Source organism: Neopsephotus bourkii, unplaced genomic scaffold (genome assembly GCF_033783945.1).
Source record: "Neopsephotus bourkii isolate Nb327-2 ecotype Australia unplaced genomic scaffold, CSIRO-AGI_Nbou_v1 NB_1768, whole genome shotgun sequence".
Taxonomy (NCBI): Eukaryota; Metazoa; Chordata; class Aves; order Psittaciformes; family Psittacidae; genus Neopsephotus; species Neopsephotus bourkii.
The window spans coordinates 778,516-849,222 of NW_026902242.1; the positions used below are offsets into that span (position 1 = coordinate 778,516).

The 70,707-nt window shown below is 48.1% G+C and overlaps 2 protein-coding genes and 1 long non-coding RNA gene across 7 annotated transcripts; 1 reads left to right on the forward strand and 2 right to left on the reverse strand.

Moving 5' to 3' along the window:
- Positions 1 to 2,443: 2,443 nt before the first annotated feature.
- LOC133226063 (UDP-glucuronosyltransferase 1A1-like) lies at positions 2,444 to 31,058 on the forward strand. 5 transcript variants are annotated; one of them, XM_061379197.1, is made up of 5 exons: positions 2,444 to 3,370; positions 28,172 to 28,303; positions 28,495 to 28,582; positions 29,010 to 29,229; positions 30,577 to 31,058. In XM_061379197.1, exons 1-5 carry the CDS (start codon positions 2,525 to 2,527, stop codon positions 30,872 to 30,874), a joined length of 1,584 nt encoding a protein of 527 aa, XP_061235181.1. In that variant the 5' UTR covers positions 2,444 to 2,524; the 3' UTR covers positions 30,875 to 31,058. The 5 variants fall into 5 exon arrangements, with proteins under 5 accessions (XP_061235181.1, XP_061235178.1, XP_061235180.1 ...); XM_061379194.1 differs by lacking the exon at positions 2,444 to 3,370 and adding an exon at positions 8,062 to 8,975; XM_061379196.1 differs by lacking the exon at positions 2,444 to 3,370 and adding an exon at positions 17,241 to 18,155.
- Positions 8,976 to 12,223, reverse strand: LOC133226071 (uncharacterized). The gene is made up of 3 exons (XR_009729397.1): positions 11,901 to 12,223; positions 11,677 to 11,803; positions 8,976 to 9,754 (listed from the first exon to the last, which is right to left on the reverse strand). It is a non-coding gene; the product is annotated as an uncharacterized LOC133226071 (long non-coding RNA).
- A 5,437-nt stretch (positions 31,059 to 36,495) lies between the features above and the next one.
- On the reverse strand, positions 36,496 to 47,878 carry SH3BP4 (SH3 domain binding protein 4). The gene is made up of 4 exons (XM_061379192.1): positions 47,638 to 47,878; positions 43,895 to 46,257; positions 37,177 to 37,365; positions 36,496 to 36,828 (listed from the first exon to the last, which is right to left on the reverse strand). The coding sequence occupies exons 1-4, from the start codon at positions 47,753 to 47,755 to the stop codon at positions 36,604 to 36,606; spliced, it is 2,895 nt and encodes a 964-aa protein (XP_061235176.1). The 5' UTR covers positions 47,756 to 47,878; the 3' UTR covers positions 36,496 to 36,603.
- Between the last annotated feature and the right edge of the window lie 22,829 nt (positions 47,879 to 70,707).

Sequence of the window (70,707 nt, forward strand, 5' to 3'; positions counted from 1 at the left end):
CATTCTGCCGCACCTTAGGCACAGGCCCTGCCTGTCCCTGCCCTGTGTGCCCTGGGCCCCTCAGGCTGTGCCTGCAGGTCCCTGAGGAAAGTGAGGGGGTAAAATGTTCCAGAAAGGTCAGGGCTCCTCTGCACCACCTTCCCCCTCAAGCACTGCCTATTGCCACGTGATGTGTGGGACCCTGGGCTGTGGAGAGGGCACCTCCCATGGCAGTGAGGGCTGTGGCAGCAGAGCCGCCATGCAGCTGAGGGCTGCAGAGGACGGAGCATTTGCACTCTTGTTCTACAAGGAGTAAGTGACACTTGGTGGTGTGTGATTTTAGATAAAGACCGGGGCCTTTACAACACCACAGATGTGAACTAGTCTTCTCCTTCTCCCTGAGATGAAGGTGAAACTTTTCCTTGGCTGCACATGAGCTCCCCGGTACTTTCTGTTCACTTTTCAGGGTTTCTTGGGCACCCTGTGCCAGCGCCTCAGCACCCTCACAGGGAAGAGCTTCTGCCTAAGAGCTCATCTCAGTCTCCCCTGTTCTGGCAGGTTAAAGCCATTCCCCTTGTCCTGTCCCTACAGGCCCTTGTCCAAAGCCCCTCTCCAGGTTTCCTGCAGCCCCTTTAGGCACTGCAGCTGCTCTAAGGTCTCCGCTGAAGGAGCCTTCTCCAGGCTGACCCAGTCCAGCTCTCTCAGCCTGGCTCCAGATCAGAGCTGCTCCAGCCCTCACAGCATCTCCATGGCCTCCTCTGGCCTCGCTCCAACAGTTCCACGACCCTCTTGTGCTGTTGCCCCAGAGCTGGATCAGAGCTGCAGGCGGGGGGTCTCCCCTTCATACAGCAGAGGGGCAGGATCCCCTCTCTGACCTCCTGCTCATACCCTGGGATTGCAGCCCAGCACGGGGGGGGGGGGGTTGTGGGCCAAAGCACACACTCAAACCAGGTCATGGGGAGCTTCTCCTCACCCAACACAACGAGGGGACTGGAACTGGATGATCTTTAATGTTCCTTCCAACCCAGACCCTTCTATGAGACTATGAATACATAATCATGGCAGCAGTGCCACACGGTCACAGGAAGTAGTTGTGCTGACACAGCACCCCTCAATCCCACTGAAGCCTTCCACCACAGCCCCACTCCACTGGGGCTACTCATTTGTCCCTTGGCATCACCCACCTCCGAGGCTTCCTATCCAACTTCAGAGTTCCTTCTGTCCTCTTGCACTGGTTACCTGCAACTGTTATCTCGCACTCCCTTGAAACCAGCAAAGTCTAACTCCTCAAGAAGCCCTTGCCAGATAACCAAGCCAACTCAGGGAGCCGCTGGCAATCCTTCAAACACTCAGAAACACCTCTAAGGTACTGATTAACTTCACCCAACCTGGGCTTGCCTTTGCACTCGCTATTGTAAATGCAATGCAAGGTTTGGATGGCAAAGGTATCCTGCCGGAGAAGGGAGGGGAGGGCAGGACGTGTCCCTGCCAGCTCTCTGCTTACCCCTTTGCACCAAATGGGAGGTGGCCATTACAAAATATATAGATTAACTTTTCTGTGGGAAAGGTTGGTTGCTAACTGCTCATTTTCCCAATGTTCATTTGAAAATGCATTTTCTATAAACCTGAAAAGAACATGATTTAGCTATTTGTCATTTTTTTCCTTACAGTTTATAATAGCATCAAAGATTCTGAGGGCATTTGTTTCTTTTTTACCTCAGAGCTTCTCCCCCTACTCTGAAGCTCATACATTTGATTTTCTGGAAAGCTATCCTGACAGAAATCTGCTCTCTGATACTTTTCCAGTAGTTTCTCTACTGAGAAGCTGATGGCTCTCATAAACCCACACTTGCGCTGAAGCTGCTCCTCGGCTAAGTCAGATCCGAGAGCTGGGCTCACTCCCAAGTCTCTACTGAACAGTCCTAGCCATACTTGGAGTAGTAGTCCTTAAGACACAGTTAGTTCATGTCTTATGTCTCGCCTCTACTTGATGTATTGGTAATTGGTGAGGAGATTTCAGCTGCCTGCGAGTCATCTCATAGGCTGTGTAACAGCTGAATTCATGCTCTGAGTCCTCATTCATTGTCCCTTCTTTGTGTCATTGTAGATTCTCGAGCTTCCTGCTAGCTCAGACTTGCTTGATGTAGGAAATTCCTTGAGGCTGTTTACATTTGTTACTGTGGTGGTGGAGCTGTTTGGACCCAACCTGCCTCCCTTAGTCTTGGCCAAGGTGTAAGACAGGTTGCATCAATGATAAAGAGAGCTGTAGGAAATCTTACTAGCGTGCTGAGGAGATAGCTCTCCCTTGAACATAAAAGCTTCAATGACTCAGCATATTAAAGGGTCACTGCACTTGGCTTTCACAAGTAATGAGAAAGGAAAACAACCCAAAGAGCCCATAATCCAAAGCAATAAATCATTAACTAGTAGACAATGACAAAGCAGCCCGACTCAGCATATAAACCCATTGGCTTCCTTCAAAAGCGTCTTCAAGCTACAGCCTGAAGGAGAAGACTTTCCCAGTCCTTATTCTGACCACAGGAACATGACTTTGAGGCTTTGCTCTGCCTGGATTTTCATCCTCCTCCTCCCTGGCCTCTCAGATGCAGGGAAACTCCTAGTATTGCCCATGGATGGAAGTCACTGGCTTAGCATGCAGCCACTGGTTGAAAAGCTCAGCGAGAGAGGACATGAAGTGGTGGTGCTTATACCAGAAGTAAGCTGGCAGATGAGAGAGGCACAGGCCTACACAGTGAAAGCATTCCCAGTGTCTTACACACTAGAAGACTTGGATAATGGCTTTTCTGAGTATGTTGCCACCCACCTGAAGGACCTGCCTTTCCCACTGAACACCCTAGCACTATACAACAGCTCAGTACAAGTTTTCCAACTACTGTTTACTCAATGCAAGAACCTATTCAGCAACAAGGAGCTCCTTCAGTACGTGAATCAAAGCAGATTTGATGCTCTCCTAACAGACCCCATCTTTATGTGCGGGCCACTGCTCGCTCATTATTTTTCTCTTCCATACGTGTTCTTCATGAGAGGATTTCCTTGCAACTTACACTATGATGCTCCGCGGTGCCCAAGTCCTCTGTCCTACGTACCCAGGCTATTTACCTTCAACTCTGACCAAATGACTTTCTTCCAGAGAGTGGAAAATGCACTGATTTACCTCCTGGAGCCTGCGTACTGTAACGGTTTCTATGAAACAGCACTAAAGTTTGCTTCTGAAGTTCTTCAGAGAGATGTATCCCTCATAGACTTCGTGGACTCTGCTTCCATTTGGCTTCTGAGATTTGACTTTGTGTTTGAGTACGTCAGACCCGTGATGCCCAATATGGTCTTTATTGGAGGTATAAACTGCGCTCAGAGGAAACCACTGCCTAAGGTATGGGTTGTATAACTCCCAATCATACATTTGCAATGAAATGTGATGATGTCATTTCAGGAACTTCAGGGGGTTTGATGTATTTTATTTTCTTTCACAGTATTAATTTATTTATAATGAGTTCAAACAACCAGGATTTTGCCATTAATTTCCACAGGCTGAAATCAAATTACCTTGATAGAGGCAGATAACTTCTGTGAATTAGTAGGGATTTTCTGACAAGTCCAACAAAACACGGGCTTCATCTACCATTCATCTTCCGTATATTATTCATTAACCAGGTTTTGATTTCATTTTCATAGAGTCTGACATCTATTTCTTTCACCTGACCGTAAACCGAAAGACCATGCTCTGAGAATTGGCTTTTGGTTTTCATTCCAGGCTCAGCAAAGTCAGTTAATTTGCTTTGGTTGTGGTTTTATGACATATGGTTTCCAAACTAACTGTGTTATGTCTGTTTGTAGATCACACTGTAACATAAATGCCATGTTGAAATGGGAAAAATTAATCTCAAATAGTGAAAAGGTGAAAGACACTTGCACGCAAAACTCAAAGAAGTTTTCATACCTATTCCTTGACTTTTGCTTTTATCAGAATTGTTCTGCAGGATTTAAACATAATAGAGAAATTTAAATCTCTTTTGACAAAATCTCTTTTAATACTTACTTTATAGTCTCTCAACCAATTTGTAGCACTAGACATTTCTTCCTAGGCACAAAGCAGAACATACTCCCTTCTGAACAGGCGTCACACACTATCATTGCACAGTTGCGGTACAGCATATTTGAGCTCCAGGGCTTTTTCTACTATCAGATTTCTTTTATACTCTTCAACAGACCTGTGCAGAGCCCACTGCAATCAATAAAGAGCAAGTCAAGTGAAGAATAATATTATAAATTGGAATATTAGAGCAATATTAGAAGGCATTCTCTCACCTTAGGCTCAAAAGTGGCACTTTGTGATCTAAGAGGCAAATTCTTGCTGGTTGCATGACAGAAATCTCTATGTCTTGAAGGTCTCTGAGCTGCAAACAGTTTGTAAGCTTGCTACATGGGCAGAGCATTCCTGTCGTTATTGTACAGCTGGCATTTCATACTAACACATGCCATTTGGTGGAAATCACACTTTCCAAACCTGGACAAACCTTGTGTATTCCCCTTATCTTCACCCTGCCCTTTCCTAGCTATATTTTCTACAGACAGTAGAGAAATTCCTCCTATTTCACTTGGAGCAGTGCCCAGCAACAAGGCAGTAACACAGTGTAAACAAATGTGAAGTCAGTCATATGGGAGAACAAAACCAACTTCTTCCTACACAGTGGCAAGCCTTGGGTTGGTCCTTACTGTTCAGAAATCTAATCCTATGAAAACAGGAGATAGTTCTTCAAAACCTAGTAGCCCATTGCTCAACTGACAACCCCCCTCCCCCCCCAAAAAGACAGCATGGCTGGGAAAGGGGGAGAGAACTGAAGGTTCAAAATGAGGTGTCCTTTTTCAGATAAGGAGCTTATTCCCTGTTAGATACAGCAGAAGGAGGGCTCCTTTATGCTACATCTGACATGGAATACCTATGTGGAGCTGAAGGCAGCAGGGTGCTGAGGAGCTTATGCTTTTGCAGAACTGAGTGTATGTGTTTTATCCAGCATAGAGCTGGGAATTCAATCCCAAGGTGTCTGACCCTCCTGAGTCGTAAGTATGGTCCATAGCCTGCAGTCTCACAGGGAGTGGGAGAACATGCCACCACATGAGCCAGCGGGAGCTCACTGACTGAGGTAACCACACCAGCGGGATCAGGCTGGATTTCCTCGTGTCCTGCACTTTGCACAGCAGCAATTACATATTCATTAACAGACACAGAAATCCAGTTGCCAAGTGTGGCTGGAGGCTTCATACAGGGCACGGAGGATATCAGACAGAATATCTGGCCTGAGCAGAGGTCCTGTGCCAGTGTCATCCTCTAATGACTCCAGAAGTACCTGAAGGCTGGCACAGAAAGCAGTCCCTCCTTATGTGGACATTGCAAATGAACTTGGACTATGAGCCCTGAGACACCTTGATGAATATCTCATCCTTATCCAAAGTGAATTCAAAGTTGCTTTTTTACAGCTCATAAAACAAAGTTCATGTGATTTGATCAAAACAAAGTTTGGAAATGTCACCTATAGCAACATTTCAAATTTGCTCCTGGCTTCTTTGGCTGATTTCTTTAACATAAAACAACCATTACTTATTTAAACAACTGGTAAACTGTAAACCTTAAAATAACCCTGGATTTAAATACATAGTTACTCAAGTAAAGGAGAGGCGTCATTGAATAAAACCCTCTGGTTTGGATTAAAAAAAGAGGTCATGTTCTGCAGCCAGAACATCGCTCTGCTCATGAACCAAATACGAGGGTCAGTTGGGGGCGGGGGGGGCAATATTCAAGATTTTGATGAATGTAGAGGCAGTTCAGAGCAGCCTGATATCAATCACATCATCTTCCATTTGTGACGCTTCTGTAAAGGATGTTGAGCACGTTTAAAGTTGACAATGCTGCTCATCTGTCTTATATTGCAATGGCCAAATACACACCATCAGACAAGTAAAACCAGCCCAACTTTTGAAAATGAGTTTAACCCTCATACATTGTACATCTTCAGTGCACAGGATGGATCAACCTGAAACAGCTGCTCTAACCAAACACTTCATCTCACTGTCCTCTTCACTTGCCTCTTGTCCACATCCCTGTGCCAAACACATTTTCAAGGGGAGAAACTAAAGAAAGCTGTAAAACACGGTTCTTTTGCCAAAAAGTCTCTGTATCAAATGAAACTACTGCCTTGCTTTCCCTTCCTGTAGGAAGTTTGTCTTCTGTTTAAATGAAAATGCCTTCTCTAAGGGGAGTCTAAACGCACAATACGGGACAGAAGTCTATGCACAGAAATGAGAGTATTATATCTACAGATGTCAAACACGGTGCCTTGCAAAGGTTGGGAAATATTCCAATTACAGTTACCTGGGCAGCCTTAAATATCACTTTCTGTTAGGATGCAGTCTTTCATTTCAGGCTCTCATACTGTCATTTTCATATGACTTCTATTTATGGCTTAGGAAGCAGCTGCCCTGGAATTAGGATCTGTCTTCTGTGATTTGCTTAGCTGCCTACTGCAAAGACTTACTTTCCAGCTTGCAGTTCATTGCTCTTATGGGTTGTTTTTCCTCTGAAGTCCTGCTAGTCAAACAACATATACATACTACCTTATCCTGTGCCAGCAAATGTCAGTGTATCTCCATAGCTATGTAAAATAGGCAGGTTCACCAGCCTGCATTTGAGTGACATTGGGTAGCATCACAAAAAAGGACTGCGTTCAATTTACACAAGGAGTCCTCAAAGCCCAATTCATCATCTAGAAACCTGGGCAATCAAATCACATCATCCATGTGCTCTTGCATTTGAGCTACTTTGGGTGACATGGTTTAATGTGAGGTGCCCCTGTCCATGGCAAGCCAATTGGAACTAGATGGTCTTAAAGTCCTTTCCAACCCTAAGTATTCTATGATTCTACGATTCTACTTGTTCCTCCTTGCACGAGCCAGAGCATAAGGGGGTGAGCAATCTAATCTAACTACAAAAGAACAAATCCAGTACATGACATTAACCCTTACAGGCTGCCTCAACAAACAGTTTGCTCATAGAACATCCCTCTTACTTTAGTGCCACCCACTGTGCTGCTCAGGTTAAAAGAAATCCACACTTGCCCACCAAGTCCAACTCAGAGATAAGCCATTTGAGAGACTCTTCCAGCTGGAGCAATCACAGGGGGAAGAGTAAGCACACCTGCACCCAAACTCTTCATCATGCTTATGGCTTATAGTCTCAACTCCTCAGAGGTGCTTGCATGACAGTGGAGAGCTGATGCATAGCTGCAACACTCCTTGCCATCTCAAACAGACACCTGGAATAACCCACACAAGCTTTATCACAAGGGATACTTTTAACAACAAAATGAATCTGCAGTCTTGGGTCACTCAAGCTTCAACCTTGTTTATGTCCTTCAGCGTCCAGAGAGGAAGCCTTTCCTCCAAGGTGGCACAAAGCTCTCACTCTCCGAGACCTCGTGTCATAAACTGCTCTGCTGCTCATCTGCACACACAACATTCTTCAAAACTAGAAGTGGTTCAGGTGCCTTCTGCTCCTGCATAATGAACAGTAAACACCTGTAAGCCTACTTTGGTAGCTGTGATACATTAGTAAGACATGCAGGTTTGACTGCTTCCAGGGGGTGGGAATATATCAGCCTTCTACATAGTGGTTAGGTATTCTCAGTTAGGCTAGGCCATAAAAGAAATGGTGTTGCAATTTCCATTTATTCTACTGTGTATATTCTAAAGGTTGCTTTTTGAAATCAAAACCAGGCTTATTTGCTCACTGAGTCCTTACCAAGTCAATGGTATTAACCACAACTCTTCCTACAAGACGACATTCCTCATCCTAGTTTCATGAAGGAGGCAACGTGCTGCCATACTTCCAAGCTTAAAAATTAACAGAATACAAAGGAGGGTGTCTTTTACTGAGAACAGTGTGCTCACCTTCCCTGATATATGAGCAGTTGCATCACTGAAGGCTTACCACAGCAATGTTAGGAAGTTAAATATTTATCCCTACCATCAATAAATTCCCTTGCAAGGATCTTCATATAAAAGACAGTGTTGGATACCTCTAGAGCAGAGCTCTACAGTTTCCTTCCACCAAAATGGCTCTCCCATTCCAGTGTTTCTATCAGCATAGTGGGATATTTCTTCTTCTGATATCATCTTTAACCTTTGCTGAAGGTGGAAAGATACTGGTGATACCTCAGGATGGAAGTCACTGGCTCAGCATGCGCCCAGTAGTGGCAAAACTCCACCAAAATGGACATGAAGTTGTTGTGGTTGTTCCATCAACAAGTTTGCATCTGAAACCAAAGGAGCCTCAGAATTACACAGTGAAATTATATCCAATGCCTTACACAGAGGACCATTTAGCTATGGCGTTCAAATCTTTCGTTGATGCCCATTTTATTGAACAATCTTTTTTGAATATGATTATTACAATGTACCAAAGCATCTTAGAAATATCCAGGTATTTTTTCAGCAACTGTAAGAGCCTCTTGCTCAACAAAGACATGATGCAGTATCTGAGAGAGAGCAAATTTGAGGTAGTTTTGACGGATCCAACTCAGATGTGTGGACCCTTAATTGCTGAGCACCTTTCAATTCCTTCTGTCTACTTTCTGCGTGGATTTCCTTGTGGTATGGATTCTGATGCCACCCAGTGTCCAAGCCCTCTTTCCTACGTCCCCAGATTATTCCTCAATAATTCAGATAACATGACATTTACTCAACGGGTAAAGAACGTGCTGGTCCGTATGCTGGAGTTCTTTTACTGCAAGCCTTTCTTTGCTCAGTTTGAAGAACTTGCAGCTGAGGTTTTCCAGATCAAAGTGTCAACTGCAGACCTTCTAAGCCGTGGATCTGTTTGGCTGATGAGATACGACTTTGTGTTTGAGTTCCCAAGACCAGTGATGCCCAACATGGTTTTTATTGGAGGGATAAACTGTGATCAGAAGAAAAATCTCTCTCAGGTATTAAACTTTATCTTGTTTCTATTTAAAAGGCAAGAACAGAAGTGTTTAAGCATCCTTACATCAAAACCTAACCGGCAACCTCTTGGTATTTAAAGGTAGAAAGCTAATGAGAAATCCTACATAATGCAGAAAGGTTATTTCCTAGTATCCAGCATTCAAATGATATCATATCCTGGCAAACCTAAGCCTTAGCAGATGTGAGAATTTAAGTGACATGTAACTTTAATGCAAATAATAAGCTCTCTTGTTGAACTGAAGCTCACACCAATTGTGGTGAGATGGGAATTTTCCTCCCCAACAGAAGCCAGATTTGTTAGCTTCCATTTCATCTCAGTTTCTTATCCCATATCCATGCCTGAAAGAGCTGTACTTGCATCCAAAGCCAGTCTCAGAAGACGCAGCTATATTGCTCTGAAAGAGTAGCCTGAGGAACACCTGTAAGCACAGTCTGCTCGCTGTCTGCCACATGGTGTCCTCCTTTCCCAGCTCTCTCATGAGCTGTCCATTCATACTTCCATATAGTCATTCTCCTTTCACCCACGTCGAGGATTATAGGATTTAAGATTTTAGCTTTTCATCTTGTAGCTAGTTCTTTTTCTGTCACCCAGATTGATTCATTTACACCTACGTCAAGGGGTCAGTATCTAATCCCCAAATTGTATCCTTCCATACTTTTATTGGTTAAGTTGTAAGCATTCCTGGGTATGGATGTCTTCTGTAAATTCCCATTGGGTTTTTGAGTACGAAGCAGGTCTCCGAATCAAATACAGCATATCCTATAGCAGCTGAAAAGCAGGAAAGGGATATTCAAGTATTGGAAATTGTGAGTATCCCTAAAAGAGAGTAGTGTGGAAGAAAGCCCTAACACCTTCCCCTTTTGTCCGGATAGGTATGTTTAGTGCTGTCTGAAGTGTCAGAGCCAATCCTCTTACCAGGACAGTCTCTGGTGCTACTTAGTTCACCCTAGGTGTTCAAATGAAGGACAAGGAGTAGCAGTTGCTCACAAGGTGTCTTTCAAAAGGATATGGAGTTAGGAGTGGGCAAGTATGCAAGGCCAGGTTGGATAGGGCTTGGAGCAACCTGCTCTAGTGGAAGGTGTCCCTGCCTGTGCTAGGGGGTTGGAACTGGATAAGCTTTAAGGTCCCTTCCACCACAAACCATACTGTGATTCTGTGACTCTATGGCTGCTGATCAGATATTAAAGACCCACGCAGATGTCTGTAAGTGCCCTACATGAAACATGCATGACTGTCTATCTTAATCTGTTAATCTAGCTTGAAAGCATCTTCTTTTAGTGTTCATTTGAGAGCTTTTTCAGAGGTTATGAGCAAGAGGTCTGTTTCTGTGCATCACCTTCTCCTGAGCTGTTTGAAAACTTCCATTAGGTTAAATCTATGTTGTAAATGATTGATGTAGTGACAGTGCAGGGGATGGATCTGGCTGCTCTTTTTGGGGGGCAGGTTCTCAGTAAGGTCAAAACTTTCCAACCAGACTTGAAAATAAACTTGCAGAAACTGCATGTGAAAGAAAGCTGCACTAGTGATGTAGAGCCCTGAATGTCCTGGAGACTCAAATTGTATCCCAAAGGCACCTGGATAAAACTTATAACTGGATATAAAACTCATAAATTTTTACGGTGAGAGTTATCACCAATATAAAACCCCAGCAATTTAAAACTGGAGAAGGACCTGGACCCACAGAGCTCATGAACTGTCTCAATCATGAACTGAACCAACACTGGCCATGAACTCGTGAGTTCATGAACTAGAAACATGTTGTGAGTCCGTGTTATCTGAGGTACAATGGTGAACTGTTGTTTTGCAACTTAGTTTTATATCCAATAGGATAAGAAGTTAGGTGGGAGGGATACATACAGATGGGGGAAGATGTTCTGTTGGCTACTTGCATCCAAACAATACATGTTTGCATCAATGAAAAAGAGAAGTCATTTTCTTCAGTTGTACCAACTGGTTTGGGTTATTGAAAAGAAAAACGGAAAACATAGAACTAAGGTACCTTAACATTGCTTTCTCATATTTATCTCTTTCCTGCAAGTTATGTTTCACTGTAAAATCTTCATTAGAAAATAAAATACTTAAAAAATACCAAATTACTACACTTGGTGACAACTCTGTTAAGCTTCAGCCTTCAGTGTCAGCCATCTCTTCCTTTCAGAACAGAAGAGACGGAAAAACTTGACTACTAGAGGGAAAAGAGTCATTTTAGTGTGCTTTTTGTACACCCACTACTACCATATGGGGTCAGCAGGGTTTCTGGGCATCCACTCTGTATGCATTTCTTTCATGGATCCCCATGCACCTGAGAGCATGTTGTCAGTACATGTCAGCAAAAGTTGCTGGGTTGCTAAAGGTAAGAAGTGTCATAAGGCACTTTGAGAAGGCTGAGGAATAGAGCTGTTGTTTCAGCTTGCCTGAGCCAAGCGTACAATAAGGGACACATCTTTCTTGTGCTTGTGCATTTTGAAGTGCAAACATCACCTCATCTTTTACAATCATTACTCACCAATCATTGGTTTCATTGCATGTGAACTTGCGAGCACCTGAAATGCAGAGGCAAGTTGAAAGGGCAGAGTTATGATAAGAGTGCCAGGTGGGGTGTTTGCAAGGGTGGAGCACAGCTACAAAAGCTTGCAAAGCCCCGCTGGGCTCTCTAATGTGCGAGTTCCTATCCATTCAACCTGCAACATGCTGGTGGCAGTGCTGCTCGTCTTCTTGTGCTGCCTGAGTCCTGCCGCTGCTGGGAAGGTGCTGGTAATCCCTATGGAGGGCAGCCACTGGCTCAGTATGAAGGAAGTGCTGGCTGAGCTGAACAAGAAAGGGCATGAAATAGTTGTTATTGCACCAGAGAGCAAAATGCTGATTGATTCCTCAGGGATATATGAAATGAAAAGTTATCCTGTACCTTTCAAAACGGAAGAGATGCAAGAACTTCTGCACTCTCTTAGTGCAAACGTTTTTAGTGACAACTCTTTCCTCACCAGGTTTATGAATACTTGGAATAACTTCAAACAGAGCTCTGACATGTTTCAAGCTTCCTGCAGTTCCTTACTGTACAACAAAGAGATGATGAAATATATTGAAGAAAGTAAATTTGATGTCGTCTTTACAGATCCTCTGACACCCTGTGGACAGATAATTGCCTTGAAATTTTCTATCCCTAGTGTTTTCTTCTTGCGGGGCATCCCATGTGCTATAGACATTCACGCTGCTCAGGCGCCGGACCCACCATCCTATGTCCCACGCATATTCTCAGTCAATACAGACCACATGACGTTCTCTGAGAGAGTGAAGAACTTCCTGATAACCCTTTCAGAGACTTTCACCTGCAGTATGGTATTCTCAGGATTCGAAACCCTGGCCTCAGACTTCCTACAAAAGCCAATGACAGTTACGCAGCTTTTAAGTCATGGGTCCATTTGGCTGAAAAGAATTGACTTTGTCTTCGACTATCCTATGCCTATAATGCCCAATATGATTTTCATTGGAGGCATAAACTGTGGCCAGAAGAAACCATTATCTCGGGTCAGTAACTGGCTGGTAACAAGGGAAAAAATGTGGCAGTCACTCACCTGCACGGTCTGAGTGAGGGTTAATGATGTGTTTGATAAGAATGTTTCTTACCTAAAGACATAATTTAGAGCAACGCTTTCTTTATAGCAAATCTACATGAAAAACAGACCAGAAGAGCAGAATGGGATTCCACCTCCTTTCCTTAGGTCTGCTCAACATGGAGATTTTGTTCAGCAAGGGAATCACGTGCTATGTTGTGTTTAATTCCAGCTGAAGTCAGGTACATTAGCTGAAGTCAAAGGCTAATATGTTGCAGTGAAGGTTGTTATAACAGATTCCGTCACAAAACCTAGACAGCTGAATTCTCAACTGCATTTTTAGGAGATGCCCAGTTTGGATAGGGAAATGTTGCTGGGTGGTTGCTTAGGTATTTAAAGGTACACATGTGATGTATGTTAGCTTGGTGGTGCTCATCGTGTGTGTTAGGCTCTTGCTGCATGTGATGCCTATTCTTGCTTGTGCTCTAAGTAAAACAGCCTCGTGTGAAGCCAGAGATTAAGTGGGAAAGGAGATGCAGGAGGAGACAGCTCTCCTCAGCAAAGGAGGACTCTGAAGTTAGTGTCACCCAGCAGTTTCAGCAATAAATCACATTGTTTCCTAGAAAGGATAAAGTTTTCTCCTTTGTGATTGTTACTTAAAAATAGACAGTCTCTCCTCTTTTCTTCCCTGGGACTCCTTTCACTTGCCAGCCTTCCCTGAGTCTTGGGGAATGGATTCCTCCTGCCTAATACAACCCTTACTCTTCCCCCAAATTCACAGGCCTTTGTGAAGAGGAGTGAACAAAGAACAGATTTGCATTTCACAAGCCTGGCACATCTTGCCATCAACCCCACGTGGTCACTTTCATCAGGGCAGTGATTTTTTCTATCTGTTCTCTCCATCAGAGCTGCTTAATGGCTCCTCAGGGACAAACCCAGGCAGAAGCTCTGGGAAGGTAGAATCGTGCCTTCAGACAAGGGCATGTAGCAGCTCCAGCTTCAAATCAGCCTCTCCTCTAAAGACAAAACTTACTCTCACTCTCATCTTGCTCAGGAGCAGTACTTGTCCAGGAATAGTAATTATTGCAAGTATTGGTTCTTCAGTCCTGGTTTCTTCTTGTCTTCTGACTGTGCCTCTGAATCACACAGTAGGATCACAGGGCAGAAGGAAATCCTGTGGCTCAACAAGTTTATAAAAGTACTTGTTAACTACTCAGACATGGGATCTTACTTTTAGCTTCTCATCTGAAGTAGTATCAGCACCTCTTGCCATTTAAAATCAGTTCCTGGCCTGGAACAAGACGGCTGTTCCTGGCTACTTCTGTGCAGTCTTTCCTGTATTTAATGAGGTACAAGGGGAACAGAGTGGCTTTTCCTTCCTATTGCTCCTGGAAGAAAACAATAAGTGATCCAGAGATGAGTCAGGATGAGAACAAAGCAATGTAATGGATGACAACATGGATTTGGTGGCTTTCCTTTGCTGATGCAAGCCTCTGCTGCAGTGTTACTTTACTGCTATAAAGTGCTGCCTGGTGTTTTACCTGGCCCCACTGCTGAGCTGTATGTAAATCAGAGAGTGTCTCCTTTAGGATTTGCAGAGATAACATGCTGTATAGTGCCAATGTCTTATAATGTGAAACATAAACTCACAAGCATTTCAGAACAGTTGTCTCTGAATACATCCAAATCCTGCCTGGATGTGTACCTTGGCAAGGGCTTCAACTAGATGATCTCCAGAGGTGACTTCCAATCCTAATGATCCTGTGAAAAGAAGGAAAGCAGAAAGCATCTTAATAGCTGCTTTCAGCAAGCCGAGTTACTTCCAAGTGCCAGCACTATTCAAAGAATTGGGATTTCTTCTTTCTCCAAGTCTGATTTTATTATCAGTCTCACATCAACCAGCACAGGGAATCAATCTGAAAGGACCCATTTCCCCAGACAAAGCCCAGTTCTGCCCAACCCAGGTTCAGTTATCAGGTTCCCTAAATGATTCATCAGTGCCTTGAATGGTTACTGGTGACTGGTTTTTGCTGGAAAAGCTGGATCATTAAGGGGGAATGTAGGAATTTGGCAAGGGGCTGGCTGTTGGTCTACTTAAAATCTGTTAGGTCAGTGCTGTTGAGTACACTTTGGATTTCTAGGAACATGGCTCACATAAGTGAATACAGCTCCTTAGTGTCTGCGGGGGTTTTGGTTTTCCTGTCTCTGTTTTGCTTGGCCAGTGCTGGGAAGCTGCTGCGTGTGCCCATGGATGGGAGTCACTGGCTCAGCATGCACTTACTGCTTTCAATGCTCAGCCAGAAACAGCACCACATTGTCACTGTCGCACCAGAAGTAACCTTGAATGTGAAGGCGTCCGAGTATTACACTCTGAAATGTCCGAGTATTACACTCTGAAAACATACCCAGTGCCTTCAACTAGGGCAGAACTGGGAGCAAGGATGCGTGCATTTGCAAAGGATCTTTTTGAGAGAAGACCTTTTCTTCAGAGAATTACTGCACTTTATGAAAAGGCTCAAGTCATCTCTGAGCTCTACGTCTCCTCCTGTAGCAGTTTACTGAACAACAAGGATCTGATGCAATATCTGGAAGGGAGCAAATTTGATGCTGTTCTCACGGATCCTGTTGTACCTTGTGGACAAATACTGGCTCTGCATCTCTCTATACCATCCATTTTCTTTCTAAGGGGACTCCCCTGCAGCTTTGATTTGCAGGCTACTCAGTGTCCAGATCCCTATTCCTATGTCCCAAGAACATTTACAGACAACTCAGACCACATGACATTTATCCAGCCTGTGGAAAACTTACTTCTCAAGGCATCAGAATCCTTTCTTTGCAATTCTGCCTATCTACCATTTGAACTTCTGGCCTCAGCTGTTCTTCACAAACCAGTAACAATGAAGGAGCTGTTAAGCCATGGATCCATTTGGCTTAAAAGAATGGATTTTGTTTTTGAGTATCCCATGCCAGCGATGCCCAACATAGTTTTTATTGGAGGTATTAACTGTTGAAAGAAAAAGCCATTATCTCAGGTCAGTGATTTCTTTGATATTCTTTGAAGGGAGAATGCTGTTTCCAAAGGTTGTGTGTGTGTATGAGTTTGTGGGATTTATATGAGCCGTAAGTGACACCGTAAAGACAAAGAAAATAAGTGAAAAACTGGGTTGATTTGAATTCTCTCCCACTCCTGCAGCTACTTATCTGCAGCATTAGCAGGATCCAAGTTTTTTTTGCTTACACACTTGTTTCCTTTGGGCTACATGGAAGTAGTACATCACTGCACTCTTGCAAATGATGCACACACAACCAGTGGGGGTGATCCCTGTCTTACTGTCTGCTGCTGATGTCTGCCAGGTTGTTGAACCCTGACAGAGCAGTATTGTGAACTCAAACCCTTTGGTTTAGTGTCACAACTGATGTTTAAAAACAATTAATCCTTTTGGTTAGTGAACCAGCCTTTCATAATTTAGAATCATAGAATCCCAGAGTGGTTTGGGTTGGAAAAGACCTTAAAGCTCATCCAGTTCCAAATCCCTGCCATGGGCAGGGACATCTTCCACTATAGCAGGATGCTGCAAGCCCCTGTGTCCAACCTGGCCTTGAACACTGCCAGGGATGGGGCATCCACAGCTTCTCTGGGCACCCTGTGCCAGCACCTCAGCACCCTCACAGGGGAGAGTTTCTGCCTTATACTTAACCTGGACTTCTCCTGTTTCAGCTTAAACACATCACCGCTTGTCTATCGCTACAGTCCCTGATGAAGAGTCCCTCTCTGAAACAGTGTCATAATGCACCAGTCAGCAGGGGATGCGCTGGTTGCTCTGTCAGGCTAAGGCTTATCCTTTCATCACATGGATTTTCTGCGTAACTGTTGGAGGTTTTCATAGCTGCTGGCCAGCTTTGAGCATCTGCAATAGCTTATGCTGCCTTCTGAAAAGTTTCCTTACAAAAGGTGTACTTAGAGCTGCAGTAGTGTAAAATGGCCTTAAAATAATTCTGGTGTATACTATCAACCTTCATACTAAGTTATCCTACAGTGAAAATGACTTTTGTGAAGGAATTGTCATAATTAGGGATGATTTTCATGTATTGTCATTTCATGCATTGCATGCATTAATGTTGTTTGCTTTCCTGGCCCTGGGGCTTACTCTTCTCAGGCTGATCCAGAACGGTTTTTCAGAGTTGCTAATCCAGATTTAAATATAGCTGGCAAAAACCATTCCCTTGTCCTTCCTCCTTCCAAGCCCAAAGAGGCCTCTCAGGGAAAAGAACTCTGAGAGCTAGTTTTCCATTCTCATTACAGTGTCAAGATATAAAACTGATAAAGAAACCAAACCTTTTCCCATATGAAGTATCCATATCTTTCTGATCTTTCACATATAGTAAATGATTTGGACAGGCAGGAGAGGAGGAATTTTCTTATAATGAAAACTCTTGTGTGGCAAATTAACTATCTGTTACTTACCCATGATTATACATTTACCACACAACAAATGAGTCTAAAGATCACCCAGATTAACTGAGAGTTGTCTGGTATATACACCTAACACCACCAGCACGTGGACTGCGCTGGAACAAAGTGCGTATTATGCAGCCTTGTATCCAGCCAATGATTATACATTTACTACACAGCAAATACCTTAAGGATCAAAAGTTAGGCTGAAGCACAGATTGCTTAAAAGCTTGGAGCTGATGCTGTTGCTTCAGTGCTGCAAGTGGTTTGCTTTTTGGGCTGCACTCATCACATACCTGGAGAAATGGGCCCAGCTCTTACACAAGTTGTGATGATGCTAGTTCTGCTCCTATCCGTGTTCAGTTTGGTTGCTGGTGGGAAGCTGCTGGTGGTGCCAGTGGATGGGAGTCATTGGCTTGGCATGCGGGAAGTGTTGGACGGTCTCAGGCAGAAGGGACATGAAATACTCGTTGTTGCACCTGAAGTCAGTTTACACATAAAGCCCTCTAAGGGTATTGTTATGAAAACGTACCCAGTCCCTTTCACACAGGAAGAGATGGATGGAAGATTCCAAGCCTTTTTGCAGGATATATTTGAAGAAGGATCGTTCCTGGAAAGATTTATTAGGATGTATCAACGGACAAAAGAAACCTCTGCCATGTTGCTGGCCAGCTGTAAACAGTTACTGTACAACAAAGAGCTTATCAGCTATCTTGAGGAGAGTGAGTTTGATGCTGTCCTTACAAACCCTATACTACCCTGTGGGCAGATAGTGGCAGAGCGTCTCTCACTTCCTTCAGTGTTTCTCTTGCACCAAATGCCATGTGGTTTAGAATATGGAGCCACCCAATGTCCCAGTCCCCCTTCTTATGTCCCCCGGATGTTCACAGGACTTACAGACAACATGAACTTCCTCCAACGGGTGAAGAATCTAATCTTTGACTTCCCAAATTATTTTCTCTGTGATTTTGTCTTCCAACCATATGCAAAACTGGCTTCTGAGGTCCTTGAGCGAGATGTCACTGTGAAGGATCTCTTGCGCCAGGCTTCCATTTGGCTCATGAAGCTAGACTTTGTTTTACACTATCCACAGCCACTGATGCCCAACATGATTATGGTTAGTGGAGTAACCTGTGCTCACAAGAAGCTAACTCAGGTGGGTTATACTCTGTTTTTTCTTGTCATCCTTGCAGGCTTTGACAGACTTTGAAACACACAGGTTTTGTTCAAATGGTTTCTTTCTGTGAGTGACAGTAGGGTCTTTGCAAAGAGGAGCCAGTATTGATTTCAGTGAAGGCATCTGAATATCACAGCATAAAGATGGATAAAATGTATATGGAATTAGATCTGGAAGACTTCCCACTGGTCCTGTGCCTCTGCTGTAAGCCAGCTTTGACATTAGACCAAGTTGCTTTGTAGCCTCTTCACTCCAGGCTGTTGATGTGCAAGGCAGACTTTCATTTGAGAAGACCTTTGCTCATTCTGTGCTCCAGCTTGTTACACTGCTTTCCTCTACAATCCTGTCATTTTTTCATTTAAAGAGGATTTTCTGTGATTTGAATTGTCACAGACTCATAAAACATTCATTTGGAAAGTCCTTTGCAGGCCCCACTGTACACATCCTAGCCAAAGCATGTCCGGTTAGTTCAGGTTGTTCCATTCTATGTCTTGTCAGGTTCTGAGTATCTCCTATGACCTTTATAGCGAAAACAATTCATTACATCCTATTTATTATTCTTATCCTATTGTATTCAATTAAAATTTTCCATGCTGCAGCTTGTGCCTGTTGCCTCTTGTCCTGTCACTGTCAATCTCCTGGAAGAGTGCAGCTTTGTCATCTTCATGCCCTCCTGCTAAGGGAGTTGAAGACAGCAATAAGATCTGTTATCTTTCTCTTCCAGTCTGAAGCAAGCCCATCTTTCTCAGCCCCGTTTTGTACACCACAGACCCCAGACTCCAACCATCTTTCTGGCTTTTGCTGGGCTTGCTTCACTACATTAATGTCTGTCTTTATATTGGAAAACCCAAAACATGTCTTCACATGTGTCTCAAGTACTGAACAGAAGAGAAGGCTCATCTCTTTCAGTCTTCTGGCTGTACTCTTAGTTGTATAGCCCAGGATGCTATTGCTGCTGAGGCTGTGAGAGCACACACTCAATATCACTCACATTCAACTCTATTCACAAAGAAGCTGGGTCATTTCCTGCAGAGCTGCTGTCTATCCAGCTGGAGTGCAGCCTGTCCTGTGCCATGGGGTTATCCCATCCTAGCAGCAGAAGTTTGCTTTAGCCTTTGCTGACCTCATGCCGCTGCTGTTGGCCCATTTCTCCAGCTTTAGAAATAACTATTCCTCTTAAGTAAGTTTTCCAGATACTGACTATGTAGAACAGTGAAACAGGGCTGATTTTTCAGACAAAGCTGACTCCCCTGCAGTAAAAATGAAGCTTTCTTAAGAGGATTTGAACTGGGCACTCAGTCTAGAAAAGCAGAGATGGAATAAACCTGATAGCTAAACGTCTAAGAAGAGCTATGACAGGATCCCTGACAGAGGTCTATAAAATCCTGCAAAGTCTAATGAAGCTGAAAGTGGACCTAATATGTGGTTTCTTCCAATACTTCACCTATGACTAACACTGAAATGCGGTGGCAGCTAGCTTAAAGCTAACAAAGGGGAGTACTTCTTCACACCATCCACCTCCAAAAAATCTGCTTCTCAGCATCAACAGATTAATTTCATTGTAGACAAACCCTATGGATTTAAAAAGGATTTGGGTGGTTAATAGGAGGTGGGTAATACATTCTGACTGCCAGGATTTAGAGACTTACCAAAGAGGTTATCATGGAGTCCTCTAACTGGGAGTACTTGCTGTACCACTTCCAGCATACAATCTTGGCACTCAACTCTGCACTTTAGCTTTACTTTCTCCTGATAGATATCTCTTTTTCTTGCCTTTGGAACAGACTGAACTGTGGACTTCAGTTTCTGGACTCACATTCATGTGAAAGCTTTCGTGTATTGCTCAAAATGTAGTGATGCAACTCTTACCCTTAAGGGGTTTGTTGGTTTGGTTTTACCTTTCAGTGTGGTTTATATCATTTTATAATAGTGTTACACAAACAATGCACGTCTGGCTGAAATGCTGGAAGAACTTACAGACCATGTGAAAGCCACTAAATATCAAACACAAGAGCTGGGAGCCTGCTGTGTGCCAGAACAGGGTAACAGAAGGCTGCAACTCTGGGTATATCTCTGGGTGCATACTGCCACCTTGGGGCGTATGTAGTGATAGAACCCTAGAGTGGTTCGGACTGGAAGGGAATTTAAAGCTCACCCAGTTCCAACCCCCTGCCACAGGCAGGGACACCTTCCACTAGAGCAGGTTGCTCCAAGCCCCTGTGTCCAACCTGGCCTTGAACACTGCCAGGGATGGGGCAGCCGCAGCTTCTCTGGGCACCCTGTGCCAGCGCCTCAGCACCCTCACAGGGAAGAGCTTCTGCCTAAGAGCTCATCTCAATCTCCCCTGTTCTGGCAGGTTAAAGCCATTCCCCTTGTCCTGTCCCTACAGGCCCTTGTCCAAAACCCCTCTCCAGGCTTCCTGTAGCCCCTTTAGGCACTGGAGCTGCTCTGAGCCTTCTCTTCTCCAGGCTGGATAAGCCCAGCTCTCTCAGCCTGGCTCCAGCATCACCTTGTTACGTGAGATCTTTTCCTCTCTGAGACATGAAAATGCACACATAGGTACTTCAGCTAACTCTGTGGCACACAAGAATACCTTCTGTCCACCTCCTTTAGTTTTTGGTCTTTTAATGTCACCTCACTGCCAGCTAGAGGGAAAGGTTTTGCTTAAACAGGCTGCAGAACAGGACTGTACTGATGTCTGAAACTCCTTCCTCTTAATGCAGTTTCCTTAGACGTTACAGTCCTTCCTGCTGGCTTGTGAGAATCACAATGCCACATGTAGGACATGCTATCAATGTGAACTTTTTAATAACAGTATTTGCCTTAGAATGTGCTTATCACCCCCAGGGACATTTGGCAAAAGTAACCATTTCATGAACCAGATACCCCATCACTCCTACCTCCTCCAAGACAACTCTTCCAGGCTGCTGCACAGCATGAAGAAATCATTCAGAGCTCTCTTCAATCAGGTGTGTGTTGGTAGGAAGGGTATAAAGCAGTATCTCTTCTCCAGCCATTGCTGTTGTTCAGTTACCATTCTTGTATCTCATTTTGCCTTTGCAAACTTCCAGCATTCACCTTTTCCCTTCCCATGAAATACACCTTAATGGCAGATGAGATCTGCTTGGTCAGGTACCTCTTTTCAGCAAAAATTGCTTTTCTAGGTTTAACTTGAAAGTTTTCATGTGTTTTTCCATGTTCTCCCTGTCTAAGGACATAGCTTTGTTTAGAGGCATACTCTGATTACCCATTAGGTTCCGTTGCATTGTTAGCTGCAGCTTCAACCTAGGTTCTCAAGAATAATTAGGAGCTTAAATCCCATTCAAATCAATCTGATTTGGATACTAAATAAGTCTTTGGAGTAGGATAACCTTCCACATCAGATCAGCCTCAGCTGATCACAAGCAAACCTTCAAAACTTTCAGAGGCAAAAAGCTTCTTCTCAGTGTTCAGTCCCAATCAAACTGCTCTTTGTGGTCCTGATTATGCTATTTACTACTACCTGGAAAAGTTGGGCTCCAGCATCATTATTACTCCTCATCAAGTAGCTATAGGCTGCGGCTGAGTTATAAAGAACAAGACTTCCAACATGGTGGGTTGGGTTTTTTGTGCCTTAAAAATCTTACCATAGCACAAGCAGGAGCAGCTCAGAAACTCTGTTCTCCACTTCTTCTGGTAAACACAGAACACAAGTATGGGTTTCCCTTGGCTTGTACCACAGCCAAGCTTTATACTCCTGAAAAGAAACTATTACTGAGACCTTCCAACACTGTTAGGCCTGCAACCTCTCACCTATGAACTCTTGTAGCCCCTCTTGAGCAAGGACCACATATTCTGCTGCATCGTTACTTTCAAAGAGACATTTAGCCTCAAGCCACTCACCTACAAACTCTTATGGCCTCTCTTGAGCAGGAACTGCATTTCTGCTGCATCACTGCCTTTGGTTAATATGTGACTTTGGTGACACCACTGCTGCTCGTGCCAGCTCCTGCTTACCATGGAGAGCATCCTGTGTGAACTCCAGGCACCTTTCTGAGGTACAAGAGAAAGTTTAGGTCTTTCATGTCAATATTGCAACATGCTCAGTGGCCATAAAAGTAGATTCCTGACTTGAATCTGGCACAGGGCTGTCAAGTACACAGTGACTCAAAATAACCCTGACTCAGCAATATCCCTTCACAAACAACTAATCAAAGGTCCTGCTAATTGTTCTGAATCATGCAAGATAATTTCAGTGCAAGGAAAATGCATTTTGCTTTACATCCCTTGATAGCACTCTTATCGATGCTTTTTATCACTGTCTGAAACATGATCTTTGAATGTCAACAAGCTGTCATAGTAAACATTTTGTAGAGGGAAAGACTAAAGACCATCAAGCATAAATAAGGTACAACTCTTTCTCGCTTTTGTATGCTGCTTGCAAGTAAGAAGGAACAGTTCATTCTTTTTCCTGCTGATAGTCCCAGGACAGTGATGTGGAGGTACCAGATCTACAAGGGGCTTGTTCTTTTTCTTTCTTTCTGGAGTTTTGCAGAAGGTGGGAAGCTCTTGGTTATGCCTCAGGATGGAAGTCACTGGCTGAGCATGCGTGTCGTTCTGGAAAAACTCTGGGAGAGGGGGCATGAAGTTGTTGCGGTGATTCCTGATGCTGCTTTGCTCCTTAAAAGCTCACAATCTTTTACCGTCAAAACATACTCCGTGCCTTACACGCAGGAGTTTGTGGATGAATTCTACAATTCCCTTGGTGAAATGAGTTTTACCAACCCTTCTCTTCTAGACAAAATCACATTATTCACCAATTTATCAGAACTGACCAACATGTACACTACATCTTGTCGGCATCTCTTATATGATGAAGAACTCATGAAGTACCTCCAGGACAGCAAATTTGATGCCATTATGATGGATCCTGTGTTGCCCTGTGGGCCAATTGTTGCTGAATATCTCTCTCTCCCTTCAGTGTACTTCATGCGTGGTCTTCCATGCAATTTAGACTACAAAGCCACCCAGTGTCCAAGTCCTTCTTCTTATGTGCCAAAGATTTTCACATACAGCTCAGATAACATGACATTTACAGAGCGTGTGAAGAACTTCCTGATTGGGGCTTCAGAGCACGTGTTCTGCGACCTGTTTTACTTAAACTACAAGAACTTAGCTTCTGAGTTTCTTCGCAGAGAAGTAACAATGCTGCAACTATTTAGCCAAGCATCCGTTTATCTGATGAGATACGACTTTGTTTTTGAGTATCCGCGCCCAATAATGCCAAACATGGTCTATGTTGGAGGCATCAACTGTAAGCAGAAGCAGCCATTATCAGAGGTTTGTTGTGGTTCACAGTGATCATATATATGACATTTAGCAGATACTGATTTTAAATATAGCATTTATTAGCAATTATTTAAGATATACTTCCTATAGTAGTATTTGTGCTTGAGCCAATATGTGATTGACTAGCAGGATGGCATGATCTGGGAGCAAAAATCTCAGGCTCTTGTAGATGATCACCAGACCTGCATTACAAGCAGCTGAAGGGTTTCTCTTCAGGAGAGCTTAGGTGAAGTTGAGTAAGCTATGTAGCTGCCTAGGTATAGCTTAACTTATTGTAAGCATATCACTATAATCATAGCTTCTCTGGGCAACCTGTGCCAGGGCCTTACTACCCTCACAGGGAAGAACTTCTTCCTAATGTCTCTTCTCAATCTACCCTCATGGAATGTATGCTATAGCTAGACAAATAGCAAAATAATTCTAGATCAGATAATCTAACAGTTGAATACTGCAGGAGATTTGATTGGCCAAAACATGGAAATGTGGATTTAACTCTGTGGATATACCCAGGCACTTCTACTGTGCTGTAGAGCCTGATAATGTGCTTGAATACCCTAAAACCAGGGATATGCAAAGACATTAGAGGGAGCTCTTTTGCCTCTGAATTTGTATAAGAACTAATACAAGGGAACATATAAGAGAATGCTTGGAAAAAGAAGCCCTTGGGATTCTAATTACCAACCATCCCTCCTTGTTTTAAGTCTCCCAAGTGGCTCTGCAGGTAGTGCAGGTGTCAATGGTTTATTCTGTTTTCCAGACCACAGTGGTGTTGCAACAGCAGAAGTTATTGCTAAGCTTACACCATCACATGTACTGCTGTAGAGTGAGGGCTTTTACTTTGATAACTGCTATAATACAGAAAGAAACCTTATCAACTCACTCCGTATCAAATCTCTGACAGTCATTGCTTCTTGGTTAGCCTTTGTGGAGCATAAAGTATTCCAAAGGTCAAGCTTTTATTCCGAGTTTTGTGTCCAATCAGCTGAGCAGACTCAAGGCAGGGAGCTGATCATTAACTGAGTGTTAGTGAAACACTGATTGCTGGCTCAGGTGTTACCTCCCATTCATGACTTTTGTGCAGCCTTTCAGTGCCACGTGCTCCCTCTCACATTTGAACCCTCTCCTGTTAATTCAAGCATTCAGTGCCCACTTAAAGCCTTCATGAAGATGATAAACCCAATCTTTAGTCCCAGTTAAAAATTATCCTAATTTCTGCCTAAAGACAGCCAGCCCATTAAAAATTAAACCCCTCTGTTAAGATTAAAGTTCAAAGTACCCCCTGATTCAACCCTCATCCCCTGCAATAGTTTGGAAGCTCTTTAACACTTTGCTGACAGCACAAGGGAAATGGCTTCTTCAAATGTAGGATTTCATTCTCTTGCCTCCTGGCTTGTGCTTTTCCTGCTCCTGTGGACCTTTGCTGAAGGTGGAAAGCTCTTGGTTATACCCATCGATGGCAGCCACTGGCTCAGCATGTGCCCGGTTGTGGAGCAGCTCCGACACAGGGGACATGAGATCGTGGTGCTTGCGCCAGAGATAAACTTGCGGATAGGTTTGTCGGGGCATTATACAATGAAAACATACCCTGTGTCTTACACCAAGGAGTTTGTGGAGGCAGAGTTTAAAAAGCTGGGCTATAGGAGCTTCACACCTCAACCCTTCTCAGCAAAATTCTCCAATTTGGCAAATATGTCATCTCTTTTCTTGGATTCCTGCAAACGTCTCCTGGGTAACAAAGAGCTGATTGAATCCCTTGAAGAAAGCAAATTTGATGCTGTCTTTATGGATCCTTTTTTTCCATGTGGACAAATAGTGGCTGAACATCTCTCCCTCCCTTCTGTGTACCTCGTGCGGGGACTGCCATGCAGCCTAGACTTCCACGCTACCCTCTGTCCACATCCTCCTTCCTACATTCCGAGGTTCTTCACTCGCTACACGGACCGCATGAGGTTTCTCCAGCGTGTGGGCAACCTCCTTGCTAGCCTGAGCGGTTCCCTGCTTTGCAGTTTCCTTTATGCACCATACAATAGTGTGATCAAAGAATTCCTCCAACGAGAGGCAACACTGCTTGAGCTCTTAAGCCATGCATCTATTTGGCTCATGAAATACGACTTTGTGTTTGAGTATCCCAGACCCTTAATGCCTAATATGGTCTTGATCGGGGGCATAAGCTGCACTCAGAAAAAAGCATTATCCCAGGTTAGTTTGCTTTTTCCCCCCTTTAGTTTAACTCTGACTGCTGACGAGTTTAGCTCGTTCTCACCAGGAGATGGAGCTCCCGGCAGAAAGAACGAAGCGGAAGGTGCTACTAAAGCAAACACTTCGCAGTTCGTCCCGTTGTGCACTAACGTCCTCTATACCTGAAAGAAGGTTGTAGTGAGGCGGGGGGGTCGGTCTCTTCTCCCAAGGAACAAATGACAGAACAAGAGGAAACGGCCTCAAGGTGTGCCAAGGGAAGGTTAGATGGAGATTAGGAACAATTCCTTCCCCAAAGGAAGCTGCCTATTTCCAGTGGCTTTCATTTGTGTACCAGTTTACAAAACTTCGTGCTAGCTGGGGCAATGCAGCAAGCCACATCCTGGTGGATTTCTGCAGGAAATTCTGGCAGCAAGTGGAATCCCCAGCACCCAGCTAGAGATCTGCTTATTCTGGGTCAAATACTGTGTCCCAGAGCTGGACTGCAATTGTATTTTGCTTGAACTATGCCAGAATTCCTAAATATACAGTATATTTGCCACTTTCCACTAAGAAATCCTGCTCATTCTTAATGCTTTCTCTTATTTCGTCAGGTATTTTAGAGATGTGTGTGGCACCCACCAAGAGGAGCAGATCCTAAAAAAGACTACTAAAATAAGGTTATTTTAGGTGATTTTCTATTCCCAAAGCAGGGCTGCAAAACATTCCCTAAAATTAGTGGCACTTCAGAGCAGGAAGTCTGACCTTGGCACACAAAAGCACTCAAAGAACAGAAGAACACTGATGTGACTGGTCCCACAGAATATAAATAGGCCTTGGAATAGCTCTATGTGTTCCACTGCATCCGGAACTGCAGGAAGCAAGTCACCCACTGCCCAAAGAATTGGTATGAAAAGCACATTTGTAGCATGGGGAGGATTCTGCAGTTCCCAGATGTCTGGCAGTTTATACAGAAGCAAGGGCAGAGTTCCCAATCATTAAGTTCCCATCTACGATGCCTTAATGCAGATGGAGAGCATCTCTTCAGAGAAATCTAGTAAGAGAGAACTAAGCCCTGAAATTAGAGTTACAATTCATCTTCTTTGGCCCCAGGAGAGCATCAGGTCTGCTCTTGAGGGTGCAACTATCACCAAACCTTTGATGGCTCCTTCTGTCTGGGACACAGTCTCAAGTGAAGGGCCAGGGCACTCATAAACTAAGGGAGTCAACCTCAGTTATCCCCTTAGATCCCAAAGGTGAGATTCCAACAGACTTACAGGAACATCTAGTTCATTTTAGTCCGTTAATTTAACTTTGAGGCCTGCAACAATTCCCTCTGGTTTTGTCTTTCCTTCCTGGCTTTACCAAATAGTTCTCAATGGCACAGGATTTTTGCTCCAGCCTTTGGCTGGTTTTATGCTTCATTAGAATCCCTCTGTTCTTGGATTCAAGTGACAGACTTAGTCCTTCTATTAGTTAAATCAACTGACCAAAACAGATTAAAACCTGGCAGTGGTTCAATATTGCCATTACTCAAAGCAGACCCAGTAAATCCAGGTAAGTAGAAGTTACAACTATCTGCTATTAGAACACCTTTAAAACCAATCTTCATTCTCTCTTGCAGCTGCATGGTATGAAAAGAAGAATATCAACTCTACATCCAGAGCATGTGATTGCAATGAATAGGAAAATAAACCACGGTGTAGTCACCTGGGGGCTGGTTGCCAGGAAAAGTCTGATGATGACTTCATCTCCTTAATTGCTCCAGCATCTTTTTTTGAAGCACAGACACTGATGTCTTGGAGCATGCAGACTATGCCACAGGACTGGTTTAAAGTCAGTCTTTTCTCACTTCCCTCCTGAATCTCGGTTCAGGCTTCAATTCTGCCAACACTCAGGCACCTCCTTAAATTTGTTAGCCACATGTGCCTATTTCTTTTCTCCCTGGGACTCATTTTCATATAGAATCACAGAATCCCAGACTGGTTTGGGTTGGAAGGGACCTTAAAGCTCATTCAGCTCCAACCCCTGTCACAAGCAGGGACACCTTCCACTAGAGCAGGTTGCTCCAAGCCCCTGAACACTGCCAGGGATGGGGCAGCCACAGCTTCTCTGGGCACCCTGTGCCAGCACCTCAGCACCCTCACAGGGAAGAGCTTCTGCCTTATCTCCAACCTGAACTTCCCCTGTTTCAGTTTGAACCCATCACCCTTTATCCCTTGACTACAGTCCCTGATGAAGAGTCCCTCTCTGAATCCTTGTAGCCCCCTTCAGATACTGGAAGCTGCTCTGAGGTCTCCACTCAAGCTTCTCCATGCTAAACAGGTTATGGATATACATAGATATATAGATAATTAATTTTCCTGATCAACATTTTGTTGTGTTGACCGCTTATTTTCTTGCCTTTCTTGACAGTTTTGTGGGAACATGACAGAACCTACGGCATATGACATGAAAAGGACTTTGACTAAGGATGTGCTTTGTGTTGGCAGGAATTCGAAGCTATTGTGAATGCCTCTGGAGAACATGGCATCATTGTCTTCTCCCTGGGCTCCATGGTCTCTGAGATCCCTATGAAGAAAGCCAAAGAAATTGCAGATGCCTTGGGAACAGTCCCTCAAACGGTATGGTTTTCCTCCTCCTCTTGCAGCACAGCAATCCAACATGGTTTTCAAACACGGTACATGATTACCTTCAGCTTTCAGTGGGCTTGCTCCTCTCTTCTTTCTCGTGCTCCCTGATGCCAGAAAACCCACTGAGGAGCAGCAAGAAGCCACTTGCTGAGAACTGATATGTTGGTTACTTCTCTTGCAAGGTTTTGTGGCGATACACAGGAAAGGTGCCACCCGACATGCCGAAGAACATAAAGCTTGTCAAATGGCTGCCCCAGAATGACCTTCTAGGTAGGTATGAGATACCTTGAGTGATACGAGCATGTTGCTTTCAATCCCATACTGCTGCTGTAAGGCAATACTGGCATCATTTATGCTGACTCCCTGCATCACTGTGGGTCACAGGGCTTCCTTATCAGCCTTTGCTGTTTGAAACAGAGCTTGTCTCTTAGAAATGTATCTGATTGCACCTTCAAAAACACTGACTTATGAAACAACTCTGTTTGGAAAGTTGTCCCAACACTTGACTCCCCTTATTATCAAAAATGGAGGTCTTTATCTCTGCCTAGCCTCCAGTCATAAGTAATGATGCACAGGGCAACACAAAGTTCTTGACTGACACCTACCAGTCCCATTTTCTGTGGCAGTTTTTCCCTAGAGATGTGTTACTGTGACTTCCTAAATCAAAGAGCTAAGCAAGTCTTTCTTTCATCCACAGCTCACCCTAAGACTCGTGCCTTTATTACCCACGGAGGCTCCCATGGCATTTACGAGGGCATATGCAACGCAGTGCCAATGGTGCTGATGCCTTTATTTGGAGACCAGATGGACAACGCCAAGCGAATAGAGTCACGGGGAGCAGGACTGACACTGAATATACTTGAAATGACTACACAGGACATATCCACTGCCCTGCAAGCAGTTATTAATGATAAAAAGTCAGTAATAGAAACACAGCTGTTCTCCTTCTACTCTCATCTAACAACACCATGCTAGCTTCCAGCTTAACAGAATGTTAAGCTGTTCTTATATGCCTTCTTATATCAAAGTTACATCACTGAGAGGCTGATGCTGGCCCTGGGTTAACCTCATCCTGTCCCTGTAACAGCACTGTCCTTCTCGCTGCTCAGGAATACAAGCATTAGGTGACAAGAACCAGCTGATATGAGAGGATTCACGTATCAGAGAAGATGGGCTATATATGCAATGAAAGAAATCAAGTTGACGAAAGATGAGCACAAAGCCAAATTGACCAGGCAGTGATGTAGAGGGCTTTGATACAACATAGCAGAAAAGGCAATTGGTGAAGGGAGATGTGTGCAAACTGGTTTTGTTCCCCAAATTGGTCGTGTCATGAGTCAGTGGAGCCTGAAAAGGCTGAAAGGCGCAGCTGCCTGGCTAATCCTCTATGCATGAAGATATCCCAAAGAAAGGCAACTGAAGGTGCCTCAGTGTAGTTGAGTGGCTGTGCTGCATCAGGAAGCGTTGCCTTCCAGCTTCAGGGTTTATTAAACAGACCTCATTTACAGACAGGCTTTCTCAGTCATATCCCCTCCCAGTGCTTGTATGAGCACAGTGACTGCTGCCTGGCTTGGCAAATCTGGACAATTCCAGCACAGAGCTGGAGGAACATGCAAGAGTATGCTGAGGCAGTACAGGAGACTACTCTAGACACCACTGCATTACAGTTAGCATGCCCAAGGTTTTTTAAGGCATCACGCTGAAGGGGTGCTTCAAGACCCTCCTGCCATAGGCAGGGGTTTGGAAACAGATCTTAAGGTCCTTTACAGCCCTAACCATTCTATGATTCTATGACATATCCTCCTCTTCCCTGCTTTTCTGAGGGCTTCTCAGTATTTGGCATCCTCTCTCCCATCATGTTTCTGAGATATGGCACCTTATTGTCACTGCTTCCTAAGCAGTATTCTTACAGCAATGATAACAACAGTAATAACAATGCATCTTGAGCTTGAAAAACTGGATGGTTTTTCTACAGTCAGTCAAATTTCAACCAGATACCTTCACCCCAGAGATTCTGGTAACAGCTCAAACTAAGCTTTTCCTTTTTCTTCTTTCCTAAAACCTTTCCCTCTGTTTTTGCCATTGAAAACAGCACTTTTCTGGGCCCATAACTTTGCTATTATCCTTCTCGTGGAGTGGTGGGGAAACACCAACGCAGAAACACCCAGTGAGCTATAAGCCAAATAACACCACATCCCTTTCCTCTGGGGCCACAGTCTCAGAAAAACAAGTCACTGAAAGCACTGAACATCTTGTCTTGACAGGTACAAAGAGAACATCAAGCGTCTCTCAGACCTTCACCTCGACAGGCCCATCCACCCCATGGACCTGGCTGTGCACTGGGTGGAGTTTGTAATGAGACACAAAGGAGCCCCACACCTCCGACCTGCTGCTCATGACCTGAACTGGATCCAGTACCACTCTCTGGACGTCATAGCCTTCCTCATCGTCGTGGTCCTCCTCTCCCTCTTCATTTCTCTGAAGTGCTGCCTGTTCTGCTGCCGCAGGTGCTGCTGTAAGAAGGGAAGAACAAGAAAGCCAACCAAATCCAAGTCCCACTAGCAGCTGAAATCAATGGTAGGAGATAAACCTCTGCTCCAGACCACATGATCAGAGACCATCCCAAATTTCACTGATTGCTGACTTTCAGTCAAGAAATAATAGTTCCTTTAAGCTAGTACCATGGGAGGGGTTGTTTTCACTGATATAATTGTTGCCTTTAATTAAGAATTGTTTATTAAAATTACTTTGTATAGGAGCACTTCAGTCACTTGGAAAGATACCAGTGTTAAGTCCAAGGCTCTTGGCTTCCACATCTTGGTGTACAGAGGATACACGTTGACTTCCTTTTTTTACCTCTATTGCAATGGAGACATATATATATATATATATACACATACATATATATAGGGATTTCATGAGATTTTGCTTCAAGGGCTTTAGGAGAACAATTTGCTCTAGTTTAAGGCTGTCAGGTTTATCAAGCACTTCAAAACCTCTGTATAGCTGTTGTTAAATAAGAGGCAAGTGTTATACACTGACAATACGTGTCACATAAGCTAGCTAGATGCACATCTTACATAGGTTTTGTGTGTGCATACAGTCCTCTAAACAAAACTAATATTTTGGCAGGGAAGTCATTGTGGTGAGTTCCCCATCAGGCAGAGTGCTGTATCTGAAGCTTACCTGTTAGGTGATCAGAGCTCTGTAAGCATCCTTGTTTATAAAACCCAACTGATTTACTACTCGTTGTAAATGTTGTTCAGGTGGAGACCCAAAGCCCAGCCTTATAAATAAATCCCCAGTACTAACAATAATGATTCTTGTGTTTTCTAACTTGAGAGATATGGGGCTGGAGAAGGGAAAGCTTGTTCAATCATGGGGAGAGAGCTGGAGAAGCCTCACAGTGTGGAAGCTACCTCAATGCACAAAAGCCAGTTCTCAGCATCACTACTTGGTGACTCGGTCCTTGCTGAGAGGTTATCTCTCGAGGCTGCCACAGTTCCCACTGCTAAAAAGTCAGAAAAGACTTTAAAGTTAATACTGAGGGCTTAAACCAGACTGGAACATCCTAGTATATCTTGCACAGGCATCCAGCTAGGTACCTGCTGCTGTTCTTTTCTATTGCTATTTGGAAAAGCAGGTTACTTCAGTGAGAGCTGTGAAGCTCAAGAAGACAGTCCATCTTCTCCTCAGCCTGTCCCCATTGCCCCCCATTCCTGGGGGCACCCATGCCAGTGCAACCTGTTCAGGACCTTTCATCTTCTGCCTTTGCCTCCCCTCCTCCTGCCCCTAGTAAACAAAAGGAAACGCTTCTCTGGGTCATACAGAGAGTCTCCACTGTGCCTGAGAGCTGCTGACCTGCTTTTAAGGTGCAGCTTTTGCAGCTCCACGCAGTTCCTGCAGTGACATCTCTGGATGCCCCCATGGTCCATCCAGTGACTTTCTCTGCATGGACAAGAGAAAACGCCCTTGATTTCAGATCAGATGAACAGAGTTAGAAAGAATTAGTCTTAATTGGCTTTGTTATAGTTTAACTAAAAAAACTCTTGTGTAGGAAGTAAAAGAAAGGGAGCGAGACTAAAAATATCCATCCCATGTCTTCTAGAAAGAACTTGAACACAGCTAAAGCAAAACAGCAGCAGAAACCAGGTGTCCTCCTCTTCTCCTTTTCCCTTAGCTCTCCTTAGCCTCGCCTCTTTAGTCCTGCTCCTCCTTTTTCCTTGGAAAAATGAGATGGAGAGAAAAGGATCTTGGGAATGTGCAAGGTTTGTGTCGTTTCAGCTGTGCCCAGCAGAGGGCAGTCCAGTATCATTAATGCTGTCACTGACAGGAAGGAGCAAGAACATCTTTCCCCACCAAGGCCTGGGGAAGTTCTAGTGACTTGGTTACCCATCTATGCTCCCTGAATATGGACCCTGCTGCTCAGGGATGGATTTCAGAGTGAGCGAGGAGCCAGAGGGTGTGGGGCAATCATCTCTGGTCACTTTCGAAAAGGGGAAACTGACGCAGGAACGACCACTGCTCCTCTCCCTGTGCTGCACAGGCTTCACCTCACTCCAGTGTCCAGGCACCGCAGCCTGAGCTTTGTCAGCAAACCCTTAAATCTCCGCTTTTAGACACCTGCCAACAGATAGGAGCCAAAATCCCTTCTCTGCCCTTGCAGGAAGGAGGCACAAACTGATGGTCAAAGAGCAAGAAACAGCAGTGACCTCCCAGTGAGCATCCCCCATCCACCTGCACTGTGCAGGGTGCCCAGTGCAGCCACCAGTACACGGATCCCAGTGCTGCCTTGCCCTGCTTGCTCCCATTTTTATGCTCACACTGCAATGACTTCACTTGATTTAAGAAGTAAATACCTGCTGCAGCAGCCAGCCAGAACTCCAGTTGTCATGGGGGGGTTTCATGCGAGCTCCCAAACCCCCTTTCAGCCTTGCTTCACACTGTTGGAAAGCACTGAAAGCTCAAGCTGAGTAAACATGGAATAGAGGCAAGGCAATGCAACCTGCCAAGAGCAGCACCAGCCCCATTCAACAGCAAAACAAGAATAAACAAGAACACCCCTCCTCAAGAAAACATCCCAAACTCAAAACCCCCCACCCCAAACCCATGTGCATCCACCAAGTTGCTTCAGGATTGCAGGCACCATGTCTGTGATGGTCCAGAGCTCTGCCCTCCTCCGTGAAAGGGTGGGAGCAGTGCAGGGGTGATGCTGCCATCACTTCTGCATCCTTCTCTGGAGCTATACCCCTGCAGATCCCCATGCAGCATCCCAGTGGGGTTTGGCACCAGAGATGTCCCATCCCATGACATGCTGCCACTTGGTCCAGCACCAGTCCCCAGGCGAGAGCAAGCCAGGTCCTTTTAGCAGCCACAACAATGAATTCACCTGCAGAGGTGCGGTTAGAGGTTATTTATAGGTGAGGTGATGAAACCTGGGGAAAACCCATGGCCAAAGTGAACCAAACCATGCAGGACAGGCTCCCCCAGAAGAATGTGCCAGCAGCTCACCAGCCTCACACAGAAGAACTTCTTCCTTATATCCAACCTGAACTTCCCCTGTTTAAGTGTAAACCCATCACCAATAGTTTCCTCACTGCTCGAGGATGCTGGTACTTCTGGGAGAGGCAAGGATGTCTCCGAGCTCATCTGTCCCAGTGCGGACTCCCACCCTGCCTATGGTAGGTGTCAGGGCTCTCCCTATAAGCTGCTGTTGCACACACATTGCTTGACAGGTACTAGCAAGTGCTCCCAGCATCAATTCCCTTCCCATTAAGGAAGGGTGAAAGGTTTCATACACCAGATCTGATTGCTTAGGATGATAAAAGCAAGTCATCAGAATAGGCTGCTCAGTCACCAGCAAATCCTAAATCCCTGCCAGCACACGCTGGCCGGCTTATCCTATGGCATGACCCGGCTTCAAGAGCCTGCCTGAGTAAATGGAGCAGATTTCCGCCTTGATATGCTCCCAGCCTTATGAGGGGGTGACATTTCCCTCTTGGCTAGGGCAGAGCCAAGCAAGCTACATCTGTTACCAAGCATCCCACCCAGCGAGGGACCAGGCTTTGCAAAGCATCTGCTGGAAGCTTTAATTACCATTCAGTGAGGGGTAATCACAGCAGGGCAGGAACTGGGGTTTGGCACCTTCCTGAGGCTGCTCAAGTAGATGGTGGGGGTGCCCCATTGAATTTTGGCCACAAATGGTTGATCTGAACTGCTTAGAGCGGGTGCAGAATGATTTCATGTAGAGAAAGGGTCCAGTGATTGTAAGGGGTGGGGAAAGAAGGGGAAACCACAACCCAGCATGGAGTGAGTCTGGTAAGCAGTATCAAAACAACACATTCATCTCCCCAGCCTAAGACTCCTTCCTTTCCATGCAGGACATCAGGGTCCTTTCACCCCAAATCAAACCATCAGTCACCCCTTGACTGCTCAGTGAGTGAAGCTTGCTTGGGTTTTGGCCAGACTTCTCTACACACAGCCTTTGGGAAAAGCATGCCTTTACAGCTTGCCTTCCTACACCCCCCACTCCTCCCCTCCGTTATAATGAAGAAGACTAAATGTGTCACCTGTAGCTTGAAAGTCCATGGATTTCACCAGTGGATTAAGAGGTGAGCCCCAGGGGATGCTCTGTGTAAAGCCTGTTATGAGAACAAAGGGCTTCCAACAGGAGGCTTGAGAGGGTCACCCTGGGAACGCATGATGGGATGAACACCACCTCCATCCATTTACAGTCATTCAAGCCCATGTTTTCCAAGGGATCAGGCCTGAAGAAGGTGGCTTTGGGATATTAAGATGCAAAAGGGTCCAGCAGACAAGGAAACTTTGGTTAGACTTTGGTGACAAAGAAACCTGCCCTAAGAGGCAAACCTATGAGCAGCCCTTGAACCACCTCCTCTCCTCTAAGCACTTGTGATCAGCTCCTCCTGTTGCAAAACAGGGGTATCCTGACAGCAGCTCATCCAAGACGAGCATTTAATTAAGAGCTGGAAAGGAAGCAAAGCAATTGCTTTTCAGTGGGGATTTCTAGGGATGGAAATAGATGCCCACAGAGCTCCAGGGCTTTTAATCAGGCGCTGGTTCTCATCGCAAACTGAGCTGGATGTGCAGACACCAAGCATTGGCGAGGACAAAGCAAACCTCATGGATAAACCAGCTCTTCTGTACAGACACTGATAACCCAGAGGTGACTTTCCTTCCCTCTCCCCTTCTAACACACCATCTTCAGTCATTAATGCTGAGCTGCTGTGAGATGATCATTCCGTTGTGCTGGCTGAAGCAGAGGAGGAAGTGGTGTGAATGCACTTGCAAGGGGACTGGTGCTGAAGGAGTTGGTTCCTTTCATTCATTGGCCCAAGGGGAAAAAGCAGCCAAATCCTTCCTTGGAAGTTGAAGTGCTAAAAGGGAGTCAGTCAGCCTAAATCAGAGACTGGTGCCCTTCTTTCCCAGACCAGGTAGGAGCAAAGAGGAACATGACCAGAGCACCCCTGAATCCCAGACTGGTTTGGGTTGGAAAGGACTTTAAGACCATCCAGTTCCAACCCCTGCCATAAGAAAACATGGATTTGCAGACATGCAAATCAAACAGAAATAATGAAATTGAGAACAAAACCTGAAATCGGAGAATCACAGATCAACCAGGTTGGAAGAGCCCTTTAAGCTCATCCAGTCCAACCATTCCCCAGCACTGCCAAGGCCACCACTAACCCATGGCACTGAGGGCCTCGTCTACACGGTGTGTGAGCACTTAAACATTCCCTGTTGAAATAAACCGTTTTTGGTGGAAGATGCTGTTGGGCTGAGGACATCCTGAGCTTCAATCGTGCTTCACTGCCTGGCAGCCTGCCCGTGGGCATTGACTGTGCTGTCTCTTCGAAAGACACATTTACACGACTCACATTCAGCTCCAAAATGCTTTAAAAGGGGTTTCTACAGTGTAAAAACCAGACACAGCCCCCCTCCCCCCCCCCCAAGTGGTTCCAGCCTTTCCTGATTGTTACAAAAAGTAGACTTTTATTTGTAAATGCCTAAAAAATGGGATCTCTCTCATGTCCCTCCCCACCTTGGAAGTTTTTTAGTAAGAAACAAGTGGTAGCTATGCCATAGGAAAAGCCGTTCCCTGATGGATGCCTTCCCATCAAGGAGGGATGTCTCCTGCTGATTTCCAGTCCTGGTGGAGAAAAGCAACAACCTCCATCTCTTTTTAGTCAACTGCTTAAAAAAGAAGGTGGGGAAAGCACAGGATAAACACCCCAGCAAAGGAGATACGGACAAAACCAGCGCTGCAGGACCTAGATGGCAAAGTCCTCATGGTCCTGTGGGCTGAAGGCAGCTGCTCGCAGCATGTCCAAAGAGTTGACGAGGATCAGGGTGCCAGTGAGGTGCTTCCAGCGCTTAGTGATGGGGTTCTTCATCTTGTCTAGCCCAGTGTGCAGCTCCTGGATCACGTCGCGATAGCTGTCGCCCATCTGGCTGCTCCAGGTGAGAAGGAAGTCGTACGCTGGCTTCCACATGGCCTGTGGTCGGAGAACCAGAGACTCAACCGCATTGTAAAAGACCTTTAAGATCATCAAGTCCAGCCATGGCCACCACTAACGTGTCACTGACAGCCTTGTCTACATGGTTTGTGAGCACTTCCAGGGACACAGGGCAGAGAGGGAGCAGATCAGAGCAGAGGCTGGCTGGAAAGCATCAACCAATGCACACCCAATGCACCCCTATCCCAGAACAAGCACATTCCTAGGAATACCCCAAAACTTCTCCACCATCCCCAAATCCCTCTTATCCCCCAAAGGTGCTCCAGCAGAACACGCTCTGAAGGTACCTGCAACCCAAGGATGGAGACCAAGCTCCATCACTCTCACCTCGCTGTCCACTGTCCCTGTCTTGTCCCGGTGCGGGGCCTCGTACGCATCCATCTGCTGCTTGGAGACCTTGGTGAGCTTCTCAGCCAGCTCCCTCCAGCGCTGGGCCACCTCCACGGCTGTGGTGAGCAGCACGAAGTCCTGGATGAGCCGCACCACCAGCCCCTGGCAGTCCATCTTCAGCAGGGCCTGAAGGACAGGGGTGAGAACCAACTGAGAGAGTCAAGGAAAGCGGGAATAGGAAGGGAACCATGCAGGGAAGAAGTCCATTGAGAAGCCACTCTAAAGCCTCCCACCCCCTCTGGAGCAGCAGCTGGTGAAATGAGGCCACCAGGCTCCTCAGAAGGGTAATCCCATTAATGGAATGGAGCACCATACCCCAGCCTCATTTTCCAGGCAACCCCTCCAGATGTTCAGGCGCCACCATAAGCAGTTTAAAGCATCCCAGGGGCTAAGAGGAACAGATGCCTTTAATCAATGTAATTAATCCAGCACAGTCCATGCAGCTTCTCTCCCCAAGCACAGAAGAGCATCATCAGTGGGTATGAGCCAACCAGAACACTTTGGGATGGGACCTGGACAAAGGTCCAGGCTGAAGAAACTGGGGCTTGGATCAGCCTGGTCTACTGGAAGGTATCACAGGTGGTTGGAACTGGATGAGCTTTAAGGTCCTTTCCAACCCAAACCAGTCTGGGATTCTACACTATGATCAGCCTTGGGGAGGAGATGGGCTGGGGTGAGACCCAAGCAAAGGGCCAGTTAAGAGCAGTACAGGACCATGGCTTGGCTTGGGCTGTTCTTGCTCTTCGCACTGCTCCTCTGCCTCCCCATGCCAGTTCAGAATCTTCCTCCTTCTCCATCATTTATGGACCTAAAAGCTGAGATTTTTCTGCATGGTTTGGAAGAAGTGGAGGAAGAGGAACAGCAGCAGTCCTGGTTTTCCAGCTGGCAATGACTTAGCCAGGGAAAGAAATGACAAAGCAGGGTTGTCTTGAGGATAAGAGCTCCTATCTCAAGGGGAGGAGCTAACCATTAACATTAAGAGATCTGCTCCAAGTGAAATAGGATAAACCACACAACACAGCCCAGGAAAGGAAGGGTTTAAGTAGCAATTCCCAGAGGACAAGATCTGACCAACACAATCAATAGCCCACTCACCAGGGCTCCCCCATCCTTTGCCAGAGCCTGTGGACCACAACAGCCTCAGCAGAGCAAATCCCAGCCCGAGCCTCAAGTGCCTACAGAAAGGTGTTTTGGATTAAGGAAATGGCATCCCCCTTTTTAAAGCAGAGAGATCCCACACCATGCCCTGGGTGCTCATTTGCTGAATACCTCGTTTTCCTACATCCACATCTGGAGTCGTGGCACCAGTGTACTCGGGATGGGTGAACACACCCATCAGTGTTCCAACGTGTCCCTTCCAGAAGAGCAAAGCACAGCTCAGGGATGCAGGGGACAGCCCCGCAAGGGATGCCAAGCACCAAGGGACCATGCTAGTTCCTATTGGGAGCACCACTCATACCTTCACCATGGAGCTATGGGCAAACCCCAGCGGGTTTGGCTCTGGGGCAGAACAAGTGTTAAATCCTCACAGGGACATTTGGTGGAAGATGGGAACATCTGAAAGCACTCCAGCAATTTGCAAGGCAAATGCACATTGATTTTTCCCTTATCTGCTTCCAGCTTAAAGCTGGGCTCCATTCTAATTACAGCTGCAGCCCAGCGCTTGTTTGCTCCTCCAAAGTGCTTACACTGGTTTCCTGTGTGAGATGAAGTAACAAACCCTCTTGTTAAGCAAGCAAGGAAAATGCATTTCAAAGAGCATCGTTCTTTAAGGGCATTAAGCAGCATTTAGATCTCACACCTGTGTGCCAGAAGTTCTTACTCAGCAGCACTTCCTCACCACCCAACCCATGGATCCATCACCTTCTCATCTGCAGGCAGAGGATCCGGATGATACTAAGGAAGGGCAAGATTTAGCATCCTCAAAACTGCCTTTCCAGGCAGATGGACGACTCCCACCTCTTGCCAGAGGCTGAGCAGGTCTGAGGCATCAGAAGAGGCCACCAAGAGCCAGGTGGATCGCTGGGGTTAAGGATAAAGCTACAGGAGACAGATTCTCTTGTTCCTTCTGCTGCTCAATATAAACAAGAGAACACCACCAAGCAAAGCAGTTGGGGACACTCTAATGACCCAAAGCAGCAGTTCTGGAGGAGATGGATCGCTCCCCGCCCTGCAGTGTGAGTGTTAACTCTGAAACCTACTGATGGCCACAGAACCACCTCCTTCCTCTGCTTTGTCCCCCATGATTTGAGCTGGGGAGGCTCAGCATGCACATTGTGGGCTGGGCAAAACAGGCAGGAGAATGGGCAGAGGTGATGGGAGATGTGAAGAGCACCAAAGCCACGTGGGGACGGGCTACAAGGAGGAGACAAAGCCACTAAGGTCTGAGCCAAAGGGTAGTGGTTAACAGCAACACAGCCTTTTTAGCCTGGGTAGAACTTACTCCCCTGTCACTAGAACCCCATGGAATGTGGGCAGACATGGGGCTCTCCTGCAAGCACTGACTGGGATTAACAGGGCAACAGCCACCTCATTCCCCCCCCCGATACCCAGCCATGCTCCCTGCAGAGGTGTGATGTGGGCTGTGCCTCACCAGCACCCTCCAAAGCATTTATTAACCTCAGAAGGGCTCCAAGCCAGCTCCACCAGACAGGTAAGTAAAGCAGGTGGTTTGATATTCAAATCCCAGTTCAAAGCAGCGTAGAAGTGCCTCTACTTAAAAGGCATCCAAGGGAGGCTGGATTTGCATCCCAGCTCTGAAATGCAGAATCCCATTTCCCGTCCCCTAATAATGGAAACCAGCACCTGGAAGAAAGCAAGCCAGGCTAGTAGGTAAAGGAAGCTCCATACACTGCCTATAGATACATGGCCAACTCCTGCCTGTACCCATCACTGCAACCTTCATGGTCCACTCCTGCATCTGCAGGCACCGTGCCTAGGCTGGCACCACAACACAGCTCCCACCTGGAACCTCATTAAACACAGGGAGAAAGGCTCTATAACCCCTAGCAGCTGGTGAGTCCCACTGGGGAGAGGATGCTCATGCACAGGTTTCCATCTCCATCATCCTCTCCAGGATACAGGAGTTGGCTGTGTGCAAGCACTTCCCAAAATAACCCTTGCTTTAGGCATTAAGCATCTCTTTCACTCCCTTCTTTTGGCTGAAGCACCCTTGAAATCACCAGTCATGTGCAAAATACTGCACTATACATGATCTTAAATACCAGTTCTTTTGGGTCTTCAGCACGGTGCAGCATGGCTCCTTAGGGAAGCAGCATCCAGGATCTATACATGTGATGGGGATTTGTTCCCATGAAGTCAGAAGAAGGGCAGGAGTCAGTCTTTCCCTCAGGACTCAAATCCAGCACAGGGACTACCATTAGCCAGCTGACTGCTTTAGGATGGAGGAGTAAGAGGGGCCCAACATAAGCAACCTTGGTCGGCATGCTCTGCTGTGCCAAAACAAGGTCCAAGCAATGGACACCCTGCTTAAGCTCGCCTGCAGCTTTCTGGGACCTGCACACACCAGGGACAAGCATTATCTTTCAGTACAAGGCAAACAGCATGCAGAGCAAGTGACAGAAAAGAATGGGGAGAAAAAGATCCCAACATCATCTTCTCTATGACCTTTAAAAGTAGCCTGAAGAAGAGTTCCTGATTACCACAGCTCCCTGCTGACATGCCCAACAGCATTCCCAGAAGACCCATATTTTTCCCAATGGCAGCATCTGATGGAAAGAGATGATGAATGAGTGGCTCTATAAAAACACGCAGAGAAAGAGAGAATTGTTCTGTCTCATCATAGGTCCATCTGAAGGACTGGGTAGTGCAGTCACTGCATGGTCAGCTACTGGTGGCCCAGCTGCTTCTTGCATCAGTGCCCAGGCTAATATCTGAGCAACATTCCCCCAGTTACCTCCACAAAGCACTGCTGGTGCTCTATTAAAACCAGTAATGATTAAAAGCAGGTCACTTATTAACTAGTCACCATCATCAGGCTTTTCCATGCTTGGCAGCTGGTGCATGGCTCTGCCACTGCAGTTCTGTGTACTCAACACTCAAGGGAGATAAGCCTCCTCTCACCACTTCACCCTTCACAGTCCCTTTGAGATGAGACAAGGAATGGTCAGATCAGAGCTTAGTGCAACCAGTTCTTGCCAGCAGCCATCGGAAAGCAAGTCCCTTTGTTACAAATCAAATCAGGTTTAAACACAATAAAATACCTTGCATTTCTCCCCAAGTTCAGGAGAATTTGACAGCACCAAGGGGGTTTAGAAGCAGCAGCATCTTCCACCAGAAAGGGAGCTCATCCTTGATGGACAGGCTCAGACCCACAAAGAAGAGCAAGCAAAGCCAACACTAGGGATTAGCCTCCATTCAAACAAGGGAAATAAATCCTGCTCTGGAGCTCTGCACTCCAGGCATCCCTTGGGGAGCAGGATGTTTTCCTGCAGCTTACAGCCCTCCCGTTGAAGGAGCTGTTCCCTGAGTACCCAAAGAGCTTTATCTTCCCCTTATTCTCCCCACTGAGGTCTGACATAGATTTTCCATGACCTATAGACAATCTGGGGGCCCTGGAGACAAAGGAAATAGATAAAAGGAATGCTTACAGGTAAGGTAAACAGCACAAAGCCTTTGAGAGCATTCAGCAAGAGGAGCACAGATTTCATCTCATTGTTCACTCAGGCTAATGATTAAAGCAACAAACCCTCCCTTAGGGAAACCATGGGGTCAGACACCAGTCTTGACTACCACAGTGGGTATTTTCCTCTCCCAGAAAGGAGACAGACAACCTCACATGATGGCAAGAAGAACCACCAACAGAAGCAGCAGTGGTGGCATGACCTGGCACCTGACATGCCCATGGGCCACAAAGTGGTACCCAGGCACGGGGAACTTGCTGGACAGTATTTCCATGAGTAATGATGGACTATATCCTCTTTGTAACACCTCACACCTCAAACTCCAGCCTCAGGTTTCCCCCTTATATTTAAGGGAATTTTGGGAAATGAAACAGAAGCATGGAATCAACCAGGTTGGAAAAGCCCTTTAAGCTCATCCAGTCCAACCGTTCCCCAGCACTGCCAAGGCCACCACTAACCCATGGCACTGAGGGCCTCATCTACATGGGGTGTGAAGGAACGGTGACTCCAGCCCTGCCCTGTTCAGCCTGTTCCAATGCCTGAGCACCCTCTGGGGAAGGAATTGTTCCTCAGCTGCATCTAAACCTGCCCTGGTGCAGCTTGAGGCTGTTTCCTCTTGTCCCATCCCTTGTTCCTTGGGAGCAGAGCCCAGCCCCTCCTGGCTCCATCCTCCTGTCAGGCAGTTGTAGGGAGCCATCAGGTCTCCCCTGAGCCTTCTCTTCTCCAGACTGAACCCCCCAGGTCCCTCAGCCGTTCCCCATCACACTTGTGCTCCAGGCCCTGCACCAGCTCCATTGCCCTTCTCTGGCCCCGCTCCAACACCTCAATGTCCCTCTGGTAGTGAGGGGCCCAGTCCTCCTTACCCAGGCTGCCTTCTCACAACATCATTTTACTGCTGCTGCCTGCACCCATCGTCGCCAAATAAAGCTGTTGCTATTCCTTAATCAGTTGCCATCTTAAACCACAGAATTCCCTATAACTCAGTTATCCTGCTTCTACAGGACAGCCTTTTTAGAGGAGAGCTGCAAATCTCTTCCAGACATTTCATCCTGTATTTTCTTTGGCTCAGTTTCTGTAAAATGCTAGAAAAGATCATGAAGGTGATTTCTTGTAAGAGATTTCCTAATGCATCCTAGAAATACTCAGAGGCAGCACTTCCCTAAATGTTTTTCAGGACAGAAGTGAGCCATGCATTTCAGTCTGCAAACATGAGTCACAGCTGGATATAAAGCATCCCAGCTCAGAGGTACCTTGGGTTTACCTGCCACCCAAAAAGAGACGGGGCAGTGCTTGACAACCCTTTCTGGGAAGGGTTTCAACCCTAAACTTCCTGCTCTCTTGAAGCTGGCAACTAGAGCCAGGCATACACCTTGGAACCAAATGCTCATCAAGTGACACAGCTCCTTTGTCAGTTCACAAATGAGCCACGAACAGGCTTCAGTTTTGATGACTTTACTCATTACATTCAATTACTCAGTATGGTTTATGAGAATGTATGTCAACTAATAGATCATTCACAAGTTACTACTTTAGTTGCCCAAAACCAAGCTGACTTCCAAACATAAGATCACCTAAATTGCCTGTTAAATTCAGATCCCAAGTGCAGACAGCTTTTCCACTAGTATTTCCTTATTGATGCACACTTTGACACAGGGACTGAGGAAACCACCAGCTCCTGAGTGACTCCTACAAGCATCCATCATTGAATGGGATCAATCAAGTAGATGTGGGACCAAAATCACCTTGATCTTGAGGGGCTTCAGATAAGCTTCCTTCCAAAGCAAGCCTGTTGCCTGCCCTCACACAACATGTCCCCATGGCATTTCACCCAGCACAAGCCCCATTTACTGCCATTAAAGCAGCAGCCCACCAACATGCACAGTGACAGGGTTGAACTTCCACCTGGCTGTGGAAGACCTTAGAGATGGACTTGATTTCCTATAGACTGAGTGAGGCAATGTCCATATCCCCCAGCAGGGAACTGAGATCCCCTCATCAGACCCCAGACTCACCGTCATCAGCTCCTTCTGGAAAGACTTCCTCTCCTTGTTCTCGCTGTTGTTGCAGTCTTCCTTCAGCTTCTCCAACACAGAGGCCACTCGCTCCGGCTCACTGTCCAGCTCCGCTCGGCAGAAGAAGGTGAGTGGCAAGTTCAAGTACCCCAGAGCATCGGCAAAAGACCTCCAGCTACTGAGGTTCTCCATGAGCAGAGTCCTCACAGAGGCGTAGATGTAGGTCAGGAACTTGCATGGCCTCAGGATCTGCTCAAGCAATAGGCTAGTGGTCAGATCCGGCCCAGAGAAGTAGCTGGGCTTGACCTTCCCAACCACGAGCACGTTTTTGGTGTGTACAAGACCTATTTTCCCCTGGTAGTAGCCAATGTACCACTCCTTGGTCCACAGCTGCCCTTTCAACCTCATCTTCTCCTCACTGAGGAGGGCTATGACATCTCCTTTCTTGTACTCCAGCAAATAGTGGTTCTTGCTTTGCCTTACCACTGTCTTCAGCAGCTTGCCATACTTCAGGCTCAACACTGGCCGGTCCTGAAAAACTGGATACTTGGTGGTGGCAGCCAAAGGTGAAAGGATGATCTTCCCAACCTCATTCTTTTTGAGGAACCGCCTCTGCCCCGTTGGTTTGATGGCACTTTTTGGAGGTGGCTGTGGGGTCTGGACGCAGAACTGGGTCAAAATGGCATCCTTGTCATCCTTGACCTGTATCCTTAGCGTGAAGTCCGAGAGCTCATTGGGATCAAGGGATGCAATGGGGAAGATGAGGCGGCTGACCTTGCCCAGCTTCATCTGGAAGCCCCGCACAATCTTGGCTTGCTCGCTAGCTTTCACCTCGTAGTTGGTCATGTTGGAAAACATGCAGAGCTTGAGGTCCTGAGGCCGGGACAGAGCAAACTGATGCTTCCCCCAGAGCTGGAGGGCAACAGGAGCTGGACTGTGGGACTGTCTTGTGACCTCATTCACCAGGAGAGTCTTAGGTGCACACTCGTGCCCGAACATGGCCACGACAGTTTTAAAGGAGGGGTGAATGTGTTTTGGGCCGTAGACACCAACCGTGATCTTCTTGCTGATGTAATCCCAAACTGTGTAAGGGTAAAGGATGTTCTGCCCCTGGGCTACAGCTGCGATGTACATGCAAGGCTCCAGGTTCTCCAGCTGCACCTGGATTGTGTCCCCATAGGAGTAGCTCAGCTGCATTGGTGTGTATGGCCCCTCTTTCATGTCACTCCGCAGGCACTGCAGACCTACCAAGCTCTTGCTCATGATGTCGTTCTTGACCTCTGCTGACACTTTCATCTCCAGGATGATGAAGGTTTTCACCTCCATGTTGCTCAGTTTGATCTGCAGGACCGGGCTGATGGTGCTGCACTTGTCACTGTTCAGCTCCAGCGGTGGATCCAGCATTGCCTTCATGGAGATCTGCTGCGTTTCCCCAGGGCACACGTGGCCTTCAGGCACACGGATGCTGATGTTGGTGTCTGGAAGCTGAACGGCCCCACCAGAGCTATCCAGCTTGCAGACAATGTTGGTCTCCACCGGTTGCGTCTGACCCCAGCCAGGATTTTGACCAAGCAAATCCAAGTCATGGCAAGACCGAGCCAGCTTCCTGTGGTTCAACCACGCTGTCCTAAAGTCCTCCCGGCTCTGGAACTGCTCAGGGGTGGGAGACTTCAGACCGCTGAAGAACCCTGATGATGCTGGAGCATCCGACTTGGCCTGAAGAACGGACAGTTCGGACAAGCTGTAGGAGCGCTTACTCCTGAAGAAGGGATTATCCCTTCTCACTGGCTGCTCCAGATCCAGTCTGGTTGTAGAGGGAAACTCATCAAAGACGTTACCCAGGCTGCTATTAGCAGCCAAACTGGAAGCAGCTGAAGCAGGGGTCCCCGTGTCAAAGAGCAGCAAGTCAACAGTGACGTTGGAGTTGGATTCTCTGTCCGAGCTGGGCACTGTCTGCAGATTCCCATTCAGAAACGGGTTTGTCTGGACACCATTCAAGAATGGGTTGTTACTGTAGGGTTTTCCAGAGTTCCTTTTCACGTCAGTCCACTCTCCAAGCAGGTCTAACTCCTTGACCCCCTCGTCAGGGCTCTCCAGTAGATTGTCTATCATCCCACTATCCGTTAAGGAAGAGTTGCGGTAGTTTACAGGCTGGACGTAGGAGGAAGGGATGTAACCCATTTCGGTGGTGTTGTGAGCATACCACCACTCCCCTCCTGATGTGTCTAAGACATAAAGGTGGTCCCCCTTGGAGAACTTCAAAGTGGTGAAATTAGTTGGGCAGTAATCTTTGATTGCTATCACTTCCTTTGCGTTTCCAAAGCATGTGGGATTGTCGATCAGCAAGGCACTTGGAGAAGGCACTGCAAAGCCAAGGAGAAAACAGCACCGTAAGCAATCCACAAGAGTCACATCTTGCTTGCAATCATTTATTTCAGGTCAGAATCCCCTCTGTTTCAAGCAGTGAAATAAGGTTTTACAACCTCTCAAACCTCCTTCTCCCTCTGGTGCTTCTGATACATCCACGTTCCTCTTCCCAAAGGGTTCATGATCTAAAGGCACTAATGCAGCTGGGAAGAGCAGTGGGAGCCAGAACAGGAGAAGCAGCAACTTGTTATGCTCCTGATGCAGTCATTTGCCTTAGCAACAAACCTCCCCTCAATGCAAGGCCCCATGCAGTGGCTCCTGTACGAGGCACCAGCATCCCACTGCCCTGCTGAACCGCTGATAGACGATGCACTACATGTGTTGGAGGGAGTTTTGAAGGAGTAGGAATTGCTTCCTACCAGCTCTCCATTTCACCTGGCATGCTGGGATCTAAGCTCCTAGAGGCAAAGGCTAGAATGGCAGGCACCCCTTAAATCCCAGAATCACTCTGGCAGGTTAAAGCCATTCCCCTTGTCCTGTCCCCTACATCCCTTGCCCAAAGCCCCTCTTTTATATATTAAGGGAAGAGTTTGTACGCATCCTGAACAGCCCATCATTAACCCACTTCCCTGGCAGCAGGCCAGCAAAGCCATGAGGACATTTATTCACCATAACATCAACTCCATTCTGAAACTCTTTTGCCACCTTTGTAGGAAGCCACCATGAACTCAGCGCTGCAGCCAGAGCTGTTTGCAGGATGGGGTGTTTTGGTCTCCCCATCCCTTTGGATCAGACAAGTGGCCATCCCCATGTCCCTACAGCTCTGCACACCAGCAGCAGGGTTAACAGGGATGTGCTGAAGCCAGCAAGCCCCTTGGAGAATATGAGTAATTCCTATTTTTGCATTCAAAACAATCTCATTTGCAGTGAGATTTGTTTGATGTTCGCTTTCTTCTTGCTACACAAGCAAAAGCAATCACTTCTGTGCATGTTTCCTTTTAAAGGCCCTCGGCTCACGCTAACTTCCACCTGGATTTATTTCATGGGATGCATTTCTGCCAGGGGAGCAGTAACTCCCTTCTTCCCTGAACACAGCTTTTCTGCTGGGTAAGGTAAAATACAGCTGGAGAAACAGCAGTAAAAGGAAGAAATAAAGATTATTCAAGCAACCTGCAAGCTCCCAGCTCCAGTGGAGAGGAAAACGAACACCTTGGTACTGTCACTTGTCTGAGCTGATGGACCTTTTGGTGCTCGGTCCCAGCCCATCCTTGCCCTCATGGATGCAGCAGCACTTGATGCGCTTCCCCATCACCTCTGTCCTGGACCACAGGGGAGCGGGGACATCATCGCACCCATCCCGTGGGACCCCGACCCACCTTTGACATCGCAGAGGCTGGTTTCGGCCAGGCCCTCGCCGAGGTCGATGAGCGTCCCCTCCGACTTGCACCGCGGCAGCGCGCCCGCGTTGGCCGCTCGGATGCGCTGCGCCGCCATCGCCGCCCGGCCGGGGAGCACTAGGGAGCCATGGCCCGTCCGCGGGCAGAGCCGGCTGCAGGGACCCGGCGTCACCGCCAGCAACCAGCCTGGGGAGAGGAACAGAGTGCAGCGCGTTAGCAAAGGCTCTGGACCCACCCTGTGGGGTCCGTACGGGAGATCCGGGACTGGGTCGTGTTGAAGGGACCTCAAAGCTCACCCATTCCCAACCCCTGCCACAGGCAGGGACACCTTCCACTAGAGCAGGATGCTCCAAGCCTTGTGTCCAACCTGGCCTTGAACACTGCCAGGGATGGGGCAGCCACGGTTTCTCTGGGCACCCTGTGCCAGCGCCTCAGCACCCTCACAGGGAAGAGCTTCTGCCTAAGAGCTCATCTCAGTCTCCCCTGTTCTGGCAGGTTAAAGCCATTCCCCTTGGCCTGTCCCTACAGGCCCTTGTCCAAAGCCCCTCTCCAGGCTTCCTGCAGCCCCTTCAGGCACTGGAGCTGCTCTGAGGTCTCCCCTTAAGGAGCCTTCTCTTCTCCCAGCTCTCACATCCTCATGTTCTCCACAACAATAACCTGGGTGGTCACAGTAAGCACAGCATCACCTACAAATCAGTACAGGCTTTGGACAGCAAGGACAGCCTGGTCTTGCACAACACTACTGCTGGCTACAATCCTGTACAAAGCAGCCCTCATGCCTGTAAGAGTTATTTGGGGTTATGTTGCTCCAAGGCTCGTAAATTGGTCCTTCTCCCTACTTCACAAGAGCTTTCAGGGCACTTACACGTTACATTGCTCTAATACATATTTATAAAGCCATCAAGCACTCAGATGCTGTGGGAGCCCAGGGCAGAGGTTAGAGCGTGGAAGGCCCACAGGATGTGGATTTTTGCATGTTCAATCAGGTCATCACTCTCTCCCATTGCAACACTGGAATATCCTGGGATGAGGACCGGCTTTTACTGCATCCTAGCCAACCAGGCATGGACCAGGCAGAAAAACATCCCTTCTTGTACCAACTGCCCTGCTTTACTTGAGGAAAAAACACAGATAGAGGGGGTTTATCTCCTTTTTCCCTCTAGAAATGCTTCCAAAAGCACTTCCAGCATCCCTGGGGAATGCTGCATCAGAGCATCCCAGACGCGAGCTGAGCCTGAGCCATCTCCCACTGCTGCAGAACACACAGCACTTGGACTGCCAATGCTGTGGCTGATGCAAGCGCTGGTAAGACCTCAGCTGGTGTCACTCCCAATGCTGTTTTTCCTTTCTCTCCCCCCGCCCCCCCCTTAAATCCCTCATCTTGACAGTTAAATCAAGCAGAAAATCGCCCCTAAACTTATGTTCCTTAGGTAGGAGTACAGAGCCAATGGGAAGGGGAAGTCAAGCACCACTTGTAAGGCTGTTTCTAACCTAGTGGGGCTCTCTCCTCCAGCACAGAAGCCCTGGAGGATTTGGTGCCCTTTTCTGGAATGCTGTAAGAGGAAATCCGCAGGGGAAAGCCTGAGCAGGAGATACTCCAGCCTGCTTGAAATGCTTCCCAAACCATCCCCCGGCACTGGTATGCTGGGAATGCGGGTAGCTGGAAGGGATGCACCGGGCTCCAGCCAGAAAAGGGAAGGGAGAACTTGTGTGGAAATGCTTTTCTCTTTGAGAAGAGCATTATTTCAGGTCCTGCTGGGAGGGGAGAGGGCTTGGCAGGCATTAAATACACAGAAACCAGGCTTTGAGACAAGTCTTATCAGAGCAGGTAAGACAGGGGGGCTTGGAACTGCCCTGCACCACAGGCAGGGGCTTGCTCCTCATCAGTGCAAAGCACTGATTGGAACTGCAAGTTGTTGAGGGGGCAGATGAAGGCCTGGAAATGCTACTAAATACTTACTAAATGCTTACTAAGCACTTACTCAACACTTCCTGACTCCCCCTAAAGAGATCCTGCAGACCCGACATGGGCTCTTGTAGGTCCCTCCAACCCTCAGCTGCAGGGTTCAAACCCACCCCAGCTACACAGGCACAAGGGGTTCAGCATCGTCACTGCAGACATAGCTCAAGTGGCCAAGTTTTCACCCATTTTAGCAACGCCTGTGATAAAAACAACCCTGGTTTTATCACAACCCTGTGATAAAACCCCAGAAACACCTCAACAGCCCAAAGGTGACCTCAGCTTGGTAAGCACTGCACGAGGCAAGGCAGAAACCAGCCACAGGTAGGTGATTTCCCCTGTCAATCACAGTGCAAGCCATGAATATAAAGACCTGCCTCATAACCCAGCATTAACTAACATTGCCATCAATCACTGCAGCCGTGCACTGACAAACCCACAAGCCCCACAGTGCCTGGCATTTGCAGGGATGCATCCCCTTCCTCTAACTGTAGAATTCTATGGGAATCTTTATGCTAAGGGCCTGACAGATGTGGTTCTGTGGAGCAACAGCTGGGAAATATCCCCCTCTACCCACACCTCTCCAAAAGCAACAAGAACATACATCAAAATGAGCCAGTATGAAAAGGTATTTCCTTTCCCAAAAGCAGGAGCTTGGCTGCATCTCAGTCTGCTCGGGATGGAGCAATGCTCTCACATATGAAAGGATGGGGGTGCATGGCTGGATGTGGGGTGGAAGCTGTGTTTTGGAGCTGACAGAACCAAGACGTTTCTGAATGTAGAGGCAGGACAGGTAAGCAGCCAGACTTTAAACTGAGGCTATAGGAGAATAAACAGGGACACTCAGAAGCAGGATGGGGGGGAGGAACAAGGGTGGACAGGGGAAGATTTGCTTAGAAATCACTTCTGCAGCCACTAAGACAATGGCCTGCAAACTCCTCTGAAAGCACTGGGAATACTGACTAGGATTAAATATAGGCTAGGAAAAAAACAGTCCCTATCCAGGTTTCTTGTAGGCAAAATACAAACACACAAGCCAGGAGGACCTGCTGCATCCTTCCCCCACCAACAGGCAGTATGGATGCAGGGCTCCATCGTGGTTACACCCCTTGGTGCCAGCTAAGTCACTGTTCTTTCCAAGATCCTGAAATAGGCTTTGTGGAAGGACAGGCAAAGCTTTAGGGAAGCTCCAATGAGCCCATTCTCATAGCTACTGGCTGGCACCCTGCAAACCCTCACCAGCTTCCCAGGGCACGGGAGCAGCAGGGATGGTGCTGCCCTTGGTATGATGGCAGCAGGGATTCTCTCTGGACACGTGTTGCTCCTCTGTGGGGTGACACAGAGGCTGCTTCACCTCCCCTCCCCACCTGCTTGGTGCCTGCTCTCCAGGGACATCACGAGGATGCCCATCCTGTGAGTCATCCACCAGGGGAACAGCAGAGCTGTCATCAGCAGGGACTTGCCAAGCATGGATTTAACCCTGCATTAGCTGGGGCTATGAATAAGGCTTTTAGGAAGGGACAGATGGGACACGCAGGCCTAGCCATGCTCCTCTTGCAGAGAGGCTGGGTACTTTGCAAGGGACAGAGATGCTGTTGGGAGGGAGCAAGCTGGGGAGCAGCGAGGATGCCAAATCTCCTCTCTACCACAGACCATGGGGGACCCCCCTGAGAGCCAAGGGTGGTGCCAGCAGCAGAGACCCATCCTCTCCAATGCTCCCAAATCCATCCATCGTGCCAAGCTGGTACTGATGGGATCATGGTACTGCCTGGATACCGAGCTATAAATCAAAGCCCTAGCCCAGCAGCTGCTGCTGGCCAAGGGCAGGTCTTCTCCAGCAAGCACTGGCTGCAGCCCAACTTAGGTGGGAAAGAACCCCTCCCAAGAGCCTCAGTGATGGAAAACCCCTGACTGCCAAGAATTTGGGCTGATAACACCCTGGAGGCTTAGGAGCTCTGGGCAGTACCAAGCACCATCGAGGCTGGAGATGGAGCCAGGTCCTTCCAATGTGCAGCCAAAGCTAGGGCAGTACACAGCAAAGGGAGGTGCGGAGCACTGATGGACATTCCGGCTCATCCCACACCTCCCAACCATCCCTGGAGCTGCAGGCTCCATCCCACCTCAGCACACGAATGTCCAAGGGAAGCAATAGGAGCAGGAGCCACCATGACGTAAATGGGTCAGCCTCACACTACCTACATCCCTGTGTGCCTGCTCTCCCCAAGTGATGCAGAGTAAGCCCCTCAAGTGGTACAAGTGCAGGGACAATCCTCCATCTACCCTTGGCCACAAGGTGGGAAGAGAAGAGCTCCAAATCCATCCCTCATCATCATCTTCCCATACCAAAGCTAAGACCAACTCCAGGCACTTGCTGCTTATGGCTTTTAATGTGCCTTTTCCTCCTCCAAAGTCAAGCTCCTCCAGCTTTTCTACAAACACAGAAGTGCGTTTGGGTGTTTCTTGTAAAAACAGTCATCTCTGCTTAAACACAAAAGAATCCAGTTTCTTGTAGCTGCAAGTTCATTTCCCAGAGCCACAGCGCTACCCACAGAGCTCACTCATCCCACATAATGAACTGACTGAAAATCATAAGCTTTTATCACACACAAAACCATCAGTAACTCCAGACCATGGAAGCAGGCACAGAAGGGACCCCTGGAAATGCAGGGCACACCCCAGCCCTGAAGGACATCCAGAAGATGTACCTGGGAGCACCACCACCAATCAGATGCTGTCACTGCAATGGGCAATGGCCTCCTAAAGAAGGCTTTTGGGGCCAAATTTCAGCAATCTCATTCAGGAACTTCGCTTTGCCCTTCAAGGGCTTCCCCATGACCATGCTCCAACACTACCTTGACCATTGGGCTGAAGGTACTCAATGTCCTTTGACCAGCAGCAAATGAGCTGCCAATGTAAAGATTTGCTTGCTTTTCCCATGCTTGTATTAACAGATCTTCCAGCACATGTGAAAAACACGATCCTCTACATTGGCACCATCAGCACAGACCCAACCTCAACTGGTGCAACCCCACTGTTTTTTGCACATCTGATGCCAGCAGTGCCTCATACTTCAGTGATTCCTGACCTCATCAGTCGCTTATCTCCTCCTTTCCTCCTACTTCACCACTTGGGTTTCCCAAGCCAATGCTTTCATCTTAACACACAAAAACAACCACCCCATCCCTCAAAGAACTCCAACCCCCCAACCGAAGGTGAACTGCTCCTTAACAGTGATGGGACAAGAGGAAACGGCCCCAGGCTGCACCAGGGCAGGTTTAGATGGAGCTGAGGAACAATTCCTTCCCCAGAGGGTGCTCAGGCGTTGGAACAGGCTGCCCAGGGCAGGGCTGGAGTCACCATCCCTGCAAGTGTTCACACACCATGGAGATGAGGCCTCAGTACCATGGGTTAATGGTGGCCTTGGCAGTGCTGGGGAGTGGCTGGACTGAATGAGCTTAAAGGGCTTTTCCAACCTGGCTGATTCTATTAAGACAACAGAAAACACAAGTTCTTTGTACCAGAAAGAACGGGTTAGTGTGAATTCATGCACATCCCTGAAAGGGCCTTGGAGCTGGTGATGCACCAGAACAGAAGACAGGTCATTTTTTAGTCCCTTTTCTAGGAAACAAGAAGGGGCTTGCAGAACTATCAGGACCTCCCATCCATCCTGCAGCACTTCATGTCCCAGAAGCGTTCTGCAGCATAAATGGTCTTGTCTGACAACACACATCCCACTGTGGCTCACAGTCACTATCCTCTGCCTTGGAAATGGAGGAAAACCTTTTCTTTTGTAAGCTGCGGGTTCATCCAAATGCAGGTCTCCATCCTGGTACAGATGTCTGCATGATCTGCTCTGGAGCAGATAAACTGCAACAAGCCCTCTGGCTGTTGCCAGCACTGCTCTGGGATGCCCTCAGCTGATGGAGGAAAGGGATGAACACTGGTGTGGCCCCTATGTAGCGACATCACCAAGGAACAAGCACACACACTACTCCCCATGCAGTGCTGTGATGGAAGAGATGCGTGGTCAAGAATAAGATCTCAGGTCAAGATCCACAAAGAGCAGACTGAGGGCAACCATGGAAAAGGAAAGGAGGGGTAATGGTTTCCTGCTTCCAGAGATGCTGCAAGAACCATCTCATTAACACCTGATGCACTTAAGAGGGGCCACCCAAACCCCTCCTCCCCATCTCAAGACATCAAATTAAGCAGGGCAATGAAAACTGGAAGCGTGGTACAAGGCTTTCATTGAGAAAACCCCTGGAGGAACTCATTATCCTGCTACCCTCAGGGCCACAGTCCTGGCAGTACCTCCTTCCTTAGATCATATAGATGCTAATTTGGACTTCAAGAGCTGTCAAAAGCTGAAGCAATGAGTCCCAGAAAAGCTGTGCTTCACCCAAGTGGAGATGATGACTGAGCTTTAACTGCATCAGTGCTTCAGAACCCTGCCTCCATCACCTTCCACTCATTCCATCTTTGTCTGATGGAAAGAAGTAGCTGTTCTCAGAGGGACTGCTGGTGCAGTGCACAGAGCCGTGAGCTCTTCTTGTTCCTGGCTGCAATGCTGGGAAACCAGTCCCACCAGTGTGACCAGAGAAGGGCCGGTACAGGAAAGTCACCGATGCTGCTGCCTCACACCATAACTGATGCAGCGACATGCAGAGAAAACAACAGAAAGCTCCAGAGATGAGCTAGCTCCAACTCATTCCTAGACCAACACACACACAACTCCAGGCAGCTCTCCCTGCCCAAGCACTCCACCAAGATGCATCTTCTCCACACTGACCACCACTTTGTCATGCAAAGAGTGTCAAAGGCTGAAATACTGGTCATGCTTGGTCTTCATGACCTGCTCATCAGTTAAAAAGAGAGGGCTGCATTAGAGATGCAGATGCTGCAGGCAGGATGTCAATCATATTGTCCATAAGTGTCATATTTGTCCGTAGCGGTCAGGTGAAGCTCCCAGTGACTGGAAAAGGGAAATATAACCCCCATTTTCATGAAGGGGAATATGGAAGACACAGGGAATTACAGACCAGTCAGTCTCACCTCTGTGCCTGGCAGGATCTTGGAGCAGATTTGCCTGGAAAGCATACTAAGGCACATGGAAAACAACAAGGTGCTTGGTGACAGCAAGCATGGCTTCACTAAGGGCAAAGTCTGTCTGACCAGTTTGGTGGCCTCCTGTGATGGGGCTAATGGGACTGATGGATAGGGCAAGAGAAGCCACTTGGAGACCTCAAAGCAGCTTCCAGTGTCTGAAGGGGGCTACAAGGATGCTGGAGAGGGACTCTTCATCAGGGACTGCAGTGACAGAGCAAGGGGAGATGGGTGCAAACTGAAAACAGGAGAAATTCAGGTTGGATCTAATGAAGAAGCTCTTCCCTGTGAGGGTGCTGAGGCGCTGGCACAGGGTGAGGTATGGGGCAGCCACAGCTTCTCTGGGCACCCTGTGCCAGCGCCTCAGCACCCTCACAGGGAAGAGCTTCTGCCTAAGAGCTCATCTCAGTCTCCCCTGTTCTGGCAGGTTAAAGCCATTCCCCTTGTCCTGTCCCTACAGGCCCTTGTCCGAAGCCCCTCTCCAGGTTTCCTGCAGCCCCTTTAGGCACTGGAGCTGCTCTAAGGTCTCCCCTTAAGAAGCCTTCTCCACAAGTGCACCACGGCTCACTTTTCAGCAGCAAAGACCTTGCCTTAACTGAGATTAGAGCTTGTCTCCAGATGGGAATTGAGCTTCCCAGGTGCCAGCCCCCACACCCCTGCCAGCCAGGAGGGTGTTTGAGCTCACCCCAGACAGGCCACTGTTGATGCAACACAGCAGCAATCACCAACGCCTGCTGGTTTAATGAGTTACCCCTGGAATTAAAGCCCTTCAAACCGCACACAGGCTTCCTGCAACCTGCACATTAACTCGAGGAGAGCACAACCCGGGGGTAAGGGATGCCAGATAGAACCCAAGCGATGGCTCCAAGCACTTTCCACACCATCAACAGTGCTGTGAAGGGAAAAACCCAAAACAACACCACCCACCCCATCTGTCTGCACTTCAGAGGTTTTGTTTCAGTCTCCCCAGGTTAAAAGCTGCTCGATTCCATCATCACAGGTCAGATGGCTGATAAGAAGCCACATTTCATCATTTTCAGACCCCAAGTGCTTATTGGAAGGGTTTATCTGCAAACAAAGCTACGCACTTTGAACTTAGCTTTACATCAGTTAAAATGCATGAGGCCCTTGTCTGGATGGATGCTCTCGGAATTCATGTGGTATGAAATGAGAGCCCAAGCTCACTCCCTGCAGCCTCCATGTCGAAGACTTTCTGCTCCTCTGTGCTGGCACATAATCCTCAACAAAAAAGAGAAAGCAATTTTGGGGAACAGTGTGTCCCTTCTAGGAAGATTTTTGGGTGCAAAAAGTGTCATTTACCTAAACTGGGCAAAAATCTCACCTTTGCTCAAACTTGCTCCCACTGCCAGGTGCAGCAGGGCTCAATTTCAGACACAGTCTTTTGCAGTCGAAGTTGACAGGCACAATTAAAATGACACCTCAAAGTCATCTTAAAGTAACACAAGACTTCTCCCTGCTTAAAGCAGAGCTTACACGGCTGAGCGGAGTCACTTTCTACCTACTTTCTGCGTTGCACTGCTTGCAAGCAGAAAACACCCTCCCATGTGTATATCAAACCATGGCGATGGGTCTTCACATAAGCATTCCCTAAATGTGGACAATTCCAAGCCACCACAGATGGAATGCTTCCAAAAGAGGAGTTATTCCCTCCGTGCTGTCCCCAAGAAGTCAGTCTCAGGCAAGGCTGGAAGGAGATGGGTGCTTCATCCATTCCTGCTGAGATTCCCAGGGCCACACCACTGAATGGGGGGTTACTGCAGCATAAATTAGGGGTGAAGTGTTATCAGCCTTGGTACAGGGCTGTCTTAGGCCAGAACAGCACCCGTATTAGAGGGAAAAAGACCAAGACCTTGCTGATACCTATGCATGGGACACAAAAAAGCTCAAAGCTTGTCCACTGTCTCTAGAACAATGACTTATCTTAGAATGCAAGGCCTACAATCGGGTTAAAATGCCCCATGTATTCAGGGACAGCTGAACATTGCCTCTATGCAGCTAAGAACCTGCTCCATTTATTGATTTCTATGGAAAGCAGCTTCAATCCCACCACCTGCTCTGCCTCAAGGCTGCTTTGATAACCACAGTGATGTATGTTCATTTTGGCTTCATATCTAAAGCACGGGTTGGGATCCAAGCAGCATGCTCTTGGCTAGAGAAGACAATCCCAGGTACAGCCAACATGCCATGGCACCATCCATGGCCGTCTCCACTGACTCACCTCAACAATACCTCCTTTCTCAGCATCTTTCCCACCAACACCCCAAGTTTTCCTCCCTCTGGAATCAACTTTTCCACATCTCAGTGCCACTTGTGCCCATGAGTGCAGCAGACCCTGATGCCAGCAATAGGGCAGCCCTGTAAGGAGAAGCAGAGGAGGCAGCAATGCTATCCAGGAGCTGAGGGATGCTCTGAGCTGATGCCCATAGACACGCCGCAGAACTCTTACTATCAAAGGCCAGGGTCAGGCCAGAATTAGACATGCTCTTGCTGGGAAAAAGCCTAATATCAAACAAATAGAGACGGACCTGGTTTTCAACTCCTTTTTAAGTTAAAACCTGAAGTGACACATGGAAGAAGTGAAATCCCAGCCTCAGTTGACGCACGAGGATGGGTTTATATTTAGAAGAACAACGTACATGCTAGATCAACAGGAAAGAAAGAGAAACTTTCTTGGCACTGTCCAGAAGAAGGAAAGGAAACCAAAAGTAAGGCAGCCATGGCCACCCCTTATTCCTAAGGGCAACATCCACCAGCATTTTAGCCTCCCAAGGCTCCCCTTTTACACTGAATTAAGGACAACACAGCATGAAACAAATACGCTGAGGCAACAAAGAAAAGCCATTCCCAAGTTTTACAGCCTGAATTTTCCAGAGAGAGAAAACGAATGAGAGGAATTCAAACAGAATTCCTCAAAATCTGTTGTTTCTTCTGCTATGTTCTTCATTTGGGAACTTTTAATTCCAGAGACCAGCTCAGCCGGATATCCCATTGCTTGCTGGGCCTCATCCCAAATTTCTCTAACATTACTCACATTTTTCTGTACAGGAAGAGGGATGAGGGGTTTACACTCCAAAGGGAGGAAGAAATGTTTGCAGCACTACGTAGGGATTGCAAGGGTTAGGCTCAGACCTCTGGGGCCCAACGATTCCCACATATCCCACCCACAGAAGGGGACGGAAATCACGCTGATGCTCAGCCTCCTCTGCCTTTGCACTGCTTGGGATGAGCTGGGATCCCCCAGCACCCAGCAACGGATGCTCAGCTCAAGGGAACATGTTCTTCACACAAACATCCATCCCAGCAGGACCAGCAGCCAGCTTCCCCAGAGGGAACTGCCCTCTGCCCTGCTTTCACAATCGCAATTGCCTCAAAGCAGCCTTAAGCCACAAACCCCGTTCCCAAAGCAAAACACCTCCCCTTTCCCCTCCAGGGGAGGGGACCATCTGATACAGCACTGGCATCACCACTTCCTGGTCACAATCCCTTCAAAATTAGGCCAATCTGCAAGTATTTTTACTCCTTTTATCCTGCCTGACTGCAGGGCAATCTGGACACAGGGATTTATTCCCACACATGCCCAAACGCACTTCTGCAGGGATTTTAGAGACTATTTTTTGAGGCAAGGCTGCTGCACGAACCCAGGCAACACCAATGTACCATGCCTCAGTTTACCCCCAGCTGAGACACAAACCCTGCAGGGCATGCATCCCTCTCCATGACCTAAAGGATGCACCTCTGCCTGCCTGTGCCAGGGCTTCCCATGGGATTGGGATGGAAAGGTCAACCCTGCTGCAGGGCCCTGCATTCTTCTCAACCAACGTGCTGGGCTAAAGGGTTTTTAACTTAATGTTTCCATGCCTGGTCATGTTCTGCATCCTGGATCTGGAGAACATTTGAATAGCTCCTATTAATAGGTAGAGCAGGAGCTGAAGAAGAGCCAACTGCTCTGGTGGAGCTGCAGGATAAGGTGCTAGAAGTCACAGAATCCTAGACTGGTTTGTGTTGGAAGGGACCTTAAAGCTCCTCCAGTTCCAAGGTGGCAGGGAGACCTTCCACTAGAGCAGGTTGCTGCAAACCCCATCCAACCTGGCCTTGAACACTGCCAGGAATAGGGCATCGGTGGTGGAGATGGGAGTGGAGTATTGCTGCTCATGCTCTGGGGATGCAGCCCAGCACACTGAGTTTAACACACATTGAAGCCAGGGCATGGGGAGCTCTCATCTCCCACCCCCTGCAGGCCCAAGAGCAAGGATACGCTGGGGACCACAGCACATCCCCTGGGGACCTGAAGCAGTCAGCGTGTGCCCCCCATGGCCAGGAAGGGCCCTGGTTTCATGCGATGTCAGCAGGCGCTGCAGGAGGCCAGATGGACCATCTGGTAATGGAGTTAATTAAAGCAAGTTCTCAGCAGCAATTAACTTCCAGGCGCGCCACTCCAAAGCAGCTCCAGCTTTCTCCAGGGAGGCCCAAGCCACACCTCAGGAGAGGATGGGGAAAATCACTTGGAAGCACTCACTGATGGCACTAAGCAGCTTTTGCTGACTCCAAGCAGCTTCCCGGTGAGAACCAACCAAACTAAACCTGAAAACCCCAGACCTCCCTCTGTTTTTCACCTCCAGGATGAGCAGGGCTCCATGTGGGCTTAGGCAAGGCTGCAGATGATGGATGCATGGGAAGGAGACCCACTACCCAACTGTCCCAGTCCCAGAGCATCTTTCCCCTGGTCTGGCACAATGCAGATAGGGTAAACCTCGGGAAGCAGCAGCATTGCCTGTGACTCTTAGGATGATAACCTGGTCAAGGCCAGAGCCAGCAGCATGAGTTATCAGTTCTGCTGATGGGGTAACCACCATCTCCCAGGGACAGTAAATACTTTGTCCATGGCCCATGCCCAGAGATAACCAAACAGAATGCTTGTGGAGGCCAAAAGAAAGGCTTGCATTGTGGCTGCTGCTGTTTGGCTCCCCAGTAAGGAGGAGCTGGAGAGGACACACAGCCTGGGAAGCTGGTATTACAACAACAACAAAACAACAAGGAAACACCCCAAAAGCAACTCAGCCTGTTGTTGGGGACCCTGTGCTCCCTTTCCCCCAAACAACCTCCTTATCCTCCTCTATCTGAGCAAACATGGGATGAAAGCCTATGTGTGTAGCACTTGTACAGCAGATGTGCAGCCATCAGCATCCATAGGTAATGAGCTCAGGAAGACAAGCTAAAAGGATGCACTCACCCCGTCTCCTCCTCCTTTTACGCAGGCATGCAGCCCTCCTCCCTCCTTTTTGTGGTATCCCCACATACACACCTCCTTTGCCTTTCCTGCAGGATGCACCCACCCATCTCCTCTTGCTTTTCCTACCTCCAAACCCTATGAATTGCAAGCACTGGTTGCTCCCAGGCCATGTGCATTGGGAACTATATTCTGTGCTTCCTTATGGACTTCTAACAACTCAACCTACACCCAAAGGCATGCCACATGCACCGAAAGGAAAACGATGATAACAATGGGTTTTGTGAGCAGGGAGGTAAAGAGGGGCTTGAAATGGGAGGTACAGTACTTAGGAGGGGAGAGAAGAGCAAGTCTCAAGGCTGGGAAACACTTCTTATGCTGACAGAGAGCAACCCCACCCCAGCCCAGCTAATCTGATGGCAGGTTTACAATGCTGCAGCCAGGATGCAAGGGGCTGGAAAGGGAGGCTGGCAAAGGGGGGGGAAAGAAAGCAAGGAAATGCCACAGAGGTGAGAGGCTTTTTCTGGCTGGGGAAGGGTTGTTTTGTTCCCTGCCTTCAGCTCGCTACCATTGTCCGGAAGCTGCAGCACTTACAACCAAAGAAGTTTCTCTTTGTTTAATTCTAACCGGGGATGCAGCATCCCGCCCCAGCTGCACTGGGAATGGATGCAAATGGAGCCCGTTGTAAAGCAGTGGGGAATAACACAGGAGTTAAAGCTTTAACATCTCCCACAGTGATAAGACCTGAGCTCAAGCAGTGTTTTTACACCCAGAGGCACTCAAACCTGGGAGGTTTTGGTCTCAAGCCCCTGTGTGACCATCATGTTGGTTATTCAAATCATAGAACGGTTTGGGTTGGAAAGGATCTTAACATCACCTAGTTCCACCCCCTCTGCCCCCACTCTTTACCTGGTGTAGGTGTCTTCTAGATGGATAACTCAAGCACCTCCTACCAATGGATGCTCCAAGCATCTCCCAAGCAAACCAATGGATGCTGCCACCAGCCCTGGCCTAAGCCACATCTGTACCAACACCAAGCTGCAGCCAAGAAGTCCAACCCAACCCTTCCATGGACTTAATCCAAATTAATCCCCCTCTGAACTCAAAGAAAGATGTCTTGTATTCCCCGGTGTAACGCCATCAGCCCTGAGCAGGACGTGCTGTGGATCACCATCAAGAAGAACCACCACAAGTGGTAGTGAACCCTACAGAGCCCTCACTGAGCTAAAGGAAACCCATCTCCTGCCTTGCACCATTGTTCAACTCCAAAAAAGCCTTTTCTGTTCCCAAGGAAACAGCCGGTGTCATTCAAACAAGGCCACACACCATGCAAACACCTTCCCAGTAAAAGACAACCTAAAGCAGGCATGAAGGGAGAAGGGCAGCTCCTGGATTTCCCCCTGGAGAACAAGTCAGGGAGAGGGAAGCGATAGCTTTGCACAAGGCTTGTTTGCAGCACGGGATGAACAACCCAGCCTAACAGCTACATACCACAGCACGTTCCTTTGCTGTGTCGAAAGGGTGTTTGCTAGAGTTAGAAAACATCTGGTTTTGCTTCGTGGCAGTCATCTCCCTCCCCTCTTGAAAATGAAGGGATGCTCCCCAGGGCAACCCTCCCAAGGGGCAAGAGAGGGGGCAGAGGAAGCAGCTCTGTTGCAGGGCCTGCAGAAAACTGTGAGAAGGAAAGGCTTTCACGTCATTATCATCGTTATTATCATCATCATTATTATTGAAGCTTCCCCTATCATTTAAGCAGACACGCATCACCATCCCTCCAATCTGTGCACGCGCGTTTAGATGATGAAGAAACACTGGAGAGCTTAAAGCGATAAATGGCTGAGCCACCTCCTGCCTTTGTATGTTAATACATAGAAGTCTGAGGGCACAAAGCTGCTCTCACATCCATCACCTGCACATGCAGATGGTATGTGTCAGCCAGTGCAAAGGAGATGGGATGCAACGTACAGCCCCTTCCTGCTGATGGGTCTGAAGCAACATCTCATCCAGGCAGAGCTGGAGCATCTATTCACATAAGAGCAGGCATGAACATTTAGCCTTAGGACTTGCAATTTGTTTCCTTCTATCAGTAATGAGCGTTACGCTCCCCGCAGCCCGTTGATAGAGCAGCTGGGAATGACAACCTCTAGGCACCGAAAATAAACCCTTGCACGGCTCCAAATGCAATCAGCAGCTTAAAAATAGAACTGTAGCATACGGGAAGGGGGGCACAGGCCACGGGGTTGGTAACAGTGGAGCAATAGACTGGCCAGCCCATAGACAGTGCTAGGTTTCCACAAGAGAACTGGATTAAAGACAGGAGATGCTGCTTGTGGGGCATCAGTTTGCTTCAAAAAGACATGCAACACACCCACAATGACAACTTTGCCGGTAAAGGGGAAAAGTGTGAATCCAAGGACAGGATGAAGGAGCTGGAAGTTTTACAGTCAGCTCTTTGACCTGTTACAAACAAACTTCACCCTGGAAACACCAAGATGCACAGGGGGAACATGGCTGTGGCTGGAGCTGCAAAGTGCCCGAGCAGCAAACTGGTTTCATGTGCTCCTTCACTTACCCCTTGTGTGAGCCATCAGTGCACCTCATCAGAGAATCCCAGACTGGTTTGGGTTGGAAGGGACCTTAAAGCTCATACAGTTCCAAGCCCAGCTCTCTCAGCCTGTCTCCAGGGCAGAGCTGCTCCAGCCCTCACAGCATCTCCATGGCCCTTGCCATATTCCCATGCTTTTCTTTACAAGCTCTATGGAGCAGATGTCCACTGAAATCACTTGTTTCCAAGGATCACCAGGAGAAATGAAGGACCCCAGGCTGCAATGAGGACTGTGGAAGGGACAGATGCCACCAGCATCCCAAAAAGCTACCCCTCACAGTGGTCTGTGGATGGTTGCAACGTTGCTGAAACCGGGACATCACTTCAGCATTAAACCATAACCTTATGTGACCATCTGACCTGCTGGCAGCAAGTCTCTCTGCCTCATTTACAAAGCCAAGGCTCTGTGCTGGAAGGGAAGAGGCTTGTCAGGACATGCATATTGGAGGACCTGCTGCCACCAGCCCAAGTTACAGGTCCTGCAAGTGCTTTCCCCTTTTATGTTTTTAAGGAAACAAACATTATTTATAGCCACAAAGCAAGCTCAAGGTGCTTAATATACGCCACAGCTTCATAACCGAGAAGCAAGGGGGTTCTTGCACCAAAATCACCCTTCAGAGGCTTTAAGTGGAGGAATCGGACCCATCACCTCCATGAGGAGCATCTCTCCCACTGCCTCCCTTGGGTTTGCTTCCAAGTCACGTCCTTGGCCAGCACTGAGAGGTCCACGCGCTCCCTGCCCCAGCCAAGGCTGGCACAGTGCTTGTGACAATGCCCTCGCACAATGACAGCCCTGTGCCCAGTGCTGGCTCCCCACCAGGGTTAATGCAGGGCTTGTTCCCTGCTCACAAGCACAGGACCAAGGAGCTCTGAAGGAACTCGCATCCTATGTGAAATGATGGGGGACTCCTTTTGTGCTTTTTAAGGTGAAGCCTCACTTTAGGGAGCAGCCTGGATGGGTCTGTGCTGGTGCTGACAGTGCTGCTGTATCACAGTGGGGCAGTGCCCAGAAGGCAGGGTACCCCAGGTACCAAACAGCCTGGCAATAGACCCGGGGTATTATGGAGAGAGAAATGGAGCCAGGCTGAGAGAGCTGAAACTGTTCACATCCCCATTCCTGGCAGTGTTCAAGGCCAGGTTGGACACAGGGGCTTGGAGCAACCTGCTCTAGTGGAAGGTGTCCCTGTTGGGACTGGGTGAGCTTTAAGGTCCTACCCAACCCAAACCAGTCTGGGATTCCCGCAAGGAGCAAGCTCTCAATTCAGCACCCATAGTGACATATGCGAAAGCCACCTATGAAACCTGACATTTGCCTCCCTTCAGGAAGTCCAATCAAGCAATTTAAGAGCACCTGCATATACTGCAATACATATATTCTAGTTAACAAGCCCCAGCAGGTTGATCCCCCCAACTCTTTCAGACCTGGCTCATCTACTGGTCACTGGGGAAGCCAACATTGGCTACAGAACCCCTCCAAGAGTTGCCATACACAGCCAAGGTGCAAGAGATACTCAGTTCTCTGCTTGGGGAAGCCCTACACCACCATGGACATCCCTCTGTGATGCTGCTGGCTGCCAGAAAACCCCTGGTCCAGCAGCATCGTAATCAGCCCTGCCAACACAAAGCATAGCCTTCATAGGGACAGCAAACCTGCTGGAAACCCATCCCACCTCCTTCCCCTCCCCAGGGAGCAGGCTGCAAAGCTCAGGTGTTTTCAGAGTGAATCCTGGAAAAGAGGAAAGGCAGGAGCCAAACCTGAGGCTGAGACACTCCAAGGTGAGGGTGTTTGTATGTGTTTCTGTTCCAGCCACCAAAGCAGGAGGCGATGCAACTTTCAGACCTCTTGAGAGCAAGGAGATGAAGGAGGATGCAAATCACCCTTCGCATCCTGACCTCTCCAGCTGGGAGCTCAGCCAGGCTACTGCAACCAAAAGCTCCTTGCTGGATTTCAATGCCTTCCTCAGTGTCTAAAGCACCTCCTTCCCACAGACGCAGGCTCCCCTGAACAATCCCCACCAAGCTGGCATAAATATTTGGCTTCGTAAATAGTTTTCTTCTCACTCAAATGAAAACATAATTAGGATGTCAAGCACAGAGGCAAGCAAGGGCTGCGATCGCTCTCCGCAGCACCACTGCTCAGCCTTTACTTGATTAAAAGGAACAACACAGCTATTTTTGACAGCACAGTCTCTTCCACCACCCGAGCAGAGTTCTTTTGGAAGTGTATATGGAAAGCTGACATCTGTGCCAGCAAAATCCCCACCCTGGAGGACACGTACTCAGCAAAGGCTGGGCATCCATGGGATGGGGCAAATGCATCCGCTTGGTTAAAGGGGGTTAAAGCTTGCTGTAGGGAAGAGCACAGCAACCTTGGACAAATGTCTAACCAGCGGAAAGGGTGAGAGAAGAGAAGGAGAAGGGGGAAAGAGACAAAGATGCTACCAGAGCCGTTGTACAAGACCACCTGTGCAGGGTCTGGTAATGATGCTGCCCACATGGGAGGAAAAGCTACAATGGAAGACATCCAAGGACAACATTACTTCCAGTATCAGGTATTTGGCTGGTTGGTTTTAAGAAGATCTAAGCATCCTGCTGCTGCAGTTAGGCACTAGGAAATAAAGGATGAGCCCTTCTTCCAGACTGGAGGGGGATGTTTCACTATCCAGGCACAGACATCAACATAACACACGTCCCCTTCCAACTTCTACTCAGACACCTGCTTTGTTCATTAACAGCCATAACTTAATCATTACAAATCTCAGGTAGCTTTAGTCAGGAGGGACAGGCTGGGGGGACAGTGATGGGCATTACACAAGCCTCCTCAGCATCTCCCTGCCAGAGTACGGATGCTGCACTAGGCATTTGCATGCAAGTACAAGGGATAATGGGTCTAAATTTAAACAGGGGAGGTGCAGGTTAGATAAAAGGAAGAAGTTCTTCCCTGTGAGGGTGCTGAGGCGCTGGCACAGGGTGCCCAGAGAAGCTGTGGCTGCCCCATCCCTGGCAGTGTTCAAGGCCAGGTTGGACAGAGCCTTGTGAGCTTTACCTACAGAACAGCACCAGTCACCACCATCCCCCTTTGTACTAAAGTTAGTTTGAGTGTAAGTACTGAGGTGTTTACTCCTGAACAGCTTTAAAACCAGGGACGCCCCAAACCCCAAATGGGTACCCAAGTCCCAGAGCCCAAAGGTCCATCTCCCCACCGATTCACACCTCCCCATAACACTCCTTCTGTCCGAGTCCACCTCTCCTGCTGAGCACGGTCCTGCAAGCACCGCTGCTTGCAACAGCTATAAGCCAAGCCTTGAACAGCATCCCTCCCTTGCAAAACAACACAAACACGCCAGGAAGCCAGCAAAAAGGTCAGCGACCCCACAACATCGGCCAGACCCTGCTGGCAAAGCGATGCCATGCACGGCCAGCTCAACGCTGTTAAAAAAGCCTCAAGCTCCCAGGGAACGTCCCAAACGCGGTAAGAAAGGAAAGTAAAGCCAGCCCAGCCTCTGCTGCAAGACATCCCCACGAGTTTCCAGGCTGGACACAGCAGGAAACGCCTGTGCTTTGTCCCCGGAGTACACCCTGTCACGTCCACCCCGGGTTCCCCACCGGCTGCAGGGATGCCAGCCCTGGGACCTGGCCTCCGTCCCCTTCAGCCCCTCCTGGCAAACACCAGCGGGACGACAAGCGGGGTGCTGGGGCCGCGGGCAGGACCCTCCGAAAGCAGCGGAGCAGAAGTTAGTTGCTGCGATGATTCCCTGCTCCAGCCTGGCTCCCGCTCGCAGCCGTGTGCGCGCTTCTACACGCACCGCAACACCCGCTTACGAGGCGTTACACACGCACAAGCGTTGCGCGCTTACTTGGGGCGTCGCACTCCCGCAGCACCGGATGCCGGCCCCGGGAGGACCGCGGTGGCGGGGTGAGGGACAGGGCTCCGGCCGCTCCCGGCGCCACCGCCGCAAACTTTCCCCCTGCGGCGGCGGGGCGGCGGCGGCGGAACCGCAGGTACCAGCGAGGCCCCGCTCCCGGCAGCTCCCGCACCCCGGCAGCGCGGGGCTTACCTGGGACCGCAGAACCAGCACCCGGGACGCGGCTCCACTCGCTCCGCTCCCGGCTCAGCGCTTCCCCGCCGTACCCCGCCCCGCCCCGCGTCGGCGGTGACGTCAGGGGGAAGGAGGCGTGGCCTCGCTCAAAGGGGCGGGAGGGCGCGCGGTGCTGGCGCGGGTTTTGGGGCGGGGTGGGGGGAGAGGTCCGGTGATCGTATGACACAAGAGACCGGGGAGAGGAAAGCACTCACATACACCAGTGATCCTATAGTGGAGTAGTGGGAATGGCTGCGAGAGGGAAATCACGGAATGGTTTGTGTTGGAAGGGAGCTTAAAGCTCATCCAGTTCCAACCCCCTGCCACAGGCAGGGACACCTTCCACTAGAGCAGGTTGCTCCAAGCCCCTGTGTCCAGCCTGGCCTCGAACACTGCCAGGGATGGGGCAGCCACAGAATCACTCTGGCAGGTTAAAGCCATTCCCCTTGTCCCTACATCCCTTGCCCAAAGCCCCTCTTTTATATATTAAGGGAAGAGTTTGTACGCATCCTGAACAGCCCATCATTAACCCACTTCCCTGGCAGCAGGCCAGCAAAGCCATGAGGACATTTATTCACCATAACATCAACTCCGTGCTGAAACTGTTTTGCCACCTTTGTAGGAAGCCACCATGAACTCAGCGCAGCAGGAGTTGTTTGCAGGATGGGGTGTTTTGGTCTCCCCATCCCTTTGGATCAGCCGAGTGGCCATCCTCATGTCCCTACAGCTCTGCACGTAATGGGCGCAGCAGCAGGGTTAATAGGGATGTGTTGAAACCAGCAAACCCCTTGGAGAATATGAGTAATTCCTAAAATGCTAACCCCAAATCGTTATCCTCAATAAAGCAGCAAGTTGCACAACCCAGTGCCTTCAGTTAACCACACAGCTCAAGAAGGCAGCTCCAAAGCTCAGACCCTGCAGCAGCCAAAGCCAAAATAAAAGGCTTTGTGTTCATTGAAACCCCCAAAACTAATTAGGAATCCAACCAGGTCACTACCGGGCATCCCACCCCTGTGCTGGCTGTGCCATACCTGCAGGGATGCCAGGAGCAGCAAACACAACAGTGTGGGGATGGACACAGTGCGCACAGACACCATCGGAGTGTTTGAACACCCCCAGGAGAAACAGCTGAGCACCAAGCGCTGGGTCTTGTGCACAGCAGGGTCTGGGCTATGCGAGACGCTGCTCTTCCCTCCCCTCCCTCCTTGTTTTTTCCTGGATCTAATCGGGATATGGTGATTAAATTTCCTCTTCCTGGTGTTGGCTCCTCCTGCACCCAGACTTCCAGTGCTGCAGATGGAGACAGGGTGTTCACTATGGCTGCAGTGGAATGGTCAGAAGTCCTCATGCAGCCAAGCTTGCCTATGAGCTGAGGCTCTCTGGCCGTATCCAGACCAGCTTCGTGTAGGTTAACACAAACAAAAGGATCCCTGCAACCACTTCAGAGCACCCTTGGGAGCTTATTCCTGTTGGCATTGTTTTGGGAGAGTTGGGGTTTATCAAAGCAAAGCTCCCTGCCTGGTTCTGTCATTGCCACAGGGCATTGCCATCTTGCTTTGCTGGTGGAAATGGTTCAGATGGCACCCATGGATGCTGGGGAGCTCCCATCTGCACCTTGGCACCAAGCCTGGGGCACCCTGACCAGGTTGCTCCTGTCCCTCTGCTTCTACACATGTGTGCAAAACTTTGATTAACAACATTATTGGAGCTGCTGATTTATTTCTCTCGTACATCCTTTGTCTGATTTCTTATCTTTATGATACTGTAAAGTTGAAAGTCATAGAATCACAGAATTCCAGACTGGTTTGCGTTGGAAGGGACCTTAAAGCTCATCCAGTTCCAACTGCAATGCCCAGAAGCAGCTCAGAGCAATAAGGGGCTGTAGGGTGGTTGTCCATGGAAGGGAACAAAATCTATGGGTACAGAAGAAGATTCTCCCCCAGCATCCTTCAAGCTGATGCCCCAGGGCTCTTGCCTCCCTGCCTGCTGCTCCACATCCCCACTGCTCCTACTGTGACCACAGTGAGCCAGGAGAGAGCCAGGCATGTGGGCACAGTGGCAGAGCTGTCTCACCTCTGGATGTGTGCCACTCCTGCTTCCCCTGCCAGGAAGCGATACCGGTGAGCAATTAGACCCGGACAGGATGCCCTTAACAAGCTCAGGCTTTTATAACAGGGCTGGAAATTCATCTTGCAGGAATTCCGTGTTAAAGTTCAGTTCAAGACTTTCCCTCTTCACCTATGGTGTTTCTCGAGCACTTACACAAAAGTGAATGGTAATTGTTTCCGTTTGCCTAAATAGTGCTTAGGAGAAGAGCCCGTCCAGGATGACAGACCCGTGACTCAGATGAGTGTATGTGGCTCTTTTGGAAAGAGAAGAGCTCATCTCTGCTCTGATGCTGCCTTTGAAACGGCAGATAAAAGCAGCACTTCTCTTACGGAGCCAGGCTGAGAGAGCTGGGCTTGTCCAGCCTGGAGAAGAGAAGGCTTCTTAAAATGAGACCTTAGAGCAGCTCCAGTGCCTAAAGGGGCTGCAGGAAACCTGGAGAGGGGCTGTGGACAAGAGCCTGTAGGGACAGGACAGGGGAATGGCTTTAACCTGCCAGAACAGGGGGAGACTGAGATGAGCTCTTAGGCAGAAGCTCTTCCCTGTGAGGGTGCTGAGGGACTGGCACAGGGTGCCCAGAGAAGCTGTGGCTGCCCCATCCCTGGCAGTGTTCAAGGCCAGGTTGGACACAGGGGTTTGGAGCAACCTGCTCTAGTGGAAGGTGTCCCTGCCCGTGGCAGGGGGTTGGAACTCTATAAGCTTTAAGGTCCCTTCCAACAAGGATGCTCGTGCAGGGGTAGCAGCAGCTCAACCACTAATGCTGAGCTCCTGAAACCTTGGTCAGAGCCATTGCAAATGGGAGCACTCCCAGATCTAACCCCAATAAAATCCACTTCCAAACTGGGATCTAATAAACGCCTGTCCCATGGTGGAAGTGCCTGAGGCCCCGCTGCAGCCTGAGCTTGTTGCAGCCTGATGCTATGCGCTGGAGGGAGCGCTTTTTCCATGATCCTGCAATGCTGGTAGAAGTCCAGCAAATCCCTTGGCCTGTATCATGCTATGGATTGCATTCCGGAGCTTGGGAAGAGAGTGCTTGGCTGCCAAGCTACGTTTAATAATGCTTCATTAGGACAGCGAGGCCAGCAAAATCCCTGGGGTGAGCTCTTTGCAGGCCAATCTTCCCTTCCCGTGATTTAATTACAGCTGTGACGGTTAAATGACAAGGGATAGGGATAGATACAGGGGTAGCCGATAGCTGGCAGATTTTAATGTCCCTCTTAGTTTGTGCCATGCCAAGACAGATTTTCTCCTATGGAATAGCCCTACCTGTCCAGCTAGCTGTGCTAGCTGCCTTCCCTGGAAGCAGCAGATCAGATCTATTTACTTGCATTCTTTGGCAGGGAGCAAGGCAGGCTCTGGAGGATCACTGACATGGGTGGCACTTAAAGGTGTTTGAACTCTAATGTTATGGCTGGGATAAAGTAAAGGAACGATACAGGCAAGGTTTATTTTGGATGTGTAACTCTCTCGCTGCAAAACCAGTTACCCACAAAAAGGTCCTAATAAAGAAGTCTCGGAGCATGGGGACTGGCAAATGAAGCCTCATCTTCCTTCTGCCAGATTCCCCCTGTGGCTGTTTCTACTTCATTTTCCAAATTGGCTGACACTGGGCTGCAATGACAGCAGGGCAGGTCGACTCCTCCAGCACCCAGCTCCGCTTCCAACATGCATTTACCCCAGTGGGTTTTGTCACTGGAGCCTGGAGGGCTTTATTTCCATTCATTCCTTGGCCATATGAAGTGAACATTACACAAGATCTCCATCCACTGCAATGGCTGAAGGCAAAAGCAGTGATTTCCTATGGTACATTTGCAATCCTGGCCTTTGCTTTTGCTTTGCTTCAAGACACACAGCACAGCAACCCCCAGGCATGCTGATGAGGTAACCACTGCCCTGCAGCAGGTGAGCACCTCATCCCTTCATGAATGTGGGGCTGTGTTGGTGCCAA

Bases quoted from the DNA above. Each gene is read 5' to 3' on its own strand.
- LOC133226063 (XM_061379194.1), top strand. From the start codon at position 8,106: ATGGCTCTCCCATTCCAGTGTTTCTATCAGCATAGTGGGATATTTCTT. The intron at 8,976-28,171 runs GTATTAAACTTT...TTGTGTTGGCAG, and splicing joins AGAAGAAAAATCTCTCTCAG to GAATTCGAAGCTATTGTGAA. The intron at 29,230-30,576 runs GTCAGTAATAGA...TTGTCTTGACAG, and splicing joins GCAGTTATTAATGATAAAAA to GTACAAAGAGAACATCAAGC.
- SH3BP4 (XM_061379192.1), bottom strand. From the start codon at position 47,755: ATGGCGGCGCAGCGCATCCGAGCGGCCAACGCGGGCGCGCTGCCGCGG. The intron at 46,258-47,637 runs GTGGGTCGGGGT...TTGGCTTTGCAG, and splicing joins CAGCCTCTGCGATGTCAAAG to TGCCTTCTCCAAGTGCCTTG. The intron at 36,829-37,176 runs GTGAGAGTGATG...CTCCGACCACAG, and splicing joins CAGGGACAGTGGACAGCGAG to GCCATGTGGAAGCCAGCGTA.